General features: G+C 38.7%; 1 long non-coding RNA gene across 1 annotated transcript; it reads left to right on the top strand.

Moving 5' to 3' along the window:
• Positions 1–7,985: 7,985 nt before the first annotated feature.
• LOC122239296 lies at positions 7,986–50,217 on the top strand. The gene is made up of 3 exons (XR_006218254.1): positions 7,986–8,217; positions 45,287–45,430; positions 50,128–50,217. It is a non-coding gene; the product is annotated as an uncharacterized LOC122239296 (long non-coding RNA).
• The last annotated feature ends 21,872 nt before the right edge of the window (positions 50,218–72,089 follow it).

The following is a 72,089-nucleotide window of genomic DNA, read 5'->3' on the forward strand; positions in this document are numbered from 1 at the left end:
GTCCGTGTGGAGACACAAGATGGCGGTGGTTGTTGGGCACAGAGTGAGGCAGCCATGGAGATGTATGCAAAGACTTGACAAACAAAGAGTATTAGATTGACTGAGGGACTGGGTGTGAGCTGTGGACCATTTCAAAACATTTCCCGTATTTCTGACTTGAACAACTTTGATGAATTTAGATGTGTCGAATAGGTGGTTATAGGTTCTAGAGCTTTGCAAAGGGACCAATGCTAGTAAATTAGTCATAGTTCCCCAGAGAAATAGAACAAATAGGATAGATGAAGGCATAGATAAGACATAGATGCATATTGAGATATATAGGACGGATAGATAGATAGATAGATAAGTATCGAGAGAGAGAGAGGCAAGGAGGGAGAGAGGGAGGGAGGGAGACACGTATTTATTATAAGGAACTGACTCATGTGATTATGGAGGATGGCAAATCTCAAGATCTGCTGTCTGCAAGCTGGGGAGCCATGCTTTAATATGGGTGTGTATTTTCAGTCCCAGTCAGATGGGCTGAGAACCAGGCATACCCATGGGGTCCTTTCAATCTGAAAACCAGCAGGCTCAATACCCAAAGAAGAACCAATGTTTCAGTTCAAGTTCAAAGGCAGGAAAAAACTGATGTCTCAGGTTGAAGGTGACTAGTCAGGCAAAAGGAATTATCCCTCTCACTCGGCCTGTTTGTTCTATGCAGACCCTCAATTGATTGGATGAGACAAGCCCTCATGGGGAGTACTGTTTTAAGTACTCTACTAATTCAAATGTCCACCTTATCCAGAAACATCCTCAGAGGCAGACCCAGAATAATGTTTGATCAAATACCTGGGCACCCTCTGGCCAAGTCAAATGCACACATAAATGACCATCACAGCTAGAAATAGAAATTTGAGACCTACAAGAACAGAGGCAGTATTTAAGCTGTGGGGATGAATGAGTGAACACAGAAATAACATACATATAGAAGAGTAGAAAGCCTAGGACTAACCCTTAAGGAACTGCCCGTTAGTTAGAAGAAAAGTTAGAAAAAGTTAGAAAAAAAGTTAGAAAAAGTTAGAAAGAGAAGGAGGATCCAGAAAAGGACACCGAGAAGGAATATCCTGGTTCCAGGAAAACCTGATAAATGAGGAGTACCATCATTCACTCCCCATTTCCTAGTCAATGAAATTTACTTTGAGACTTTCGTTGTTTAAAGTAATCCATGGACTTTCAGTGTTCTTCACTTTCCCACTCTTGCTGGGCTCCAAATAAGCCTTTCCCTATTTTGAGTACCCACCCGACTTTTACCCTACCTCTGTTATGAACCACATAACTTAAAAAAAAATTATGATCCGTAATACTTAAAAATTATGTGCAGACTTCTTATCCTTACCAGAAGTTCGGCTTCTTGAGTATGCAGATTGTTTGTTTGAATTCCCCATGGGACTTTCAGAATATACCTTTTGTATATTGTAACTTCTGCGGTCAACGGTCATTGCCTTCTTGGAGACTTCTTGTGCTATGAGCTTGAGAAAACGAAAAATAACATTTCCCAGACACCTTCTAGATGGTTATATATGTAAGTTAGATTTTTGCCAAACAGAAGCAATGGCTTGAGAATTGGGAAGTTTTAAGTTATTCTCTTCCTTCCCCTTCTTCTTCTGGCAAGAGGCGCTGTGATGCTAAAAACAATGATGGCCCCACACAGGCATTACAGCCTGTAGATACTGGTTCGGTGCATGATGCATGACAGGGGCAGTAATCAAGGCTCCCTGACCTCCAGAACGTGGCCGTGTCACCATAAGGCTGTGTCCCCAACAATATTTTCGTGGTGTCCATCTGACTTTTCCCACCTTTCAACAGTTTTTCAAAACTATAATCCCCTATAGTCAGTAAATTTATGCTCCAATTATGCAGAGGCTTGAAGGAATAAATGAAATAAGATAGCAATCATGACATTGCGGTGACATTAACTGCAGTGAATGTGAAGTTGGTGTCTTTGGTCAGGCTCTGGGATGTCCCACAATCCAGTGCTAAGAAGTGACATACAGACGATGATAGTGGGTGAAGACTGAGATAGAGGCAAAGGGGAAAAGAAGAGTGGAACCTCAGCGAAAGCTTATCTGTGGAGTTCATGCTGGAGAGGACAACAAATATACCCAAAGGGACGTAATGTTCTAGGTTGAAGTGCAGAGAGGTCGATAGTTCCAGGAAAGGTGGTTGAAGAAACTTATATCCAAAGTGCATTATTTGGTATCTTTTTAATATTCAAACAAAAGATGCTGAAATACTGTATGTATGAAATATTAAAATGCTAATGTATATTTATGTCACATAACAAGGGCCTAAATGTCTGACATCCCAGCTTTGGTTTCTCACTACACAAAGGGCCCTAGCGTTTTCCAAACATTGCTTACCCTTTGGCCACGATAGCTGTCTTCATGGTGGTAAGACAGCTCTGGCAGCTGGAAGCATTGTGTCCTCAAAATGCAAAAAACACAAGCAAGGAGAGAGACTCAAACTTTCTTTATCCTGCTGTCTTTTTATTCCAAGAACAATCCTTTCCAGAGCTTACTGCCTACTTGCCCATGCCAGCTTCAAGAAGGCTGAGGTAGCAAGTGTCTATTCGTATAGGGAATGGAAATTAAGTGTTATAGGCTGAATTATGTCACCTAAAAATTTGCGTAGCGAAGTCCTCACCCTCAGTGCCTCAGAATGTGGCCTTATTTAGAAATGGAATTGTTACAGATACATTAGTAAGTTAAGAGGAGGTCATCTTAAAGTATGGCAGGCTCCTCATCCAATATGGCTGGTGTCCTCCTAAGGAGAGCATTCATGTGAAGATTGGAGTTGGAGTTATGTTGTCCCAAGCTAAGAAACTTTCAGAATCTAGGAGGTGGCTTAGGAGCCTTCCTTGGTGACTTTGGAGGGAGGATGGAGGGCCCTGCTAACACCCAGATTTCAGACCCAACTTCCAGAACTATGAGACCATGAATTTCTGTTTTCCTAAGCCACTCAGTTTACGGTACTTTGTTACAACAGCTCCTGGGAACAAATACATTCAATATCTGTAAAAGCTACATGATTTTCTTCAAATGTGGTTAGTAACATTTCCTTTAATTTTGATAATTAGCGGAGATATCATAAATCTCATAATATTTAATGATAATTTTTGAAGAATTCTGAAATATAAGGCAGAGCCATCATAAACCTGGAAATATATTTCCCAATATTCCTAAGGATTTCTATGGGTGTTTAGTTTGATTATAATTTTTATTTATGGAGATAGTTGTATTTTATGTAGTTATCCCGATGCATGTTAACTGTGCTAGGGAAGGAGGCCTACACCGTCCCGTGTTCCCCATTATCTTGGTATCATCGACACACATAGAGGCAGAATATGGTATTGCAGAGAAGAAAGAGGGGCTTTCATGCAAGGCTTTTTGGAAAAGTGTCATGTTGAAACTCTGAAATCAATTATGTGATAAGCTCTGATTTGTACTTATGTAATGTTAGCATCACCACTTATTTTTTCATTTCTAAAAGAAGAAATTAGAAGAGACACAAAATTGATTAAGTAAAAATCGAGTAATTAAGGCCATCCTACTATAGTTGCAAAATGTGTGTGTGTGTGTGTGTGTGTGTGTGTGTGTGTGTGATAAGATCTGACAGCCTTCATGACACTTTTTTGGGGGGAAACCTTAGCCAGTACATTAGCTATACTTACTAGGAGGAAAAAACCTAATTTTACCCAATGAATTTATTGTGATGGAATGTTTATTGTCTGAAAAATAAATAATACGTTCCTGAGATCCATCCAAGCAACAAAACTGATGTGAAGCATTCACTCCTAAAAAGAAAATCCACAGAAAATGCACCCATATTGAAAGTCTAGCACACCAGAATGGAAAAGTCCTGGAAGGCCATGGCCAAAACATCTTTGCTGCAGCAGGAAAGAAATTTAAGTAAATCTTGGGTGTAATAAACACCAAAAGCCAGGTTGAAAGGAGCTGCAATGAATTGGTCTGCTTTAGTTTCCTTTAAATGAGAAGAATATGATTATGGTTCAGGCTTTTGTACCTATTGAATTCACTCTCTTGACTTTTTTTTTTTTTTTTTTTTTTGAAGCTTCAACTCTTAATAGTCACAGTAATGAAAGTAAAATGAAACAAGACTGTATTTTCTTGGAGCTAATTTCAACTCTAAAGTTTTTAACTTTCTGCAGAAGTACATGGGTGGCTATAATTGCTAATAGGCAAGCTTGAAGGTCTAATTCACACCCATGGTCCTGTCGTTTCCCAGTAGAAAGATTCGTAGCTCCCAGGTGGTTTTTGTTGCAAGTGACCTATGAAGGTCTTTTCTACCAGTGAAAGTAACAAACTCTCTTCCTTGGCAGGTGTTGGATTCTGTGATACACGGCACCGATTTCAAATCAAGTTCTTTAAACACTGTCTGGTTAAACTAGGACCAGAATGTGGACAAGAGGCATTAGCCCCACTTAAAAAAGAGGTCTCTGAAAATAGACCTTTTTTCGTCGGTTCAAATCCCAATAGGCTTGAGAAAAACAACAAACAATACAACAAAACAAAACATGGTTTAACTGAATTTTTTTTCAAACTCTTACCGAACCCTGGTTACTATCCATTTGTTTGCATTTAACCTTTTTTACAAAACGCATTTTTGCCTGTGTGGGAGTGAAAAAACTGAGGTATAAATAATAAAAGGGCAGTTCAGGACGCCTGGGTGGCTCAGTCGGTTAAGCTTCTGACTTCGGCTGAGGTCATGATCCTGCAGTCTGTGAGTTTGAGCCCCACATCGGGCTCTGTGATGGCAGCTCAGAGCCTTGAGCCTGCTTCTGATTCTCTCTCTCTCTATCTCTCTCTCTCTCTCTCTCTCTCTCTCTCTCAAAAATAAGTAAACATTAGAAAAATAATAAAAAAAAATTAAAAAGGCAGTTCAACCTTTGTAACCAGATTACTGAGTAATAAAATCTTGGAAATTGAAAGGAACCCTACATATCTTCTAGGGTTTCTGCATGGATTCCTTAGAAATTCTCCTTGAAACACATTTCCTCAGTCTGTGCTTGCAAGCTTCCAGTGAGGTGGAGCTCGCCATCTTGAACAACTGCCCACTTAATTTGGGGGCAATTTTGATTGTGAGAAATATATTGCAATATTCAATTGAAATGTCCACTTATATTTTCCTTCTACTGATGTACATTCAAGACTTGTCCCCAAATAAATCTAACTCTTCATATAGACTACTGACCTTCCAATATGTGAATCATAGGGAATCCTTTTGTAAGCGAAATATGCATCAATCTCAAGGTCTTTCTTCCTCATTTTTTCTGACCTTTTATCATACCTGGGTTTGTCAACTTTCTTCTGAAAGTATGATCTCGCAGTAGGGTTGCAGATACGGAGTGAAATCTACTTGGTTGTGGATATGGCTCTTTGATGAATGCATCTGAGGTCTATGTGGGCTTCAGTGGTGACTCAGTCACCCTGCTGGCTCCCATTAATCTTGTAGATGGAAAAAATGCTTGTAACATTTTAACCCGTGCTGCTGTTCAGGCTTGCCTCTCCTGACTCTCTTGAACCTTACGCTTTCTGACCCAGGCACAGAATATTGCATTTATCTTTATTAAATGGCACTTCTTGAACTCAACCCACTGCTTCACCCTGTCAAGATGCTTTTGAGTCCTGATTCTGTCATCCCCTGTATTAGTTATCTCCCTGAGCTCCTTGTCAGCCACAGATTTGATAACAGGCCTTCTTCGTCCTCATGGAAGTCAATGATAAAAACGCTAAGGGGGCCACACCAAAGAAAGAGCAATGGAGCTGGCAGTCCTCCAAGCTGTGAAGGCTGTGTGTATCTGAATTTCATTCAACCAGTTGAAAAATCTACTCGACCATATTAAAGTTTCATACATGACCCTATCTCATATGTAAAGATATTTTGAATCTGGTCCCTACTTCCTTCCTTGACATGATCGGGTCCTTTATTTTCAGCTCTTGTTGTCTTCCAGCCAGAGTAGCAAGCTTTCTGTCCTTTATGGATACTGGGCTCCTTTCCCATCACAGAGCTTTTGTAATTTTTCTCCCTTTACCTGAATTAGAAGAATTATTCTTCTACCAGATATTTGTGTGACTGGCTCCTTATCACTGAAGTCTTAGCTCAAAAACCACCTCCCGGAGGAACGTTTCTTATCTCTATTTCTCAACTGTCAACATTTTGAGCTGGATAATTCTTGCGGGGGACGTTTTCCCCGAGAAATGTTTTGTGATTTTTAATATCTTCTTTTACCAAAAATAACATTCTGAAATCGGCTATTATTTTGATGCTATTTACAGCTCTTTCAAATTTCCTCTTAAACATACATCTTTTAATTATTTCCTTTTAAACATTAACCTTAGTGAACATTTTCAATATTGATCACTAATCAAATAAAATCAGGTGCAGTTTCTGCTGGTCGGAATGCAAACTGGTACAAGCCACTCTGGAAAATGGTATGGAGCTTGCTTCCTCAAAAAATTTAAAATAGAGCGACTCTACCATCCAGCAATTGCACTAGTAGGTTTTATTCATAGGATAAAAGTGTGCTGTTTTGAAGGGGCACAAGCACCCCAATGATTATAGCAGCACTATCAACAATAGCCAAAGTATGGAAAGAGCCCAATGTCCATCAATGGATGAATGGATAAAGATGTGGTGTGTATATATATATATATATATATATATGTGTGTGTGTGTGTGTGTGTGTGTATGTATGTATATGTGTGTGTGTGTGTGTATATATATATATATATATATATATATATATATACGTGTGTGTGTGTGTGTGTGTCTGTATATACATATATACACACAATGGAACATTACCAGCAGTCAAAATGAATGAAATCTTGCCATTTGCAACAACATGGTTGGAACTAGAGTGTATTATGCTAAGTGAAATTAGTCGGTCAGAGAAAAACAAATATCATATGACTGTACTCATAAATAGAATTTAAGGTACGAAACAGATGGACATAAGGGAAGGGAAGCAAAAATATAAAAACAGGGAGGGGGCAAAACATAAGAGACTCCTAAATACAGGAGAACAAATTGAAGGTTGCTGGAGGGGTGTTGAGTGGGGGAATGGGCTAAATGAACAAGGGGTATTAAGGAGGACACTTGTTTGGATGAGCACTGGGTGTTATATGTAAGGGATGAATCACTGGATTTTACTCCTGAAATCATTATTGCACTATATGCTAACTAAAGTGGATGTAAATTAAAAAATATATATGTATATGTATATATATATATATATATACATATACATGCATCAAAATCCACGTAGCATATCTGCACATTTCTTCCCTAAATAATTTTCTCCACCTGATGTTACTGATAAGTATCTGAGCAGATATGCACCTTCCTAAACCTTCATACGCAAATAAAGGTATGGAATCATTCTAAAAAATCAGGTGCAATTCTTTTTGTAAGAAATATTCTACAAAAGAAAATGCGCCTATGTACCTTCTGTTGGATTTAAGACTGTTTTAGGTATTTCACCTGGGTATTCCATTATACACAAGTAAATGTTCTTGTTTTGCCTCAATAAATCACTATTCTCCTTCCATTCATATCCCCACAATAAAGAGCCTCTAAAATCGCACTTTATAATTTTGTTCACTCATCTCTCAATCATACACGAGAGATCCAGTTAAAATGCCTGGGTAGGTTTTCTTACAAAACAAAGAGAAGAGAAGAGTCATGGTAATCTTTCTGTCACCTGATCTGGAACTGGGTCTCAAAGTAGAAAAATGTGCTGATTTGACCGCACATACGAGGCGCTCGCGTGTGTAAGTGCCAACGTAAGTGATTTTTCTCTCCCTTTCCCCTAACTTGCTGCTTCCCTGCACCGCTGACTAGCCTCCTTATGACAGCAAAATGAGACTGGAGTGTTCCCATAGCAGCCGTAAAGGCCCTTACTTGCCCTACTTCCATTCCTCATGACTTGGCTATGAGTAGATCGAAAGCAAACTGAGGCCAGGGGCCTTATCTTGTTCAATTTTGCATACTGCGTGGCTTTCATTTTCATTATGGATCAATCAGAGGTCCAGAAAAGTGTGTCTTCTTTTTCTTCTTTCTTTATTTGAACTCATGAACTATTAATGACCTGCGGTTGGCAACAGGGGAAGTATCCAAACATCAAAGTAACAGCAACTCCCTGCTTGAGTCTTACAAGTGAGTAACATAAGGCAAGAAGAAGAGCTTTATCTGGCATGTGACAATCTGTGTAAACTATTGGCAGTGGCTCATTAGAATTTAGATCAAAATGTTCATGATTTAATGGTTCTGATTCACAAAGCATCGTCCACAGGCGTTACATTCCACATTGACCCGCAGGCAATAGTGTTCACCCACGTAAGATCAACTAGCATTCCAAATTCACTGAAAGCCACACAGCCATACCACAAAACAAATAAGCTTTATCTTTCACCTTAGAATTGGGACATTCGATTTTATGTATATGGAACCTGGTTTCGGTGTTCTGCCACAGCACTTTCCTAAGCACAGCTGTATTGCAGCTTTTTATGCTCTGGGCTGTTTACCTCATCTTGGAGCATAAGGACCTTGTTTGAAGACCCTGTAAGGAAGTAAATATGTACGTGTGTGTGTGCACACTCATATATAATTAATATTAAAGAAAGAAACACTTTACCTCTAACTGATGCATAAGCAGCCTGCGCATTAGCATACAAAACTCGTAGAAGTTCTACCAAAAAAAGACCAGTCAAACCTGACTCAGCTCATCATTTTACCATGTTTGACCATGAGTAACTTTATTCAAGCAGCACATATTAATTCCTGTGCTTCACCAATAACAATTTGAGAAACATGAATGTGGAGCCATAGGGAAAATTTAAAGAGGCAGGATATGTGACTTTCTATATAGTATTAAAACATTTCCCATAATGGGGCCCCTGGGTGGCTGAATAGGTTGAGCGTTTGACTCCGGCTCAGGTCATGATCTCACGGTTTGTGGGTTCAAGCCCCACATCAGTCTCTCTGCTGTCAGTACAGAGCCCACTTTGGATCCTCTGTCCCCCTCTCTTCCTGATCTCTACCACTTGTGCTCTCTCTCTTAGGAATTAAAAAAATTCCTCTAAGAAGAAAACTATCATTATACAGATAGTTGCCTTTAGATAGTGTTACTTTCTTATTATTGCTATTTAATATTCATGTATGTCTTTTTTTAAATGAACATGCTATAGGGAAAAAAGAGGCAAATTATGATGAAGAAGGCAAAAGCCAGAATATGCACACAGTGGTCCTCCCTTATCCACAGTTTCACTTTCCAGAGTTTCAGTTACCTGAAGTCAACCGTGGTTGGGATGCAAAGGATGTCCCTTCAGACATATCTTCAGAAGGTCACTAGCAGCCTAATCTTATGTCACAGTGCCCACGTCATTCCCCTCACTTCATCTCCTCACGTGGGCATTTGATTACCACCGATCATGTCACAAGAAAAGCAAGTAGAGTACAAGAAAATATTTCTTGTATTTAAAAAAAAATTTCTTTAATGTTTATTTATTTTTGAGAGAGAGAGAGAAAGAGAGAGAGAGAGTGAGCAGGGGAGTGGCAGAGAGAGAGGGAGACACAGAATCCGAAGCAGGCTCCAGGCTCTGAGCCGTCAGCCCAGAGCCCGACGCGGGGCTCGAACTCACAGACGGCGAGATCATGACCTGAGCTGAAGTCGGACGCTTAACTGACTGAGCCACCCAGGCGCCCCAAGAAAATATTTTTTAAGCCTTCATTGACATAACTTGTATTACAATATATTGTTATAATTGTTCTATTTCATTACTGTTGTTAGTCCCTTACTATGGCTGATTTATAAATTATACTTTAGATATGTATGTATAGGAGAAAACATAATATTTATAGGATTTAGTACTATCTGTAGGTTCAGATACCACTGGGAGGTGTTGGAATATATCCCCTGCAGATGAAGACGTACTATTACATACCATATATGTATATATTATATATTATTATATATATATTATATATTATTATTATATATTATATATATTATAATTATATACATTATATAATTTCCTTTATAATTAATCAAGAATCACAACGTGCCTGGGTGGCTCAGTCAGTTAAGCGGCCAACTCTTGATTTCAGCTCAGGTCTTGACCTCACGGTCATGAGATTGAGCCCCGCATCAGACTATGCCCTGACAGCACGGAGTCTGCTTGGGATTCTCTCTCTCCCTCTCTCTCTCTGCCCCGCCACCTCCCCTCCTCAATAATCAATAAATAAACTTAAAAATAAAAGAATACCAAGAATCATAAGGACAGGAATTATAAATTCCATGACAAATTTTTCATATGTTGCCTTATTCCAAAAAACGAGATTTATTTTAGTCCAGTATTCATCACTGCAATTTTGTGATATAATAACAAATACATATTTTGGTCTTCATCTCCAGTTTGTGTCACATAGCTCCTGAAACCCTTGTAATTTTCCATATGAGAGCTGTAGGGGCATCTTTTCTTATAATATTTAGTTTTGCTCTGAGTTGCCGAAAGCTCCTGAGTGATCAAGGTGAAGCCGGTGTATTTTGTTATCATAACAAGTCCCTTTCAACCACACTTCAGCTTCTGTTAACGAGGTAAGTTTTGGAAAGCCCTTCAAAATAGGGATAGGTTGCCAGAAGAATCAACCTTGTTGTCAGACTGTTGAAATGTTCCACCCACTCTCTGTCTCACAGGAAGGGGAAAGGGATGGAAACTGACTCAATCACCAATGGTCAATGATTTGATGAGCCATGCCTATGTAATGAGCCTTCCATAAAAACCAAGAAAGGATGGAGTTTGGAGAGCTTCTGGGGTTGGTAAACAAGAATGCATCCATGGGATATAAGGACGGTGTGTCCCAAACCCAAGGTGGAACCATCTCCTGTGCTCAGCACTCTTCCAGACCCTGCCCAATGCATCTTTTCATCTGGCTTTTTATTTGTATATTTTAATGTCCTTGGTAGTAAACTGGTAATCTAGTAAGTAAGTTGTTTTCCTGAGTTCTGTGAGCCATTCTAGCAAAGTAGTCAAGCCTAAGCAGGGGTTAAGGGAGCCGCCAATCTATAGCCAGTCGATCAGAGACAGGTACAACCTAGATTTGCAATTAGGGACTGAAGGTCGAGGCTTTCTCATGGGACTGAGCCTTAGCCTGTGGAATCTTTTACTACCCTCAAGTAGATCATGTCAGAATTAACTTGAATTGTAAAACACCCAGCCGGTGTCACAGAATTGCCTGGTGTGTGGAAAAACCCACACACCTAGGGTCAGAAATTGAAATGTAGTATTAAGAGGAAACAAGCCGGAGTGGTTTTTCTCTTAAACAATAATTGGTGAAAATGATTATAAAACTTTTTTTCAAATGTCTAACTAAGTACCTGCTTAGGCTTATCTGCCAGGTTTCTTTTAAAGATTATTTTTAACATTTATTTATTTTTGAGAGAGAGAGATAGACGGAACGCAAGTGGGGGAAGGGTAGAGAGAGAGGGAGACACAGAATCCGAAGCAGGCTCCAGGCTCCGAGCTGTCAGCACAGAGCCCGACGCGGGGCTCGAACCCACGAGCCCCGAGATCGTGAGCTGAGCCGAAGTTTGCCGCTCAACTGACTGAGCCACCTAGGTGTCCGGCTGCTGGTTTTAGCTTAGCATGTTGTCATAACATAGCATGAGGAAAACTCCCATTGTTTGTATTGACCCTGTTTGTGTATCCACCATCTGAAGAATTCCACCAGTCCTATAGCTGTTGACTTCCATACTTCTGCTCCCCACAGTGGTGCTATGTCACAGGTGCTGGCTTTCATGAACACTTCATGAGATGAGTGTGGAGAAGTCATTGGCTTTAGAGTAGATGATATGAGTGCTGGTCCTAGGTCTGAAACTCATGAGCAATGTGGTCTAGGCAGATCATTCAATCTCCAGGTGCAACAATATGGCCGTTTAAATGACAAAAGCGATGTGGCTGCAGAGAACATTCTGTGGGTTGGTAACATTCTTAGTGGTGCATACTGAAGCCGGAAGACAGAGGCTTCAATAACACAGGATCTGGACACAAGGTATTTTATCAGTGAAAGAATGAGTTATAGATGTGTTATGAAATATATTTCCATCCTTGATCTGTTCAGTTGAGTATTCAAATATATACCCGACTAGAGTATTTTCTCAATGTTGAAATAACATGTAAAGAAATGGACTTCTATTTCCAGGAGTGTTTAGAGTATCCTACTAAGGATTACTCAAGACCTGGTTTGCCCCAGGGAGAGACCATGTGCCTAAAATTTCTTGCAATTGTTTTTATTTCATTCTTTGAGCTAAAACAGGTAACTCAATTTGTGTTACCTGACTTATTACGACTTTGGAACAAATGAATCACTTCAGTCAAGCACACAGAGGGGCTTCAGCAAAGGGAGGCTGGCTACCACAAAGGGCAACCCAGGTGAGAAACGACCAAATCGGCAAGGTCACGTCATGGCAGAAAGACCATCAAATTATGAAACCATCACCCACAAGTGAGGGAGACTGAACTCAGGTGAATAAAAGGCTAACACAGTTATTTTTAAGATCCAAGTATTCTTCTTTTCTTTATTTGTGAGATGAGGGGATAGACTCCTTATAGATTTTAAAATACCACCATTATTTGAATTCTAAAGGAAAGGTATACTGCACACTAGTAGTGAGAAACTGACCATAATATTAGCTTTAAAGAGAACCAAAGTGGGAAATATGAAAAGATTCGAACTGGATTTAGGTAAGTATGGGGATCTCAGCGTCATGATTGACTGAGATGGCCCGGGCGAGGCAAACATCTGAAGGTGAAGAGGGTGTTATGTAATGTGGCATTCCATTGTTTAAGGGTAGGAGAAAGCAGAGGTGAGTAGGTGGTGGGGATAGGTCTGCCCACAGTAGACAGGGTCCCCAGCCTGGTGGTGCTATGCACCTTGTATTTTGTCCGGTGGTAACCCCAGAACTTGCACAATACTTTTCACTAGAATATATTACACTCAAACAGTATGTATTTGTAGTACAGGTATGACTTGATCTGTTGCACTTTGCTTTATTGAACTTGCAAGGACTTAGTTCTTTATAAATTGAAGCAAACTTGCATTGAGCAAGCCTTCTGGCACCATTTTCCGAGCAGCGTTTGCTCACTTCTTGTCTCAACGTCACATTTTGACATTTTTTGCGTTATTTCAAGCTTCCCCATTATTATTATTGTATTTGTTATGGTGATCTGTGATTGCTGACCATGACTCACTGAAAGCTCAGATGATGGTTGGCACTTTGTAGTAATAAAGCATTTTTAATTAAGGTAGATACATTGTTATTTTAGACATAATGCTATTGCACACTTCATAGGCTATGGTATAGTGTAAACATAACTTTTATGTGCACTGGAGACTAAAGGAATATCATTTGACTTGCTTTGTTACAATGTTTGCTTTATTGCGGTGGTCTGGAACCAAGCTCTCAGCATCTGTGAGATATGCCTGCATTGATATTTCAATAAAGAGAAAAGTCACAACTATCACAATAAGATACCTAAAGAACTAACACGTCACACCCACACACACACACACACACACACACAATTGATGTGGGATAATTCCATCTGCTTAGAGAGAAACTCGTATAAGAACTAAATCAAGTCACATTTACTTCCAAGAAGGGATTTCTTTCCCCCACAAGCCAGGCTGTGTTTAGTAAATTGAATACGCTGTATGATTTTCATTCAAATACTGGCACAATTGAGAAGCTGCACAAAATACAGTCAAATAAGTCACTGAGACATCTGCATCGAGATTTGAATACGTTTACTCTAAGTTTGCACAGCCAACTTATTAGCTATTTTCTTAGGCATCGGGGATGATTTGAGAGGTGGAGCTCGTCAGTCCAGGCGAGGCCACTGGATGGCATATCTGGGTGCTGCAGGAGAGTTTTACTTAACTTTATTTCAAATTTAAGAGAAGTACATCATCCAGCAGTCCATAGTCTCTTACATTTGTTCTATTTTTTTTTTTTTTTTTTTTTTAGCTACGTGTGTCTTAATATGCTAGTCTTTAAAAAAAATTCTCCTTTTGGCTCAAGGTGCTCATCAGCCATCTAGAACTGCTTCCCAAGCTTCATCCATTATGCAAATGAGATTTAGCATTCGTCATGTTTCATCTACTGATACTAATACATTAATGCTGGATGTTACAGCTTGAGCCCCTGAGAAGACATTGCCTTTTTATCAGTCATTGGCTTGAGCTCATACCTCATTACTTTTAATGGCTCTGTGGCACTTAAGGTCACTGGACTCCTAACGGCTGCTGCCTACGGTGTTACCAACATGAGCAATGGTCTCGATTTAAGTGATGCAGCTTTCCCATTTCATTCTTTTCTTCCTGTTCTTTTGTTTTATTTTAATTGTTTAGTTACTTGGACTTTTTATCACTTGGAAATAGATAGAACTGTTTGAGCAAAGAGCAAGACGGCTGTCTTTCAGAAATACAGGTAAACAATACTCTTTCTGAAAGGAAATTTCATATATGTATGAAAGCTTTTATAGTATTTTTCAATTATCCCTCTTACAAGCGTTCTTCCTTTTAACATATAGTGTAGTGGTTAAAACATAAAACACTCTAGAGACAAACAGCTTTGTTTCACTCCTGGCTCTTCTATATTCTAGCTGTGTGAGTTTAGGTAAATTACTTAATCTCTCTATGCCTCATTTTTTTTTTCATCTGGAAAATGGGAACAATAAGAGAATTATCTCAAAGGCTTGTAGAAAAAATTAAATAATTTAATATTAAGTGCTTCGATACTCTGGCACATGTGTTAAACAAATGGTTATTAAATCAAATGGCATTGGTATTAATAATGTATAAATCTAAAAGTAATTTTAAAAACAACTATGAATAAGGGTGCCTGGGGGGGCTCAAAGCATCATTCAACTCTTGATTTTGGCGCAGGGCATGATCTCATGTTTCATGAGATCGAGCCTCACGTTGTGCTCCCCACTGAAAGCACGGAGCCTGTTTGGGATTCTCTCTCTCTGCCTCTCTCCTGCTCGCACATACATGCACACTCTCTCTCGCTCTCAAAATAAATAAGTGAACTTAAGAAAATAACTGTGAATAAAATTTGAGCTATTATCTAAATTAAGTTGTTAAAAATTAAATGAGAAAGGTAGCTCTTCTTAATGTTAATCAGCATAAATATTAATAAAATGTTGAATTTTCAAAGAAAATCTTAAAATGCATAGAAAAATTCAGAGAGCCCTATTTGACACATAATTATGAAATAATTATATATACATATATAAAGAGTGCCCTAAAATGGTGTCAGATCGAGACAACATTACAGACAATGTCCTGCAAAAAATTAAGGAATAGAAAATTCCAGGGCTCTGCAAACACTTCCGAACAAACTCTTAGTGTGTGTTTATGTGCACCTGTCTTATTTGAATCTAGATGTAAAATTCCTAAAACAAATTAGCAAATTGAATCCAGCATAATATTAAACTAATATCATGATGACTTTGAATATATTCCAGAAATGCAATAATGTTTCAGTAATGAGGGAACTGTAACATTTTTCACTATTTCATAAGTTAAAAGAGAAATAGTGTTGGGGCTTGCCCTCTAAGAGGCCCAGTTAAGCACATGAATTAACCTTCTCTCTTTCTCCAAATCCCATTGATACAGCAGAAAATGCGTAAGAAAATGTACATTAATAATAGCTCTAGAAAAAAAGCAATACGTATTAAAAACAGAGAAAATATTTGAAGGAGGGTAAAATGCTTTCTCAACAAAGCCTCAAAGGTAGAAGTAAAGGTAAATATTGATGTATTTGATCGCATACATATTCAAAAATTATTTAATGCCAGGAAAATATAAACCTTGTTAGACGGCAAACAAGTAACTCAGAAAATTATTTACAACTTGTGTGACAAATAGTTTGCTGGGGTGCCTGGGTGGTTCAGTCGGTAAGCATTCCGCTTTGGCTCAGGTTCACGATCTTACAGTTTGTGAGTTCGAGCCCCACTTTGGGCTCTGCGCTGACAGCTCAGATCCTGGAGCTTGCCTCGGATTCTGTGTCTCCCTCTCTCTTTCTCTGTCCCTTCCCTGCTTGCACTCTGTCTCTCTCTCTCTCCCTCTCTCAAAATAATAAAAAAAAATCATTTAAAATAAGAAAACAAAACAATTAGATTGCTTTATGTGTAAAATTGCTTACTAATCAATAAGCCTGCATAAAGCTCTCTAACAGGCACAACTGCGTCTCACTAAGCAGGAATTGTGCAAGAACAAACCAACAAACATGTACTGGGCTTCTAATATTCACAATGACTCACAAGGAACATGGACACAAATACATGTGCATACATACAAGCACATACAACCACTCAGTCTTTTTATACAGTGTTAAGTAATACAGTATTGAGTATTACCTATAAGTATTAATATTATAGTATTACATAAAATAAAAGATTTCAAAACAGAACGTTTAGTAGCTTCTATATGCACTCAATTCTTATTATTCACAGAAACTATGTTCTATGTAAAGTCATTGCAAATGCAGAATTATCGAATACAGAACTTCTTCTCCTAGGAGAAATATGGAGGGTAGGTTCCTGCAAGCCCCTGGCCACAAGAATCTCATTAATCTCAATATATAACCTTCTTTTATGTATGTTTCTATGTAAGGATCCCTTATTTAATAAGTATTGTTCATTCTTTAATCAACTTCAACAGCCACCTGTGCTATAATTTACGCCTGAACAAAGCTTATGTAACACACGTAGTTTTCTCTATAAACCATGTCACAACCTTCTTGCACGTGGGAATGCTGGGCAGTACCTCAGCAAGATGCTTGGGGTTATTTTAAATAAAGGAATCACCCACAAAAAGGGCGAAAATGTGAAAAAAATGACAATAAATAAACAACGAAAAGGACACTCGTTGACGGCATGAGAGCTGAAACAGGAAGTCAGAACATCACCTTGTTTGACTTCAGCTGGGAACACCCACATGAGGTGAGAAAGTTTTATTAGTTCTCGGTGAGTCCACAAATGACCAGGAAAGCACCATGAGTATTGACTCCAGGGTCACAAATAAATTTCAGCAAGTAGACCAATTTGCAAATACAGAATCCATGAATAACGAAGACCAAGCATAAGTATGAGTAATGACCTTTTTGGATGGAAGTGAAGCAATTTGTCAAAATAGATTGCCTTAAAAGGAAATTTACAGGATCATAAGAAAAGGTGAAGTCATGGTATGAAACTAGCGTCAGGTACGGTGACCTCCAGGGTAACCACGTCCCGCTCTCCATTTTTCTGTCCCTCTTTTGTTCTGCTTTTCCTTCATTGAGGTTGCACGGTGCTGGGAGCTATTACAGTCTTCCATTCAACTTGCTTAGGAACTCTACTTGAGACAGTGTGTCAATATCTTCAATAAACGTCATAGGCAGTAATCATGGAGAGCACTTCCTTCCATGCTTGTCTCTGAAACAAGCAAGTGGAATTACGTCTACAATGAGGGAGTCTTCCTGGGATTCAAGCCAATGAAAAGTACCCCGTCTACCAACAGAGGGTGGCAGAGAGAGCCAGATATGGATATCCTGGAAGACTTGAATGCACTGTTCTTGAAGCAAGTTTCATACCATAAATGTCCCTGTTTTGTGACACAGTGATTTTCCTTCAGCTTAAACCAGTTTAAATCACTCCCATCCAAACAATTCTTTGCTAAAACCACAGACCGATATTGCAAAAAAGGATATTCTCCATAGGGACAGGGATAATCTATTAACCTTTTTTTTTTCCAGGTAATTTCAATGAACAGATGCACACCAGAAAACATATAGAAAAATATGAGTTGCTAACTTTGGATGGATGGCTTTTAAGTGACTTGTTGTTTTGTTTATTTATTTGAGTTTTCTTTCTTCTCTTTTTTTGGTCTGTGATGAGCATAAATTATTTGTGTATTGGAAACATATCCGAACTAATATATACAAAAATATAAATAAATATATACAAAAATATAAATATAATATATACAAAAATATACATGTACATTCAAGTTAGCATGGGAAGAGTAGGGACTGACTCAAAATTGTCATTATTCATAGCACATAAGACTCTTGTTTGTATCAGGTGGGATGTGGGTGAAGAATCAGCCTCCACTGAATTATTTAGCTCTCTTTTTGATAAGGCTTACTGTCCTTGGTGCCTGCTTTATTTATCTCTTTCCCTTTGTTGGAGGCCAGTTGTGCTGATTTTAAAAGGTGAGAAATTCAAATAATGTCACATATGCATTGTAAACGTAGTTCAATGCAAATACATGATGTGTTTTGAGCAAAACCTTGGTTTTGTCTCAAAGTGTGGCCATGGGCCACCTGCATCAGAGTTGCTGTAGTACTTGTTAAAAATGAAAGACTCAACACATCACATAATGATCAGAATATTTAGTGTTGGGGTACTGGAATCTGCATTTCTAAAAAGCTTATCAGGTGATGATCCTCATATCCTCCAAATTAAAAAAAATGTTCATTTATTTTTGAAAGAGAGAGAGAGAGAGGGCGGGGGAAGGACAGAGATAGAGGGAAAGAGAGAGAATCCCAAGCATACTACACACCTAGCATGGAGGCCAAATCTGGGCCCCATCTCACGACAGAGCCATCCAGGCGCCCCATCTTCCAAATTTTATAAACCAATGGTCTAGTATGATAAAAACCTACACTGTGTTCATAACAATATGTCCTGAACTCAAATTTATTTAAATTAATGTTCACAAGTAGACGTTATTAGATAGTCATCAAATGCAAATATCTTTATGTGATTTTCAGCTGAACGCAAATACCGTCTCATATCTAGATCAAGAGGAAAAATTAAAAAGTAAAATGTATGTTCTCAAAGGTAGAACAAAGTTTTTATTTCCAGAGACTCAGATCTTAGAGAAAAATGTACTGATAGGCTTTAGTATTCAAGGAAAATAATAGAGTAAAACAATGGCTTTCCTGCCTTCAAACAGAAGAATAAAAACATTATCTAAGAACAGCAGGAGATTGAATTAGTGGTAGAACTAAAAGAAAATGGACCTGAGATCAATTTCCAGCAAATAAGAGAATCTGATGCTACTGAATTGAAAACTAACTTTCATTACAATGTATTTTGATTATAATTCATGCCCCGAGTTCATGTGTTCTGAGAATTATGTATCAATTTTCTGAGTCATTTTTAATCACTCCACAGAGCTGGGTGTTGCATTTGAATGACTGGATAGGGTTGGCACCACGGAGCCGTTTCTAAGACTCAATTCAATAAGAAAATATATGGGAAGACACTTTATAAACTTTTAGGTATTTCTCAACTATAACACAATATTATTTGTTACTGCATTTGCTTAACTGCCATAGAGCAGATCTGCATCTTTATACGATAGCGGTGTGTTTTCAAGACATTGAAACGAAGACACTTTTATAATAAATATGATTAAAATTTAGAACAGAGAAGGTTTAAGGATGGAAAGACAAATAACATCCATCCATTCATTTAGCAAACAATGCTGAGTTCTTGCCGTGAACTACACACAATTAGTGGTTTGAGAGGCAGTTTAACTGGGAGGCAAAAATCATAGGTAAATAGATTGCAGCCTATATGTGCTTTGATGGAGGCGAGTGCAGAAAGTTCTGGGTTTACGTATTAAGGGGTATATCCCTCAGACTTCCAGGGTCAAAGAAAATTGTCCACAAGAAGAAATATTGATATCAAGCTGTGTGAGATGACAGGTAGTTTGCCAAACTCATACTGGTGACTGGAGGCTCTGAGTTAAGGACCGGTAGATGGGGTATGGCTGGGACATCAATTTAAATCAAGGAGTGTTGAGATATGAGCTTGAAGACTTCCATCCTGGGGACAATGGAAGACCATTGAGAGCATTGAAGCTGGGGAACCATTCGATATTGGACAGGCATTAGCGAAATTGCTCTGTAAAAAGTAGACAGTAAATACTTCGGGCTTCTTGGACCATTTGCTTAACTCTCTTTGGAGCATAAAGGCAGCATAAATAAGATATAAACAGACGAACATGCTGTGTCGCAATGAAATCTTATTTACCAAAACAAGTAACTGGCTGAATTTGGCTCCTGGCCACAGTTTGCCAGCTGCTGATTTTAAAGCTCACTATGGCTGAAGAATTAAAAATGGATGGAAGAGAGGCAAACATAGAAGAAATTAGCAGTGCCGTGATGGATGGAAGATGAATACAGGAAATATTAGGAAGCTAAAAGACAGGTTGTAGGAGCCGGTGATCGTGAAGGAGGTAAACGGATGTGATAGGTGTAGGTTGAGAATGACTTGGGCCCTGGGAAGGTGACGGTGCCATTTACTGAGACAGAAAACATGAGACCTGGAGCAGGGTTCGTGTTGAGTGGAAAAGAGATGGTTTCTGTTGTATGCAACATGGAATCTGAAAGCTACGACAATCCAAACAAAGGGTGATGTGTCTAACAGGCTGGAAACTCAGAGCAGATATCTGGGGTGCGGACGCGACTTGGATGTTGCAACTCTGAAGTTCACTTATCTGTAGGAATATGGAAGCGAAGAAATATTAAGCACAAATTAAAAAGAAAAAAGAAAGAAAAACCACAGCAGCATCAGATGACGAAGCCAATATTCTGCGGTACATTCATGTACCACATGAAGGCAGTGGTAAGGGAGGCTTCCACTGAGAAAATAATTGGACTATGGAAGGATGTAGAGGAAAAAAAGTCTTTTTTGCATTATGTAGAAGAGAATACTTGAGGATAGCTTTTGTCCCCCCGTTTCTAAACCTTATAACGCTAAGACGATCTTGTAACGATTATAAACCTGACATAATAAATTGGGAATGTTAAAATGTAGTTATTTCCCATGGATTCAACCTGAAAATGTCAACCTGGTGGTTCTGTACTTAATGAAAGCAGTTCAGCTATTTCACTGACAGGCAACTTTAGATGTTGAGGTAAAGGTTTTTAAGCCATTGAGGAGAATAAAAGGTGTTCTCCCCTCGGTAATGGCAATGTCTGTTAAAATGATCTCTATTGCGTATTAATATAATAAGACCAATATTGATTGATTTGTTGTGCATACTCTTCTTTACTTTTTAACTTGGTGAAAAAATTTTCCCTAAATATATTTTCTGTATGCTAGAGTTTCATGATAATATGTTTTGTGACTGCAGAGATTTGAGAACAATCAGAACTCAAAAAGCCCATTGAAACATAATTACATTTAGCAATACCTAGAATATATGTGTTAAGCTTATTCTAGTGAAAATGTTTCACCTGTTAAAAAGAAAACCAAAGGGGTGCCTGGGTGGCTCAGTTGGTTGAGCAACCGACTTCAGCTCAGGTCATGATCTCAAGGTTCGTGAGTTCTGGCCCCGCGTCGGGCTCTGTGCTGACAGCTTGGAGCCTGGAGCCTGCTTCGGATTCTGTGTCTCCCTCTCTCTCTGCCCCTCTCCCACTCACACTCTGTCTCTCTTTCTCAAAAATAAATAAAGATTAAAAAAAATTTTTAAATAAAATAAAAAGAAAACCACAGGCCCCAAATGGCCTTGCTTAGGCTAAGTCAAGTATTAACTTAGGCTAAGCCAAGTATTAACTGGGGCTTAATACTTGACTAATTGCAGTTTTAACCTCCCCTAGAAATGTCTTATCTGATCAGTTGGGAATTTTTTGATTAACATCACTGAGATAATCTGTCACATGGGCACTCTCTATTTCCCAAAGGATGAAGAGGCAGTCTGCAAAATAAGACCCCCTCTGTTTCCCCCTAAGGGAAGGCGACCTTGTCTGAAACAATATTTATTTTGTTTATAACTTTTTTGCCCACCGTCCTTCCTACAAAAGCCTTCCATTTTGTACAGCTCCTAGGGGCTCCCCTCTATTGCTGGATGAGAAGCTACAGACTCGTGAATCACCTAGCAAAGCCAATTAGATCCTCAAATTTACTCAGTTGGATTTTTGTTCTTTAGCACGCCATATAGGGTTAGATTTTATTTTAGATTAGTGAAATAAGAGCACTACCCAAAGTCATTTTCCCAGGTGCCTGCTGCTTAAATTATAGTTGTATTACCATTTTATTAAAAGTGTGAATGTCATAATTCTAAACCTTTTATCTGTATGTCGTTATTCTTAACGTTATATGCTACTTGAAGACAACTCGCTCATAACCCAGGGTAAATATTTTATCACTTAGTGCAATTTCCATATGTTTATATTAAGTGTGTGTAAATATCTATGAACAGATGTGAAGGGTCAAGGGAAACATGTCAGGGTTGATTAGAGTAGAGAACAATAATTCTATATTTAGCCTCTATGATCATTATTTCTAGCCTCACATATTCTGAGCTGAAAAGGTAGTATTTTCTTTTTTGACTTCACAGAAGAGAGTCAACTAGATATTATTTTGTGTAAAAAGTAAAGCTACATCTCATGACTTGAAATGAAAACATATGCATAAATAGAAGTCAGAAATTTTATTGTCAAATGCGCTGCTTCTGAACTGAAAGTTAAGAAAATAATGGAAGTTAGTAATAACTACTGATGCGTTTCACTGTAGCCCTACTCTGACACTTCTTCATTGGGAATGGACTCACCGTGTTGAATTTTATACATGTATTCTAAAGGCTTGTACAATCAACTAAGGTATTCCAGATGGAATATTAGCATGTCTTAGTGAACATTTTATGACACTATTAAGTGCAAAGTCAATGAACAGAACCAGAAGAAAGAACCTATCTATAAATCAAGGAAGATTTGCAATGAATCGTGAGACTATTTTACACAATAAATGCAGTTAGAATGTGCCGTCCAAGATTTAATTACAACCAAAGTTCATGATTACATCTCTTTGTTTGGCTCCCAAGCATGCTTTTCAGTGATCCAGAAGACCTCAGCATCATGAAGTTTATCTTTCCCTGAGTGCTATACTTTGTGTCCCAGATTTGTCCTGAAAACCAAGCTTGAATGCATCCATCTGCAAGAAATATTTGAAAGTCATGTGTCATTAAGCGATATCTCTCAGAGAGCCACATTAAAAATAGCAAACTCGGGGCCATGTTTTTCTATTTATGTTTCACCTAGTCAAGTAATCAAATTTTCAACCTTCCTCTAAGCCATCCAAAAAGTATATAACCTAGGTAAGCAGTGAGGGCAATTTCAAAGTAGCCACTACGGTTTCCTTCAGTCAGCTACTCAAGCAAAATCTTACCTCTGTTCAAATATGTTAAGAGTGAGTGTTGGTCTTCATGACTTTGTCCCAGACTAGCTGACTAAACTTGGAAAAATTGATGTGCTCAAGATACAGACTCTTGAACGGTTTCATACAAATGACTTTTCTCAGTTGGCCTGCTTCAAATGATCTCCTTCTTAATCTTTTCCTTACTTAAATTTGACAGCACTCTTCATGTAGGAAAAGATTTCTAAGAGCACTGAACGTGAATTCAGAATGAGAAACAAAAATCTTGAAGTTAATATACGTCTTTTGAGGTTATTAACAATCGTCAACAATATGAAATGCATTGAGTTTGTTACCAAACATTACCTGTTGACTATACTTTCCTTTGTCTCTTCAGTATAATTCATCTGGCTATTATTTGTAGGAGCACATTTTGAAATAGGCATAGAAAATTACAGGCCTTAAAATTTTCTGCATTTACTACATAATATCAGAGCTAATTCAACTTTATTCATCCTCCTGAAATTGAGCTCAATTTTATATTAGTGCTTCAATGAATTCCAACTTGGGAAATCAATAGGAAACTTGTAAATACTCTCTCTTACCCAAGGTTCTAGATGCTTTTGGAATTCACAATGCATGCGCAGGTTGTTTAATACCATTCAGGGGCTCTAAAGAGAAGTTTAATTTCATCTGGACTGAAGGCAAACTGTGTACAAAAGAATTCAGAATTAATCCATGTGCCTCAGAAGACTAATATGTGACCGAAGGCCTGGAATCAAAGAGAAAAGAAGGTAGATGTTTAAAAAAAGATAAAGAGGGAGATTAAAGTTGTGTAGCGATATCATCACTTAATCTTTCACCTGTGTGAGCTTGTGCTAAAACCCTTTTCAGTGTTTCCCAGTCCTTGGTGCATTCTTTATAGAAACCTGGATTATTGGGGTGCCTGGTGACGCCGTTGGTTAAGCATCTGACTCTGGCTCAGGCCATGATCTCATGGTTCATGGGCTCGAGCCCCACATAGGGTTCTGTGCTGACAGCTCAGAGCCTGGAACCTATTTCGGATTCTATGTCTCTGTCACTTTCTTTCCCTTCCCCACTTGTGCTCACACTTTCTCACTCTCTCTCAAAAATAAAAAATAAACATTAAAAAAGATTTTAGAAAGCTAGTTATTTACCCAAATTATGAAAAATACTACCTAACACGTAGTTAGGTACATGTTCTGCCCAGAAATCTTCAGGAGGTTATGGTTTACATGATTCCCAAGTCTTTGACAAAGGCCTGAAGGGGTGTAATAACACACACACACACATACACACACACTCACACACACTTATGTATGTATGTAGCTAGATAAATATTTTATACAGAGAGAGGAATGAGAGACTGATATTTGTTTTAGGGTTCAAAAGCATGTGTGTCTATTTTCATCTCATACTTCCTGTTTTCCAAATAAGAAGTAATTCTAATTTGAACATCAGCTTGACCATTTCTAAAACCAAATCCTCGATGGTCACCTAAATATACCCACAGCATTTATAAAAAAAAAATTATCTTTATTTTTCAAAAGCACAAATTAGGAGCAATTAAAATTATTTTACATAAGATTTAAGCATAAACAAAGAACAAAATGAGATAGATGAATTAAGATAATCTTTAATTTTTTTTTTATTATCTTTTAGAGAGAGAGAGAGAAAATCTGAAGCAGGCTCCACTCTCAGCAACAAGCCTGACATGGGGCTCGATCCCATGGCTCTGGAATCATGACCTGAGCCCAAATCAAGAGCTGGTTGTCCTACCTACTCATCCACCCAGTCGCCTTAAGATAATCTTTAAGAAATGATCAATTATAAGGATGTTAAGGTTCAAGCATCCATACCTACATAATACCGTATATATGTTATTTACTGTTGAAAAATATAATAATGAATGCTTTAAAAACATTCTGTGTGATTGCATGAATCACCATTACATATGTAATAATAATAATAATAATAACACAGTAATAAGAATATTTGTCGTCCTTGTAAAAATTATTAATAATTAGGTCCATTGTGTTAATTCTACAAGGAACTGATTTTTATATTCATTCAATAATTACCATTGAAGGAGATGAGCCATTGTAATAAATTAGTTTATATAACCAAAAGTCTAGACCAGGGGTACATTGTTATGCTTTAGTGTTGACCAGAGGGTGCCTTATCATGAAAAACCTCTGACTTTTTCTTCATCAATCTCCTTTCTTTCTGATAATCACCACTCTTCTATTGGCATTGAGGACAGAGAAATTTTTTTGTGTTTTCTTTTCCTTTAACATTATTTGACCACACCGTCCCTATCTGACTCTCAGGCACCTTGCACAATTTTACACAACCAGATCATACTTAGGGACATTTCCCCCCATTTCAAAGATGAGAGCCCTGAAATAATGCAGTTATTGACTTGTCCAAGGTTGTGCCAAGTATGAGAGATTTGAATCAAAAACAGTTCTGTTAGATTCCTGTTCTCATACATTCAGTCTGGACATTTATTATCATTATTTTTTTAAGAAGTATATATTTAAAAAAATTTTTTTAATGTTTTTTTAAATTTATTTTTGAGACAGAGAGAGACAGAGCATGAGCAGGGGAGGGGCAGAGAGAGAGGGAGACACAGAATCTGAAGCAGGCTCCAGGCTCCGAGCTGTCAGCACAGAGCCCGATGCGGGGCTCAAACTCAGGAACCTGTGACATCATCACCTGAACCGAAGTCAGACACTTAACTGAGCCATCCAGTTGCCCCATGACATTTATTCTTAATAAATGTCATTTTCCTTCCTTTTCTGTCTCCTATGTCATAACCATTCAAAGAGAAACTCATGCGTTAGTGGCTGAAGGTTTCTTTCATAAACAAAATGCAAGTACAACTATTTGTAGTGGGTTTTGTGGTGAACAGCTTTGGGGTTGTTTATTTCTCCACTTTAGTGACTTTCCTCCTGCCCCCATTCGCCCAGCTTTAAGGTCGCTTTCTTGGGAACTCTCTGACTTTCCAACACTGGGTTATCCCCTGAGGGCAGCTGTCAGGCACAGCGTTCCTGGTGTCTGAAATGGATCCCTGAGCTGGCAGAGTGTCACTGAGCAACTTGGTCCTCCTTTCATCTTGCATTTTATGCTCGCAAAGGTGTTAGCAATGTCACTGCCAACCCATGCCCACCAGCCATGCCAGCTGTCACTTGCTGACTGACACGTTTGCAAATTCCTCACCGTGTCTCCAGAGCGCTAGACCTTGGATGGTGATATATCCACTGAACGCCATTGTAAGGTGCCAGAAGGACAACTCGGGGACTTGGTTTCCTTCTCAATTTTATTTTAGATGACACTCTGTAATATTCTATCACAGAAACACCTTTTTTTTTTTTTTTTCAGATTCACAGCAGTCTCAAAATCATTTCCATTTCTTCCGATTTTATGGTCAGGGTTTCAATGCAACCTTATCATTGTATTTATTTTGTACATCATGAAATTCTTGTATTATTTTTTAAAATTGTCTTCTGTTATTAAACAAACGAAAAACAACAAACGATGTGACCTTTAAGAACTAGGTTAGGTTTGGAATCACTTTTAATGTTAACGGAAATTTGAACAGGAGCACCTGGGCGGCTCTGTAGGTTAAGCGTCCGACTTTGGCTCAGGTCACGATCTCACGGTCTGTGGGTTCGAGCCACGCGTCGGGATCTGTGCTGACAGCTCAGAGCCTGGAGCCTACTGCGAGTTCTTGTGTTTCCCTCTCTCTCTGCCCTTACCCCATTTGCACTCTGTCTCTACCTCTCAAAAATAAGTAAACATTAAAAAAAAGTTTTAAATAGGGGCACGTGGGTGGCTCAGTTGGTTAAGCGTCCAACTTAAGCTCAGGTCATGATCTCACGGTTTGTGGGTTTGAGCCCTGCGTCAGGCTCTGTGCTGACAGCTCAGAGCCTGGAGCCTGCTCCTAATCCTGTGTCTCCTCTCTCTGTCCCTCTCCCATTCATGCTCCATCTCTCTCTCTCAAAAATAAACAAATGTTAAAAAAAATTAAAACAAAAGAAATTTGAACAATTGTGTTGGGACGTCTCCTTTTTTAGTCCCAAAGCCACAATAATGTATTATTACGTATGTGACAGCACAGAGGTGATGATCCATTCTACCTGTTCATCTTACTGCTGATGCCTCCGCTGAGTTTCCCACAGACACCTGTCAGCCCAGCCCCCCCGATACAGACTCTACCCACGACAGATACGTCCTCCTAGATTTATCTTTCTGAAATGGCTGATGATTTTATGGCCCTAGCCCTATATAAAACCTAACATCATTTTCCATTTCCTATAGGAAACAGGTTACAACCCTTCCCAATTTGTCTCCCAACATTTTCCTTATAGATACGTTAGAAACGTTTCGTCCCTTAACATATTACTTCCTTGTTATCCAAAACCCAGTTAACCACTCTCTCCAAATCAGGTTCTCTTCTATGGAGAGACTGTCCAACCAGTCGATCTGGCCCTAACAGTTTCTTACCTATGCCATCTCCGTGATTCCCGTCAACAGAAGGATTCCCCTGTAAGGGTTTAGGAGGACATACTAGGGATTTCACTGTCTCTTGTTGGTCACTTCCACTCAGTTTCGCTCCTTTTTTTGCCATTGATGCAAACTAGACCAAGTGAGGTTTCTCAAACGTGCCCACTCTCAGCTCTGGATCTTTGTCATACCCATGCTGTGTGTGATGTTTTAATTTGTTTAACGTTTATTTATTTTTGAGAGAGAGTGTGTAAGCAGGGAAGGCGCAGGGAGAGAGGCAGATTCCTCACTATCAGTGCAAAGCCTGGTGTGGAGCTCACACCCACGAACTGTGGAATCATGACCTGAGTGGAAGTTGGATGCTCAACCAACTGAGCCCCCCAGGGGTCCCTTTTTAATTTTGTTTAATGTTTATTTATTTTTGCAGTCCCTGCGTTCTTCGCACAAACATGCACATGCACGCATACACCCACACCACTCTCATTTGGAAGACATCCATTCAGTTCAAGGACAACATCTTCTGGTTCTTAATCGCTGTTCCTGAAATGTCTCTTTGCGTCTCGTTTTCAGTCATCGTCATACTGGATTGTAGTGTTCTGCACCTGCTTTTCCATTAGACCGTACATTTCTTTTAGGGCAGGGCTATATTGTGCTTTTGTAATTGTTTATCAGCGTCTTAGATCATGTCTATGATGATACCGGTTCCTGATAAAATCAGAGGCTCGAGTACTTAAATTAAGGAGTCACCATGAAGGTAAGAAACGTTCCCACATAGAGATACCCTGGAACTTCTCTGTGTTTATGAACATTCAGATCCCTTGTTCCTCATAAGTTCCCACATGTCTCCAGCTGAAGAGCTCCTACACATCCTTCAAGGCTCAGCACAAGGATCATCTCCACCGTGAAACCTTCTCTGTCTACTCCAGCCACTCCCTCTTTGTGCCCCATAATAGTCCCCATACGTTATAGCACTCGTGTTTTATTTCACTGATTTATGTGGCTTTCCTTCCCTGCTCAGCTTTCGAGAATGATGTAGTCACCATAAAATATCCAACTTCTAACTCTGTGCCCGATGCATACGAGGGTGTCAATTAGTAATTGATCAGTAGATGTGAACAAATCTCAGTTTCTGACTGGAGATCAAGATTCTAACCTTATAGAACGTTATCTCTGTGTATCTAACTTTCTTCTTTGATAAGATTTAATATGGAACATCTCAACTTAAGTATCTGAACTCACTCATTCTCATCTATAAAGAGTCTGTCAATTCTAAAGCAGCTCCTTTTATCCTGTAGGAATCAATGGGAAAAAACCTTAAAATATTATTCTTCTCAATTTTATTGATATGCACACACGTCTCCATACTACTTGATTTAATACTTGCCTTTAATTACTGACCACTGACTTTGGATACTGTGCTACTTAGACTCTCTTTCCTTTGATTACCTCCTCTGGCATCCTAGAACCCAATCACCCTATCTTGGTCATTAATTAAACAGGTACAGGCAGAAGTTATAGAAGTATAGCACTATGTGTGCCAAGTTCTATTCTAGGCGTTGGAGACAATACCTTGCTTATTAGAAGGTGAAATATTATTGCATAAATAAAATTAGGGTCAGGAATAACAAAAGAGCAAGGATGAGGTGGTGGTTGGATTTTAAACAGAATGACCATTGAATGATCATTGAGGGCCTCATGGAAGGGAACTTTGAACAATGACCTGAAGAAGAGAGGTGGGAGCCAAGCAGATTCTATGCAGATTACAAGGAACAGAAAAATAGGTGTGAATGCACTCAAACAGCAACGCGTTTGGGCTAGGAAATGCAAAGGGGGCCAACAGGTCTAGGATAGAACACGAGAGGGGAAGATTATTAGAAATTGGAAGCCATCAGAGATTTTGAGCGGAAGGTTTGCGTAATTGGGCTTGACCGAATCCCTGGGGCTGTGATGCTGAAGTTAGAGTGTAGGGGGGTAGCCAGGAGAGCAGTCAGGGGGTGAAAGCAATAATCCAGCCAGAGAGAGCAGTTGCCGGGACCGTGATGGATGCGGCGATGAGGTGACGAGGTGATGAGCAGTGGTGGGAATTCGCATATGCTTCGCAGGTAGAGCAAATTGAATTTGTTATTAATGCAACGTGATGTGCGAGGAAAAGAGGGGTCAAGGAGGGCTGTAAGTTGAGTTATCCCGAACGACGAAGAAATGACATTGCAGAGTACTGGGGTGGCCCCGTCGGTTAAGCATCTGACTTTTGATTTCTCGGATCATGATCTCTTGGCCATGGGATGGAGCCTCACGTCAGACTCCATGCTGAGTGTGGAGTCAGCTTAAGATTCTCTCTCTCTGCCCCTCTCCCACTCGCACACGTGCACTTTCTCTTTCTCAAAAACAATATGTAAGTATACAAATTAAAATAAAAAATTTATGAAATTCCTATTAAATTCGAGAGAAGTTGTTTTGAGAGCATGGAGGTATGAAAAACTTAGTTTTGAACATGGTGAGTTTGAGATGTTCGCTAGACAATTAAGTGGAGATGAATAGTAGACCACTCTATTGAGGCAGTAGACAACTCTGTGTATGAGTCTGGAGTTCAGAGAACAGATACGGAGGGAGAGAAACTTGAGCGGCACAAGCAGCGTTTAAAGCCATGAAATTAAGTGAGAGGAGATCCCAGGACTCATTCGTGTTTTATTCAAAGGTGAGAGAGAGTTGAGGAGCTGGCATAGCAAATGGTGAAAGAGTCGTCGTGAAGGAAGAAAGCCAGGCAAGCACGCAGTGTTACAAAGAGAAGGAAATGGAATATTGTCTCCAAATGAGAGCTCATGTAAGATGACGGCTGCAAAGCGACAATCCAAATTAGCAGTTAGGAGGCTATTGGTGACCCTGGCAAAGCTATTTAATAAAAAGTATATGTAAAGCCTGACTGGAGTTGCTTTCTGTGACTGTTTCATTCACACTCTGGGAAGTACTGAATCTTAGCCGTGTTTTCTCATAGCTTTGACATTGCTCCCCTAAGCGCTCTGCTCCCCTAAGTGAAGTAACATACTGTGCATAATTAACTAAATTGTGTTTGTTAAAAATAGTACCAACAATAAAATAACAGTGGCAAGTGGCTGGATGTATTTTGGGGAAGAGAAAGAAGAAATAAATTATTGAAGACTTTCTTCCATCATACTCAATGAGACTATTCTCTTCAGAAGGAAGACTGTGTACAGTTGCGTAGGTTGTGCACTGCATAAATCCTAGAGAAATCATTCATCTCTTTGTGTACATGAATGGCACCATCTAGGGTTGTACAGTTTAAATACGGAATAACTGTTCATGTGGCTCTGCTCTAAATTGGTATAGGATGGGGGATGTAAATCTACTGTTGTTTTCGTCTTGACTTCCATGTATTTTATGTTTGAGCATTTCATTGCAAAAAATGGAATTTACCAGTTTAAACAAATACACTTTTCAAATAGTATGTAAATTTAATCCAAAGCCTTTTGGAATGCACAAAACCACATATTCCATTTTACTACATGCATTTTAAAATTTGTTAAGGATAATTTTTGATGATAGGCCTTATGTGCCAGCCTTAGAATATAAGATGAATGTTTCTGTATCTCAAACGTCCTTATTGACCAAATAAGGTACTGGTACTGAGATGGTGTAATCACATATTTCATCCAATGATTTAACAAATGACTCAAATCCTCATGCTTATATGCATCTTTCCATGAGTTAAGAATCTTATTTCTCTATCTTCTATTTAAATATGCACTCAAAAAGTAACTCCTAATCCCCCAACATATGCCAGACTGAATGCTAGAGATTCCAAGAAAATAAAGATATGTTATCCACTGTTCATGCCGCTAGGTTACCAATTATTCGAGAACAAATTCTCCCCAAACTTAGTGATTTTGAAAGAACAACCAGGGTGCGTGGGTGGCTCAGTCGGTTGAGTGTCCGACTTTGGCTCAGGTCATGATCTCACGGTTTCTGAGTTCGAGCCCCAATTCGGGCTCTGTGCTGACAGCTCAGAGCCTGGAGCCTGTTTCAGATTCTGTGTCTCCCTCGTTCCCTGCCCCTCCCGCACTCACGCTCTGTCTGACTGTCTCTCTCAAAAATAAATAAACATTACAAAAATAAAAATAGAACAACCGTTTTACTATATATTAGGAGTTAGTAGATCCAGGACGTGTGCAGGGCTCGGCTGGGCAATTCTTCTTTTCCATGTGTCAGAGTCTCATACTTGGTGGTATTCAACAGAGATCGGTGTTGGTCTGGAGGGAAGGAGACAGCTTTGCTCAAATTCCTAATGTCATGGGCTGGGAGGATGGCTGGGAAGGCTGGGTTTCACGGAGTCTCCTTCCCTCTCTGTAGTCTCACACCCTTCCCACATGTTGTCTCCAGAAAGGCAGAAAGACTTCTTGTATCACAATACATGCGTCCCAAAATAAATGGTTTGAGAAAAGAAATTGGAAGAACAGATTCTTAATCCTCGGCCTAGAGATCGTCTCGTCACTTCTACTATATACTCTTGGTTAAAGAAACCACACACCCTTCCTAGATTTAAGGGAACAGCACACGGACCACAGCGGGTTGTGTAGCAAAGGTTCTGCGGCCTTTTCTCATCTGCCACATCCACTGATCTTTTGATGGGGAAAGTATACTTGTAACACAAGGCTTTGCTCTGACCGAAAGAAGAGTCGCGAACATTCTTGATAAGATCATTTTCTTCTGCCAAGTATATCTGGAAAGCCTGCCTTAGAGCTTAAGTGGCAAAATATTTGCTTTGCCAACCCAAATATGGACAAAGACTAAGAAACCTGAGCTTTAAATTCTTTCCGCGTAATGCTGTGCTCGTTAAAGGAAGTGTTTCTGAGAAGGCAAAGACCACCACCATAATCAACAAGAATGTGACACCTCATTTGCAAAATCTCCTCTGGCTCCAAATAACTGATCTCCCCGTACATCCCCTTAAAACTGGGTCTGTGCAACAATGGAATGCCAGGATGGCCATCTGTAAATTCAAGTCAGCAGAATACCCAGGGCACAGTGACCCTGCCGTGGAGTGAATGGGGGATTGGAGACACAAATCTATTGTGTGTGATTTTGTGGCTATGGAATTCAAGACAGTTCAAATACCATACGAAGCCCTGATCATCTTGCCCTGCTTATTGACCCAAAGTCATGCTGTGGAAGGAAGACTGGTTCGGAGTAAATGTCAAAGATGGGTAAGGGTTCATGCAAACCACCCAGGACTCCAACGGAAGCATTAAAAACCAACCCATACCTGTAAAAGAATTGCTCAAAACGTTGTCATATATCCCATAGGTAACTATACGGGAGGCAACAATCATGAGCCTGAGAGTAGCCTCAGAGTAGAGGTTTTAGTATGTTAGGAGTAAAAGTGCATTCAGAAGGCAAAAATTGTTACTCCCAAAGCAGAGCAAGATTGTTTTCTGTCTGAGGCTTCAGTGCCTGGATCTTCTTTTAAGTACTGACTGACGATTTTGTATTTTCATGAGGAATTAAATGTGTAGTGAAGAAAGATTGATTTTTAGACCTCTTCTTGAATTTTCAAAAGTGACGGAAGAGAAGACAAAAATAAAAAAAAAAAAAAACTCAACAGCAGCTCAGGCATCCTAAATGGAGTGAGGGATTTTTTTTTTTGATGTATTCTGATCCTTATAATATTGGCTTTACCTTTCCTGTGTATGGTATTAGAAAAAGAAAAAAAAAGAAGATATACCACAGTGGGAAAGAATTTATTAACAGAAGATAGCTGTATAAATTCACTTGTAATAAAATAAATTATTTTAATGAGTGATGAATTTTAAAAGGGTTCTTTCCCCAACATGAACAGTCTTGTAAAAATGATCTATTTTCTTACCAACATGATTATGTACAGAAAATATGTTTGTAGCAGTACAAAAATCACTTTTAATACCTAGTTTTCAAAATTAGAAGTCTGATTATGAATTATCACTCTTATTTTAGTCTTTTTTTATATAACAGAACATGAATTAGAAACAGAATTGTCCACTCTTCATAAAAATATACTGAATTTTATGTTTAAAGCCTTTGATACCTAAACTATAGCTTTAGTAAATACCATTCTTTTTACTTTCTTCAAGAGGCTATAAGCAATACCAAAAGGTTAGCTTGAAGAAGGTTTATAGTGCCATCAAAATAGAGTATTTTATATTTATCTAGCAGTTTACATTTTTCAAAGTTTGGTCAATTCTTTGATTTCCTTTACTCCCCCAAAATCTCTGTGAAGCAAGTCACAAATAAGTGCTTTGGTGCGAGTTGTATTTTTCAGATAAAAACACTGAAGCACAGTGAAACAATCAAATTATCAAAGTCACGTGTGGACTAAAGTCTCTCCTCTGTTCGCAAGGGTTCTTACCTATGGAGACTAATGTCGCGCTCAGCCAGCCTCTAATGCTTTTGAGACAATTGGATGTTTCACATTTTATCATCAGATGTTCAACATACGCTTAAGCTCATTCTAAGCTCACGCTAAGCATCTTATGAGACCCAACTAGAGTCTGTTGGGTGGATGTGGTTGGGGCTGGGGGAACCCTCCAATCAAAAACAAATCCAGATTGTGTTCTAGCTCAAATCAGATACATGGCAGAAGAGTTTAGTACTTACCAAGTAGGTAAGAAGTCTACATTTTGCAACCTCCTTTGAAGTAACATTGCAGCCATGTGATTAATCGTCAGGGAACTAGGGGCCAAACCGATGCGTGTTATTTCCAGATCAACGCAGTTAAGGGGGGAAATGCGTGCGTCTTCTCCATCACCCTGCTGCATGCACCGGATGGTGCAGTTTCAAGATGGAAGAGGGCAGCCTGACCTACATCAGGCTGAGACACGAACAAGAACAAACCAATAGGGTGTTAAGCCAGGAAAATGTCAGGGGTTCCTTTATTGCAGCAACTAGCTTCAAATATTCTATTGAAGATAGTAGAGTATTTTCAAGAAACAAAAGGGTTTCTGGATCTGGGGCAGTATCCACGATTCCATGATGGTTGCCATAAACTGGTTAACGGCAGCATCTCAGCTACGGAGCGTATTTCAAAGCCCCAGAACTTTTGTCCTGATGGGGCACTTAGGCTCACCCTGGAGCCCCCTGGTTCCCACTCACCACCAGATCATACAATAACCCCTTCTCTGTTGTACAGCATGTGACACATCACGAGATGTTTGGGTTACAGAAGAACTGAGAATCACAACAGACTGTGGTAGTGCCGGTCAAGACAGAGGAATGATCGGTCGCTGAAAAATACTTTGAGATATTGGACAGAGGAATGAGGGCTTTACACGCATGCAATGAACGATAAAAATAGTTAGAGATTTGAACATGACAGCAGAGAAATCTCTGAAATGACATTTTGCCCTTCTATCAGTTAAAGCTGGAAAGATGGACACAGGCTTCCAGTTACGGGATGAATATGTCATGGGGATAAGGTTCCATCATCGGGAATGTAGTCCAATATATCATAGTAGCACGATGTGGTGACAGATAGTAGCCTACACTTGTGGTGAACATAGCATGATGTATTATTTAATGTTTCTTACTTTTAAGTTTATTCATTTATTTTGAGAGAGACAGAGACAGCACAAGTGGAGGAGGGCAGAGGTAGGGAGAGAACAAGAATCCCAATCAGGTTCCACGCTGCCAGCGTGGAGCCTGACGCAGGGTTCCAACCCACAAAACTGCAAGATCATGACCTGAGCCTAAACCAGGAGTCAGTCCCTCAACTGGCTGAGCCACCCAGGCGTCCCTCTAATGAATTTTATTTATTTTTTATTCTTTTTTATTGCAATGTTTATTTATTTTTGTGAGACAGAGAGACAGAGGCAGAGCGTGAGTAGGGGAGGGACGGAGAGAGAGAGGGAGACACAGAATCTGAAGCAGGTTCCAGGCTCTGAGCTGTCAGCACAGAGCCCAGCGTTGGGCTCGAACTCACAGACCGTGAGATCATGACCTGAGCTGAAGTCAGACGCTCAACCCACTGAGCCACCCAGGCACCCCACCCTCTAGTGAATTGTAAACCAGACCATAAGAAAAGTTACTAGCCTTCCCACCGCACACTCACTTGGGATTTCGAAACATGGGATATATAAAAGGAGCCACAAAAGGAAAAGAGAGTTAAAAGAGACAGTGTTTCTTTTTCATCAAAGGTTACCTGGATAACCGTGGTGCCGAGTCCTAAACACAAGAAATAGAAGTTAATACTCCCACACACTTCGGGTATTCTCTTCTGGCGTCCCTGTGAAGACAAAATAACCAATGTACTTTAAATATGTTAGAATTCTGAGTGGTGGGGATCTTAAGCTCCCATTCAAATATTCATGAAGGCACATCTGATTTGTGATTGGATTGGACCAAGAATGAAATCTCAGTCTGGTTCTAGATTAAAGTCATCTCTTTTAGAATTAGATGGAGATAGATTTTATAGCTGACTCTGATAAGCATCAGAAGCTAGGCAGGGCTGGCTTTCAGTGTTAACCTTGTAGCTGCCTGGGCCACTGGGATGGAAACAGTAATGCCATTCTTAAAGTATCCCTCAAAGCCAGGTTAAGGGGTGCTGACCAGTCGTCATGGGAGAGAAGCAATCCACAGTTCGTTCTTGGTCATGTTTCAGACAGAAAAGGAAAAGCTATCTTAGTTTAATGAGGCAGAGAGTTTCCAGTTGGAAACCAGCATACTACATCACTGGTTTCAGTAACTTTTGTTATTTTTTGAATCCTTAAGAGAGTCATAAAACAGGGGCCCCCTGGGTGGCTCAGTTGGCTAAGCATCCGACTTCCGTTCAGGTCATGATCTCATAGTTCGTCGGTTTGAGCCCCATGTCCGGCTCTCTGCTGACAGCTCGGAGCCTGGAGCCTGCTTTGGATTCTGTGTCTCCCTCTCTCTCTCTGCCCTCCCCTACTCATCATCTTTCTCTCTCTCTCTCTCTTCAAAAATAAATAAATATTAATTTTTTTAAGAAAAGCAATAAAACAGAGGGAACTAAGAGATCCAAACAAACTTTATTTTTTTAAGCATCATTTAAGATGACCGTAAGTATTTCTGTTCTTCTTTGAGATACTACATTTTTTTATTTTTAATATTTTTAATGCTTATTTATTTTTGAGAGGGAGAGAAAGAGAGAGCGAGCGAGTGGGGGAAGGGAAGAGAGAGAAAGGAGGCAGAGGATCCGATGCAGGCTCTGCACTGACAGGAGAGAGCCCGATGTGGGGCTCAAACTCACAAACCATGAGATCGTGACCTGAGCCGAAATCGAAGTCCGACACTTAACTGACTGAGCCACCCAGCTACCCCCAAGCTATAAATTCTTTGATATACTTCTAAACACACACAAGTAGAGGCGTGCACACGCTCCCATGTGCTCGCTCACACACATGCACTCACATTCACACTCATACAATCCTGGGGCTGAGGTTAAAAGCAAAAGGCTTACGAGGGGCTGCAGGAATCTAAGTGTTCAGGTACAGAGAAATGTGTGGGTTATTTAATCATCGAATTGTCTTTCTATATCTTTTGCAATACCGCCTTGCCAATAAATAGGCTATGCGTGTTTTATCGTAGATGTTTAAAGTTGTGTTGGAGGGGCGCCTGGGTGGCTCAGTCGGTTGAGCGACCGACTTCGGCTCAGATCATTATCTCATGGTCGGTGGGTTCGAGCCCCTCGTCGGACTATGTGCTGACAGCTCAGAGCCTGGATCCTGCTTCGGATTCTGTGTCTCCCTCTCTCTCTGCGCCTCCCCCACTCATGCTCTGTCTCTCTCTGTCTCAGAAATAAATAAACATTAAAAAAAAGATATTTATAACGTTGTGTTGGAGTTTTGTATGCCAGAGACTTCAAAATCCGTAACGTACAAATAACGTAAACAATGACTGGTGTTGTGACATCTCAAATCTCATAACTGATTTATAGGTAATGATTCATCAGTGATATTAAGTCAAGTATGGGAAGCTTTTCTTGTATTGCAAACACAGTTTTTTGAATTTTCAATTTTATCTTCCCTTTCCTGTTTTTATTGTCTGAGTTCTTGCTTTGTCTGTTTATTCCAATCCAGACATTATCCTGGTTTCAACCTTGCACATTCCTTGGGAGAGTTCATTGATTTCTTTTCAAGGTGGCATTTCCAATTTAATGAACGAGACACTTACTGTGTGACCTTAGGGAGAACACTTAACCTCTCTGGGCTTTACCTTTTCCATGTGTAAATGCAAATGAGAAATCAGGGATCACTCAGTGATTTCTTTAAGATGTGTTACTGGGCAACATTTTTATGCTGTTCCCAAAGCATTTTATTTTTCCTAATAATATTTAATACTGCACACTCACCTAGGAGAATAAAAGAAATAAATAAGATGAATACATTTCTAACATCTACTCCATAATCCCAGACTTTTTTTTTAAGATGCGTGCCTAGACTCTGCTTTCCAGATTGAAGCTTCTTTTCTTTTGGGAAGGGAAATACCTGCATCATAGAAATCACGGTCCCTACTAATGCCTGTCAAGGACAAGAACATATCAAAAGGGAAGGAGCCTTTGTCCTATGTTGAGGTTAAACACTTACCACTCCTAGGGAAAGCTTACATTTCTTTTGTACTATGTGTCTGTGAATGTTTTATGAATCCGATTGAGCTTAAGTATCAAGTTTCTCTGACAGACACAGTTGATTCTGAAGAATAAAGATACAGCAGAAAGTTATTGATTTTTAGAGGTCTACGCCTTGTGAAAAATTAACCAGACATTCCTTCAAAATCGATACGATTACCCTTGCTGCTTCAGACCGGTTACCCCGAGGCTGACACAAAGAATGTCTCCATCACAGAGGGCAGTGGTTTTGTGGGTTTTTTAAAACCATCGGCAGGTGTTTTCCCCCTATAATGAATCTTTCCTTTCTTCCCACCGTGTCTAACCCCCCACGCCTTTGCACAAACGTACCTGTAAACACACCTTCCATTTTCTCCATTTTCTGTGACTTTGCTGCCTTCTGTGGAAATGGCATGGAAGCTGGGAGTAACCCACTGAACCCAGTTCCAGCCTACGTAGTTCAGAAGACACCAATATCAGATGCTAACTCCGTATCACGTTTTATTATTGATTTCTGACTGAGGTGACCACTCTGCTCTCTGTGACTTACCAATTCTGATCACTTTTTTTTTTTGACAACTGAGAACGGATGGCCCTTTCCCACGTCTGCTCAGACACGAGAGTGTCTATTCTTTCCACCATCGAATCCATATAAAGTCATACATTTATACATGGTTGTATTCCTATCCAGCTCATTGGCAAGTAACTGAAGTCCATTTCCAATATGCATTCGCTGTAGGTCAAGCACTGTGCTTGCTGAAATACCCAGAGGAACGAGAGGTTAAACCCTGTGGTCAAGGAGCTTGCTGACTTACAGCATTTGTCCAAGGGGGTGCTCTTGGCATATAGGGCAAGCAAATCCTTTATTGTACAGAATCGCCTTGTGCTTTTGCAGGACATTCAGCATCCTTAGCCCAAATCCATTGCCAGGAACACCTCTCTGTTATTGTGGCAATCAAAAATACTTCCTCATATTTAGGAGACAAAACTGGACAAGTAGCACTGACCCTATGTGGGCTCAGGTGGGCTAGCGAAAGTCTGTCTTGATGCCCAGGTAGCAGATATCTAAGATATCTAACCTGAGTCTGAAAACAGACTCATGGCCTAAACTCTCTACATTGATCTTTAGATCCCAAATTTTACTCACTAAAGTCCCTGGTCTCTATGGGAACCTTAGTTTCTGAATGCCAACATCGTCTCTGGATCTCTTGTCTAACACACCTATCTTTGCAGGTACTGCCTAACTCACTCGGTCTGCCCTTAATGGGCAAACAGTCCCGCAGTGCCTTGAGTAATTTCCTTAGCAGAGGACTGGAGATAGAGGGGTGCACTTTTCCAAGATTTTCTAAAACAATTAGCAATGTAATATATTTATTGGCGTAGTTTTACTAGGAAAAAAAACCTACTTCTTTTGCATTTTCATGAAATAATTTATTTAACTGTTTAGAATTAACCAAGCTGCTACTAAGTAATAAGTATTTGACTGGTCTTTGGGAATACTCATATATTTGTAAACAAACACAATCCCTTCCTTTCAAGACTGTACATTCTATCGGCAAAAGACACTAGTCAAACAATCACACAAATAAATGAAAACGGAAGTGATATTATGTGTCAGAAAAGAGATAACTCAGAATGAATATAATGGGGACATCATCTTTGCCAAACAAAGATGTATATATACATATATATATATATATATATACACACACATAGATATACATATACATATATATACATATATACATATACATATATATACATAGATATACATATATATGTATGTATACATATATATATACACACACACATATATATACACACATATATATATATTACATAAATGGATAAAAACTTCCAATATTTGAAAGAAATTAGCTGATGGGGCCCCTGGGTGGCTCAGCTGGTTAAGCGTCCAACTTCAGCTCAGGTCATGATCTTGTGGTTTGTGAGTTCGAGCCCCAAGTCAGGCTCTGTGCTGACAGCTCAGAGCCCAGAGCCTGCTTCGGAATCTGTGTCTCCCTCTCTCTCTGCCCCTCCCTGCTTGTCCTCTCTCTCCCTCTCTCTCTCCGTCTCTCAAAAATAAATAAACATTAAAAAAGAAAAAAAAGATAGCAATTAGCTGAATTCTCCTCCCAAGTCTGGCTTAGATAATCTTATTTAGATGAGATAAATGATTTAGTCTCTTTAGACCTCGTTTTCTCTTATGAAAAGTGAAACAATGAAATAACGTCTTTTCATAGTCCGTCAAGTTCGGGCTTATAGATTTGTTTTGTAAAAATAGACTGGGGTTTAAAGCCAGGCATGAGATCAAAGCCAGCTTTGCCACTCATTTAACTATGTGAAGATGGGCACGGTATTTAACTTGGCAAAACCACAGTGTCATTTGAGCAAACAAAATGGTAGGTTCACCAAGCTTCTCTGTATGTTTAATTTCTAGCACAAGTCAAATAATCAAGAAAAAGTAACCATCATTGCTCTCTAAAATACCAGAATTCGGAAATTCAGGTGAAGGAAATTTAAGTTATTATAAATATACATAATTTCAAAAAAAGGGTTTTTTTAACAACCTTTACATTCTATTCAGGTTAACTATGATATTGTGGTTAGAGGATCTTCTAATGAAATCTTGATTTTCTAGAAACTATAAAAAATTTAAAAGCCATAGTAAAATGTAAAGCATAGTGAAAATACCTTACACTGATATTTCTTCTCTTCTACTATTTTTTTTTTTTTGGTCTATAATTGGTCATTATGCACATGTATCTTTTGACAATATCTATGGCTTTTTCTGGATGCACCAATTGAAGAATGGTGCTATTTTTCAGTTTTCCTTTTTATGTTCTTTGCCCATGCTAAATGACTCTTTCACAAGGAGTAATGGATACATATTTAGCCATCTATCCGATAGTAGGACAGATCATATGTCACATGCAGGTTAAGCTAGTTTGTCTATCAGTTGGTTAAATCCTAATAATCTCAATTAGATGCTGTCTCATTAGTTTAATTAGCTCTGCTTTAAACTGATGTTTTGAGTCTGCCTTCCACTCATAAAGCAAATCCTGCCAGAAGGGATGCTCTTGAGAGTTACCATTACCAAAGTGGATTAAATTAAATCAAGTGGATTCTAGCCTCCACCAACTCTGTTTTGTTCCGCAGTCATATCACACTTCCTTGTTCCTTTCTCCTCAAAGTTAACAAATTTACCAAAGTTGTGTTGGAAAAGAGATTAGTGGCTTTCCTAGTATGATTTTATTTGGCACTTTAGGTTTTTGAAGAGACACTCCTGAAGATGCCTGGAGGAAAGATAAAGAAAATGTTCAGTCTGCATAGTTGATCTACTTTTACTGACTTACGTTTGGTCATTACATGGAATTTTTCATATAATGAAGAGTTCTATAGCATACGAACAAAAACACACCAAACTGTGTGTTTTTTCCCCATGTTCCTCACATTTCTAACTTTCTATGAACTTATGAATTCAACAATTGATTCATTAGTTTTATCTCTAAGAAGGAACACAGTATCTATACAACCTTGGTTAATGCTCACCTTTAATAGAGCATGGATTGTAGGAAGGAAGACAGAAATACTTCCTCAGGCAGCACGATAAGGCAACTCAACTTCACAAAAGAGACTGATTAATTCCTTCATTTAGTAACATGCTGGGGATACAAAGGTGAACAAAACATAATCTGCTTTCTTGGAGCTCATGGTATATTGGAGGAAATAGAAACAAACAAATACACACACACACACACACACACACACACACATACACACTATTATGTCAAATACCAGTGCAAGGCATTGAAAAAATAAATCGGGGGCAGCCACAGTACCTAAAGAGGAGTTTATCAATTATCTATTGCTAACAAGCAACCCCAAAATTTAGAGGACTGAAACAAATAAGAACCATTTTATTTGCTCATGTTTCACTAATATGCATTGGGCTGTGTGGTTCTGCTCTCCCTGCAGGAGATACCATATGACTGCATTCAGGAGGCTGATTAACTGTGGGCTGGGCTCCACTGGATGGTGGGGCTTTGCTCCCTCTCTATTGGTGTCTCCACAAAGTCTATGCACCTGATCTCCTCATGGGGTTGTTCTCCTAGCAGTGTAGCCAGACTTCCGGCATGGTGGCTCAGGGCTTAAATAAACACAAAAGTAGAAGCTCTTGAGATTACTTAAGACTTGTACCCAGAGACAGTAGAGTGTTACTACTATTTGTTCTATTGATTAAATTGAGCCCTAAGGATAGCCCAATTCCTGGGGAGGTGACTACGAAAGTGTGTGAATACCAGGGATCATGTTCTTATTAGGATCCCTAATATAACATAAGTATCCCGGGAGGTTCTAGTTTGAGAGTGTGAACAGGAAAGTGCGAGTCATGGAAAGATGTGGGGAAAAGTTTTCAAGTCATCAGAAGAGCAAATCCATGACCCCAAAGTAGGAAAACAGATTACATAAGGACTGGAAAGAAGATAGGCATGGGCAGAGTCGAGGGAATCAGTAGGAGAGTGATAAGAAATAAGGTCAGAAAGAAGTTCGCATCACAAAGGGCCTTAGAGACCTTAGCCAGAAACCTGAATTTTATCATTTTTCCAGTAGGAAACCATGGGAGAGTATTGGCCAGAAGAATGATACATTTGATTTTTAAAAAATCACTTGCCTTCTGTGTGAATTGAGTTATGGATTCAGAATGAAACAAAGAGGGGGCTAGGAGGCAATCATAGCATTGTATATGAGAATATTACAAAAAATGGATAGGTGGTGATGAGCATTAAGAGGATGGATAGATTCTGGAAGTATCTTGGAGGCAGACTGACAGAACTTGGTAAAGAACATGATACGGCTCGTTGAGCAGAGAGGGGCATAGTTTAGCATGAAAACCTAAGTTGAGATGATGTCTTTTAGGGATATGGAGAAGACCACAAAAACTGCTTGGTAGGAGCTTGAGAAATCAAGAGATCTGTTTTGGACCTGTTAACTTTGAGATGCTTACTCCACATTCAAATGGATTTGAAAACTGACCAATTAGATATGACAACTCAGGGACTGAAGAGAGTCAAAAGCGTTTATATGGCCTTTAAAGCCATTGGACAATATGATCTCTCTTAGGGCATAAGTACAGACAGATAAAAGTTGAGCCAAAGACTGTGAAATTTTGAGATGGGAAGAAGAGGAAGAACCTTGCTGACTGTAAACAGTGCCATGATCAGATTCAATGACTAATAATCCTAGCAGCAAAGAGAGCTTGAGTTAGAAGAGGTAGGCCCCAGTAGTAAGGAGACAAATTAAGAGGATTTAGCAATAATGAAGGGAACAGATGGCAGTCTTAAATTTAAGGAGTAGCAATGAGAGACAGAAGGGAATTGGGGGTTTGTTTAGGGAGAAAAACAGGGTTTGATGCCTGAAAGGATATGGAGTTACTGGCTAACAGTTTCTTTAATTAATTAATAATTAATTAATTTATATGTCTGTATAAATTCGGTATTTAAGACTTTGAGGTCTCAGAAACCAAATCATTAGAAAATTATGGAAACCACCTAGAACGCAGTTCATATAGAAATATTGGACTGGGGCGCCTGGGTGGCTCAGTCAGTAAAGCATCTGCCTCTTGATTTCAGCTCAGGTCATGATCTCACTGTTTGTGAGCTGGAGCCCCACATCAGGCTCTGAGCTGTGAGTGGAAAGGATTCTCTCTTTCCCTCTCTGTCCCTCTCCTGCTGGCACTCTCTGTGTCTCTCTCAAAATAAATAAATAAACTTAGAAAAGAAAGAAAGAAATATTGGATTGATAGAGCACTGGCTGCTTTTATAACCCAGGATAAGACAAAAGTATTAACACGAAACTTCTTCCGCACAATTTGGGATGTCTTCAAGCATTGAGCTATACGCAGGTATCTCCTATCATCATTTATTTTTCCTTTTTTAAAAGGAACATTTTCTCAATCTCATTATGTCTTTTTTCAATAAGTCCTATTTTGGTTGCTTGTGGTCTTCTGAAAGACAAGTTCAAAATGACATCCATGTTGGTAAAAGGAATGTGTGTGAGAGGTAATTACTACACCTCTATAATGTGACTCCTATATGACTTTGGGAACCTTAGAGAATCCCTTGGCTTTACTTTGGGTTAGATAAATTCCTGCTGCCCCCTAGTGGCCCTTGGTCCAGCAACAAAATCTCTGTGTCCCTAGTTTATTTTGTAGCAGAAGCATGCATTGGTGACACCAACATAGCCCATGGGGGACAACTCTAGAAACGGAGGTATTTTACAGACATCAAAACTCTATGTATTCATAATTGCCTAAAATGGCGGTCTGGCTGTTAGCACTGCAATCAATGAAGCTCTTAATTGTTCAATGGTGGCACCACCATGTCATTTGTCAGTCAGAAGTCAGCCGTTTCTTTTCTTGAATTTTTTAGTTATTTATGTGTTTATTTTTGAGAAAGAGAGAGAGAGAGAGAGAGAGAGCATGAGCAGTAGGGGCAGAGAGAGAGGGAGATAGAATTTGAAGCAGGCTCCAGGCTGTCGGCACAGAGCCTGACACAGGGCTCGAACTCCGGAACCTTGAGATCACGACCTGAGCTGAAGTCAGCTGCTTAACTGACTGAGCCACTCAGGCGCGCCAGAAGTCAGTCATTCCTTGATAGGTCTAGAAGTTTGCTCTTTTTCATGATTGAAATTCTGAATCTTCTTATCCACAACGTAGGCATCATCGCCATCATATGAACGAACATTTGGGCTTTACTGAACATCGAATGGGCACAATAGCAAGAGTGTGTTCCCTTGCCTTGTACTTTATTCTACTCCTCAATTTTTCTTTCCTGATCCCCTGTCCCCTGTTTGAACATGGTTTATTGACTATGAGAAATGTCATTTCCTTCAGGAGAAACCCAACTCCCGCTTGTACTTGGGATATTACCCTCTGAACTGAAGGACATGATAACATCAGAACACAGTAATCCAACTTCAGAGTTCATCCACTCTTGGTCCTTTGCATGGCTGAAATAAAGAATATGTATTTATAATAGTAAGTATATTAGTATATATTATCTATTTACTAATTACAATATTATTCATTCATATTCACCACTTCCCCAAGATTCTTCCTGTGCAGCTTCTCATTTACAAACGACTGCTCAAAAAAAGGCCACATACAAATCTACGAGAAAAATCCAAAATTTACAAAGATAAGAAAGGTGTTCTAAATCAAACAGAAAAACGTAATATTTCTCCCCAAGGAGACATGAAAAAAAATTGCATTTATTTTCTTTTGCTGGAAGACACATCCAGTTTGATTTACCAAACAGAACAATCCACTTGTGAACCTAAGATATCTGCATAAGGTGAAGGATGGCTTAGGTATTCCAGGAATGCAATGGTAACTAAATGGTTTGCACTCACATGATATTTCTGTGTGTGTGTGTGTGTGTGTGTGTGTGTGTGTGTGTGTGTGAAAACAAAGATACCTGTTGCTTTTGTAAGGGAGAAAGCTTTTACCTCTTTCTCTTTTAGGTTCTTTGGCTGGTCTAATAATTAAATTGGCATAAGACAGATTAACAGGACGAAAAAACATTTAGTTTCATTCCTACAGGAACCCCAAGGATATGAGACTCCCTGAAATCAAGGCAATTGAAACTTACATGCCATTCTGAGCTTAGGAGAAGTGGGTGGGAGTCTGAGACTTCAAAGGGGAGGAACACAATTCAAGGGAAGATAGAAAGAGCCAATGTTTTGTAAACGGGTGTCTGCCCTGCCTTGTTTATAAGCTTTGTAAGAAGTTACCTCTGGTGATGGCTCTCTTCCCTTTCTAAATTCTTTTAAGCAGTTAGGGGGAGGTAAGAAGACCTTCTCGAATCTGGTGAACCTTGATTGCCTCCAGTTGGAAACAACCCACACACCAAAGTGGCACAATCTTTGGTGGCCTGCCCTGAACCTCATTTTCTCCAGATAAATTTACCTCCATGGAGACAGAAACTATTTTAAAAGTGTGAAAACCTTTGCTATCTTAATTGTAAATTCTTAGTGCAAGTGCAAGTTTTTCCCCTCTACATTCCACACCCTCTAACATTAAAAAAAAAAAAATGTTTGACTGCATCTCAGTCTTAAGGTAAAGTCATAGGAAGTCAATATGATTTTGTGCCACCTTTTTGCCCTCCTGTGAGACCTGTAAACTTTTCTTTCTTTTTTTAATGTTTATTTATTTTTGAGAGAGAGATAGACAGCGTGTGAGCATGGGAAGGGCAGAGAGAGAGGGAGACACAGAATCTGAAGCAGGCTCCAGGCACTGAGCTGTCAGCACAGAGCCTGATGTGGGGCTCGAGCTCATGAACTGTGAGATCATGACCTGAGCTGAAGTTGGACGCTTAACCAACTGAGCCACCCAGGTGACCTAGACCTGGAAACTTCTTTTTTTTTTTTTTTTTCAACGTTTTTTATTTATTTTTGGGACAGAGAGAGACAGAGCATGAACGGGGGAGGGGCAGAGAGAGAGGGAGACACAGAATCGGAAACAGGCTCCAGGCTCCGAGCCATCAGCCCAGAGCCTGACGCGGGGCTCAAACTCACGGACCGCGAGATCGTGACCTGGCTGAAGTCGGACGCTTAACTGACTGCGCCACCCAGGCGCCCCGACCTGGAAACTTCTTAACGCAACTTCTGTGACAACTGAACTTCTTTGACAATTTAACACAACTTCTTTGACACAAAAGACAAATCCATTTTTGTAACCCCAGAGCTTAGATATAGTCTGGTTTATAGTAGATGATCAACAAAAGTCTGTTGAAGAGAACCAAGAAAAGAAGAACAGAGGTGACATCAACAACAAGAGATAAAATGTAAGTGGTATCCACTGAGAGACAAGGCATCACGGAGGGAAACCTGTGAGATGATTTAATATTGATTGGGAAGGAATATAAATTCCTCAATTATACTTTGAATTAAGGACTCCTGGTCGATTCATGGTAAGTCTTTGAATGTAAATTTATATTTCAAAATATTGAAAAGACTGTAAACCTGAACCAATGGATGTGAGTTACAGCTAAATTTGAGACTGGGTCCAGATGCAGTGGAGAAGTTGACAAAACTTGCTTCTGTCTCTCGTTACAAAATACTTTATTTTCTACCTACATTGGCCAGGGATATCCTGCCAAGAAAGGGTGCTATCTAATATGTAATCTCCATTGTTGGAATATAAATATCTTAAAATAAGACTCCAGGGAAGAGTCATGCCATTTTGATGGAGGTATTTTAGGTACTGTAGGGACCACATTTTATGAAAGGCAGTTTGGGAAATAATGTCCCTCCATTATAAGATATAAACATCATTTTGATATTACTTAATGAGTCTATAGTTCAGCTAGTCATAATTGTTACACCTTTATGGCACATCCCTCTGGGCTCTTTAACTCAGAGCCTTGATAGTTTCTACCCATGCACATTGAAGAACCAGAAACTCAATGCTATTTTTTTTCAATAAGTTTTTTTGTGAATCTTATTTTCCATCGAAATCTTATGTTTGCGTCAATGTTTAACATTCTGGAAACATGTGCTACAACTTATAAATGAACAACATTCACGATTTACTTGTTGCTTTTCCAAAAGGCAGAGATATCGAAAGATCATCTTTTAAACGGGGTGCTGAGAACCCTTGTGGTATATTCAAATCGCAGTTTTCATTGGAATAATAATCAATAACACACCTCCATTCATCCCAACAATTAATATAGATAATAATAAGAATCAGTAACTATTTTCCAGTGATTTTAAACCCAATCCATTTGTTTCAAACTCTAGAATTGATTTCTCAGTCTGAAAGGAAATTAATTGCTTTAGTTTTAATTTTAATCGACTTTTAAACCTTCTTTGCTTCTCTTTTTCCCTGCAATTAGAGATTTCTCTAAATGGCATTACTTCTTGGTGGTCATGATTATAGATTTCTCCAGATTTTATTTAATTTGAACTGCCCGTCCAAAATGATAATTCCTGCAGAAAAAGGGTAGTATACAGTAATTCAAAGGGCACACATCTCAAGGTAGACCACGCTAAGCCAAAATCTCACCTTGGAAACTTACTAGATGCACAATTGGTCAAGTCGTTTCTGCTCTTTGATTTTCTTTACATATTCCATTGTGTACAATATCTTCTTCCTTAAAGCTGTTTTGAAGGTTAAATAAAATAACACCCAATAAGACCTGATGAAAATAAATACAGAATAAAGATTAGCTCCCACTATTTCTTATCCAGTTTTTCATTAGAGATTATATCCAAGCTTTACTAAGATGTTCTATTAGATGCCTAAATAAAGTGAGCATTTGCAGCAATATAATTTATTTATTTAATATATGAAGAAAGAGTGTAATTAGACGCATCTGGAAAAATACCTTCAGGGTACTGAAATGTGTATTCCACATTTATGTACTTGCTCACCAATAAAACTTAGTAAGAGATAAGAAAAATTTAAGAACTTCGGCAGAAAGCTGAGCTAGAACAGTCTGCCGGACCCTATATAATGCATTAACAGCAGTAAAGAAATGAGCAGAAATGAATGTAATTAGGTGCCTCTCTGTAAATAAGGTTTACTATGCAGCACTAGCTGAGTAAGCTAATGAAAGAAAGACATTTTAATTACCAGAAAATTATTTCTGTAATACCTTAGACAGAGTGTCTTAAACATGGCACTAAATATACTGTGTATATCAGTTAATTGCTTAAACAGTGAGATTCTTTTTACTACTTTTTGGGACAAAGTTTTCCTATCTGTGAGATGAAGTTAACCAGGGGAAAGTGAGTGGAAACTGAGTGTTTAAAAGGTGGGCAGACATAAAAGAATGCATTAACAAACTCTGCTGAGGTAATGTTTTAGAAATACCTCAGGTTGTGGTAAGTGAATAGGATATACTCAGTAGTAAGAAAAAAAGCTCATCAAGATTTGAAATTGGAAAGAATTTCTCTCGCTTATGGAGAGAAATAAGCGAGATATATACACATCATGTGTTTGATATATACACATCATGTGTTTCAGTGAGGTTGTAACACACAGACAAAACATGCAGCCATCTCTCCTTCCTTCCAGGAATTTAAAATAATAAATAGCTTCATCAGATTCCAAACACAGCTGGTTATTTTCTAATAATATTTGAAGAAGCTAACATCAAGCGACGTCATGTGCATGTTTCTCTAAATATAAACATGGCACCCAGAAAGTAGTGTTTCATTTATTTGATAGAGCGAGGAGCTGGTAGGATAATGGCAGATGTTTCAATCATTTTATCGGTGCCTCGCTCTGTAACTGTCTGTCAGTCAATAGGCTTTTGCTGCTTTCTGCTGCTGAAATGGTCAATGGTAATGAAGTCATCCTATTCTTCTTTGACTCACTTATTACCAAGAGAATTGAAAAATAGCATTTATTAAACGGGTTTTGCCACATACTTACTGCACTCACAGCACGTTCAAAAGCTGAGTAAAAGAAGGCTTGAAATGCTGCACAAGCCAGTTCTCAAAGAGAATGATAAGACATCACATGGCAGAAAATTATAGGGGATCGTTTTGCTTTGGGGATCATGAAATATATCGCTAATCTGTTATCACCACAGGTCATGCCAGCCCCATCTTCTAAATCCAGTCCTTTAATTAGTACATGCTGCCCTGGAAACATTTGAACAAAATAATCCCAGGGTTGGAAGTAACTTTTAAGAAAACTTATTAAACTATGTGCGTTATGCTTAGGTCACCTCTGGAATATCACAGACAAGTGGTCACCCAGTGGAAGCGTGAACACTCACTCTTATGCGGACCACCGATTTCACCCCTGGAACGACTTTGGCAGTGAGAATGAAACTCTTTCTATTAATAATAAATATGACTGCCTCCAGCATCTACTCAAATTGTGTTTTGTGAGAGGATAATAAGCTAGCTTGATCACACCTTTTTTGCACATTCAGGAAGCAATTTAACAAGTAAGAATTACATGCTTGCTCTCAACCAGGTATTGTTTTGGATATAGTAAATAATATAATGAATAAACTCCTCAGTGGCATGGAGTTAGCTCTCTGGCTGTGGAATAGCTAGGAAACAGGCACATACACAAGCAAGTGCAGTCTGGTAATACGGAGTAGGATAAGGGTTTGCCTAGAATGCAGTGGAATCACCCAGAAGGTAGTTAGATTACAGAGGCGGCCTCAGTCAAGGACAGAGGTACAAACTATTGTTCCCTGCCAGTAAACAGTACTCACATTCACAGCAAGTTTGTTAGCTAATCATAAATATCATGCATGGCTAAGTCCAATCAGATGACCACCATGTGGCAGCCATGGAGTTAGGTACCTTCCCTAGACGGTACCTCCTAATACTTGTAGATGCCGTAGGAGACAGGTACTATTATTTCCCTTTTACAGATGAAGGAACTGAAGTTTGGAGAGGTCAAGTCATTCGCCCAAGGTCACAGGATGAGCAAGCAGCTAAGATTTGAACATTAACCCCTGGAGAGCCTCTCTCCAGGGTAGCGCTACAAGAATGAACTCTATAGCAAAGCCAATTTGTGAGATGATTCCTTTTTAGACCATCTGTTTTTTTCTCTTTAGGAGGCACCAGATAATTTCTAGAACTTTAAGGGCAAGTTTTTGGTTCACAAATCAAATGCTGGCGACTTGGGACACTTCACAAGACAACAATACAAGGTCTGGTATCACTTTGGATGCCCTTCAAAGCTCAGTTTCTCGGTGGCTTCGGCTTTTGGCAAGGTCCCTGCGGCCTGACGTTTGCCTGCTGCTTCAAGGTCCTCATGTCTAAATACCTTCCTCCTAGCTCAGTGGACTCCGGCCAACATCCCTCAAATACTCCTCAAAGCCTCCACTCTGGGCCTTTGCATTTGCTCTGGCCTCTTCCTAAAACATTATTCCTCCACATTTTCCAATGACCTTTGGCTCTTTCTTGTCTCAGATCAAACACAAGGAGCCAGATTTGCCCTGTTGGGCTTCCATGGCTTCCTACACCCACAGCTGAACATTTTCTCTAGCTTAGCTGACGTTATCTTCCTGAGCGTCCTCATTGTCTAACGAATCACGTATATTTATTTGCTTAATTATTTTTAACACCCTCTACTGGAATAAAAGCAGTAGGAGGTCAAGAGTTCTGACAGGCCATATTCAATATGTACCCCTGGCAATTAGAATAATACTAGGGATATACTGAGAGTAGAAGAGGTAAAAAGGATGATGCATTCTTTTTTTTTTTTTTTTTTTTTTTTTTTAACGTTTATTTTTGAGACAGAGAGAGACAGAGCATGAACAGGGGAGGGGCAGAGAGAGAGGGAGACACAGAATCGGAAGCAGGCTCCAGGCTCCGAGCCATCAGCCCAGAGCCCGACGCGGGGCTCGAACTCAAGGACCGCGAGATCGTGACCTGAGCCGAAGTCCGACGCTTAACCGACTGAGCCACCCAGGCGCCCCGATGCATTCTTTCTTTCAGGGACTACTTGTTGAGGACCTCTTATGTGTTGGGCCCAAACGTAATAAAGAAAGTGAAAACTGGCTCCTGCCAAAGGAATACCAATAAAATGCGATGTAAAGTAATCTCTTTTTTCCTATTTAAGGTGAGGAAACCGAGGCTGACAGGTTAAAAAACAGCATCAGAAGATTTAGTAGCTGGCGGATGGATGAGCTAGAAATTGAAATCAAACTCTAACTCCAAAGCATTTCGTCCTGCTCCTATATTTCATGAAATATAGTTGGTGCTCAACTAAAAGTGTGACAATGGAAAGAAATCATAGAGGATAGGGAGCAGCTAATTCAGCCTGAGCGAATCAGAGGTTTTTCAGAAATGACTTTGTCACTGGGTTTGGAAATTTGAGGAAGAATTTGACAGATGGAGAAGAGCGACCAGGAGACATTGCTCGCAGAAAGGAAGCAGGGTGCATAAAAGCACGGGTGTGCAAATAAACAAAGGTCCATTTAACACCTGCCTCCTTGAAAATAGACTCTACCATGGCAGCAGGGTTTTATAAATTGTTTGTAAGAATATCTACAAAACAAGATCCAGCCACTAAAATTCAAACCAAGACATTGAGAGCCGTCATTCAGCCCAATGAAAGTGTAACAAATCAGCACCTGGTCCCGTCCACCAAGTGCAGAGAGATAAATTTAACACTACTGGGTGGACATCAAAACCTCGCTGCAGTGAAAGGGGGTAGCGGTAGAGCACCAGAGATCACGGGCTTGCCCTCTTTATATATTAGGTTCTCATAAGGGACGCAGGTTACAGTCTGTCCTTTTTACATTCATGTTCATTTGAGACCCGTGATCAGATCTACGAGGTTAACTGCCCCTTGAATAGCAGTGTGAAGTCTGTGAAAGAGAATGAGTATTGATCGGCGTGCCTCGCAAGGTGAACTGGAGTCAGAAATTTCCTCCACGATCAGCACACGTATTTATACCCTGAAGTCATTGAAAAATTGTTCCTGAGACAGGTTTTTTTTATAACTCAAGTAATTGTCAAAAATATTAATTACCGATGTAAATATTAAACAGTAAAGTTACCCATGTTTCCTTTCTGTGTATTAGAATTAAATCCGCTCTGGTCTGTAAAGAGGAAATTTCCTGACAGGTTTCTGGTGGTGTGAATGTCCTAATGCATCTCAAAACCAAAGTGTATTTTATTTTCCTGCCAGAAATCACTGTCCTTAGCCAACTTTGCCTACACTGGGCTTGGAACAAGTTAGGTTGTTTTTAAAGAACTCTATCTCAAATAATGTCTATCACATGGAAGTAGGTTGTTTGGTACATGTCTGTGTGTTTGTGAGAGTGTGTCTGTATATCTGTGTGTGTGTTTCTCCAAGAATTTCATTTCACTTTATTTTCATAATTGAAATGAGAGCAAGCCTCAGTTATCAGATATCAAACAGTACAGAGGCCACTTTTCTGATGAATTCTTGCAGTGGATTCTTTTGTAGAAGTGTCTCCTTGAATTGCTTGCATTTTTAAACATCTGTAATAAGTTATGTACCATTTCTAACCGTATTAGCATTGAATCATTGACTTTTCCAGGAAATAAAATCTTTTTCTTGGTTTTATCACTTTTTATTTCATGATCATGCACATGTGAATGTCTTAGATATTTTTTTTTTACCCCCAAGGGCTTTACATACCTATAAGAAATGACAATGAGAAGAGAGTTACTCAACCCATTAAATGTCTTTCCAACTGCCGGTAGGAATGCATTTGTGAGCTAAAAATGTGCTATGGTTTGATCTAGGGGAGCTGTCAATGGACCTTTAGAACTCTATGTAGGATATAAAATTGTGGAGATATAGTTCTGTTTCTACTTCATCTCCACCAGCTTTAATTTCTACACAAAGGGAATATTAAATCTTGAAAAAACCTGGAAAAGGACAAAGACTATTTCTTTGTGAGCACATTAAATATACCAGGCTTCTCCTTTGTCATAAAACATGTATGAACAGATACAAGCAGAGGCAAGGAATGAGGGTCATTCCCTTTTCCAAGCTAAATTCACCAACAAATCATTTGTAGATTCTATCAAAATGTGAGCTAATGAATTGTAGTCTGAATATACACTGGCAACACCATTTTTTCTATCTCTTTTTACAAAAATATTCTGCGGGACCAATTCTCTTAAATGGAAGGAGGGAAAGGAATAAGAGAGCAACAGGCTTAGTAATATTTTCATAATAAAGTTGCAGAAACTCTCACTTTTTGTGCAAAGTAATGGAAATAAGTACAAAAATAGTTACTGGGTACAAACAACTTAAGTGTTAAATATATATAAAAAATATCTCCTAGAAACATATGCAAAGTGATATTTGTAAAATTAAATTTGTGATTTGAGCTACTACCCCACAATTCCTCATTTATAATAGAGATAGTTGCACAAATGTACCATAGAGTATTTATTTCCTTCTTATGCAATTTTTGGCAAAATGTTGATATAGCATGAAAAAAACCATTTGTTTCTGGGCCCTATTATTTTAACCAGGCTCTGTAAGGTTGGAGAAAATGGAAATGTGAATAATCTGATTAAGGACAGTATACACCCACAGATTTGAAATCCATCCTTTTGTTAATATTATGCCACCAACATGATTTCTCTATGGGCTTCCTGGAAATCGAGAGTCAAATTCTTTCATAAAATTTGAAAAAGAAAAATCTCGGATTTGGTTCTTCAGTTAGACTTCAGTCCCCCAATACCTTGAAAATGTTTGATTTCCTGTTGATTCGGTGGTGAAACTTGAGCTGGTTTGGGTTTCCAGTTTAAAACGAGTGAGAGCTGTGGGTGCCTGGGTGGCTCAGTCAGTTAAGCAACTGACTCTTGATTTCAGCTCAGGTCATGATGTCTTGGTTCCTGGGATGGAGCCCCATGTCAGGCTCTGCACGGTCAGCGCTTGAGACTCTCTCGCTCCCCCTCCTCCTCTATAGAAAGAAAGAAAGAAAGAAAGAAAGAAAGAAAGAAAGAAAGGAAGGAAGAAAACAAAACAAAAACAAAAAACAAGTGAGAGGCCTGCCAACTCTACAAAGTCGGAGTTAACAGTAGGATTCAAAGGTTTGAACCTCTACAACAGCGCCCTTGAGAGTGCTTGTTTGGAAGGTGGTAGCTCCCCCTTATCCATGGTTTCACTTCCTGCAGTCAACTGCAGTCTCGAAGGGGATGATCCTCTTCTGACATATGGTCAGGGCAGTAGTAGCCTAAGGCTGCGTCATAATGTCTACACCATTCACCTTATTTCATCTTATCCCACCAGCCTTTATTTTATCATCTGATGCCACGCACAAGATCTTGAAGAAGGGTAAGTACAGCACAATAAGATATTTTGAGAAAGAGAGCATATTCACATAACTTCTATTACAGTATATTGTTAGAACGGTTATATTTTATTATGAGTTATTGTTGTTAATCTCTCACTATGCCTAGTTTGTTTATAAATTGAGTTTTATCCCAGGTATGTATGTATAGGGAAAAATAAAAACATGTAGTGTATGTAGGGTTCAGTACTATTCCAAGTTTCAGGCATCCACTGGAGGTCTTGAAAGATCCTCCCGCAGAGAAGGAGGGATTCATATATAGAAACTGAACTTTGAAAGCTTAGCCGGGGAAAATTTGCTTTTCTTCCAATATAGACGGTGTCTTTGAGTTTTGATCAAATCAGCAACATCTGAAGGATGCCTTTGTCACTGGATTTCTCACGTCTTCAACCAGAACCTTAAGAAAGCTGCCTATAGAGGCAGAACTGTATATGTACAATCTATTGATGCCTTTCCTATTGGAAGACAACACTTCTTGCTGGTGATTCATGTGATAGAGGAACTGAGAAGAATCCTTTGCCTCCTTCCCTTCAGTTATTTATAGGACTACATAAAGTCTACATTGCACAAAGCAAAAAATGTCTACTAAAAGCAACCAGAGCTAAAGGAATCTTACTATTTTCAAAATCATAGAAGCAAAATTTCTTGTCATGTGGAGTGATGCATTGAAAAGAGCCTAGTTCTAGGCTCTTATGAGCCTTTTTCATTATGAAAAAGATGACCTTTTAATTTTGAAAGCCAATAAAGTGAAATTTCTTTTCAAGTTCTTTTTGTGGAAGCAATTATGAGATTAGCTCTATTTGCTTTCTGTCTTCATTCCTTCTTTGTCAGATCTACAAAATAACTTTTAAGAACATCTGGGTGGTAACAGCCAAGAATGACAATGGTTTTAGATATTTTAATTTCCTCCCCTTCCTTTCCTTTCTTTCTCTTTCTTTTCTTTTTCTCTTTCTCTCTTTTTTTCTCTTTCTCTTGATTTCCTATTTGTTCAGTGGTGAAATTTGAGCTGATTTTGGTTTCCAGATTAAAACAAGTGAGAGCTGTGGGCTCCTGGGTGGCATTTCTTCTGCTTAGGAAGCTCTTTGTCCTAAAAGTCTGGATGTAGAGGATGAGAAGAAAATAGAAAGATTTTTATCACAACAGAATGTAATAGATGAGGCATTACGAACTTATGTGCATTTGGGGCCAGATTTGGCAATTTTAGTTATATGTACATAATTTTATAAAGCAGTCACTCAAAATCTGTAGTCTATAGTATATCTTCATCTTTATTATATTCGGGCCTGATCTTTTGTTTGGCAGTAAATGAAATTTTTACTTGGCAGAGGACTTTTACTTAGCAGTCATTCAATGTTCTTCAAGCCTACACAAATCAAGTAGAGTATAGAAAGCTAAGGAGACACCAGAAAGTTTGGATAGAGGTCTGTCATTGCTTGACCCTGGTCCTGAATTCATATACACCATCATTATGCATCTGTTCCTTACTTTCTGGGTGACGATTGATGTGTTAATGGTCCCAGCTCAATCTAAGGATCTTCACTTGTAAAAAAAGAATGATATAATATTTGCTTCACCACATTGATATGGGGTCTGGAGCTGGCATGTTTTTCGAGCCCCCCACCATACTGCAAGGCAGACTTTAGCCTCAACAAATCAACAACTGGTTAGTTGGTACTACATTATTTCCTTCTCTCTTTGTCATGTGAATGTACAAATGTGTTTAATGTCTCCCATACGAAAAGCAAAATACAACGTCCTTTCATTTGACTTCTTCTCCTGTGCACATACCAGCCAGCTTCTCTGTTGTTATGAAAGAGGTAAAGTTGAAGGAAATATGGTCACCATCCATTCTTACCATCCATTCTCCTTAACCCTAGTCCAGTCAAGGTATAGCCTACATTTTTCTCTCATGCTGTCAAATCCCTTAACTATTTCTGTACACTCCTATTTTTTGACAACATTCGACATAATCAGCCAATTCCCATTTGTTAAAATATTTCCCTTTGGCCTTCTGACATACCTATTTCCCAGTTTTCTATTGACCATGCTGGCCTTTCTATCTCAGCCTTTCCATAAGGTTGTTATATCTAAATAAATCATATTTCTCAGTTTTTCATGGGTATTTTTCACACTCTGTTGTAAGTCTGCCATGTGATGTCACCCATTTTTATGGCTTTAAATATCACATATAACACTGAGAAACAAACATGAGACCCAAACACGAGATATGCTTATCTCCAAGTCAGAAGTCTCTCCTGCATGTGAAGCTATCAAGTTGAAATCTTAGACTTTTCTTGTCCAAAAATGATGCTCTTGATTCAGTACTTCACTTCTACCTCAACTCCTCAATCTTTCCCTCATTCCAAATGGCTTTACTATTGTTTAGTTGTTCAGGGCAGAAAACTTAGATATCAGTTAGATACAATGACCAAGAACATGGTCTCTATGGTTCAGATGTTGCCCCTGCCATATTATGCTAGATGACGGTCTAAATCTATTCAGGCTGCTATAATAAAATATATTATGACTTAAACATCAGAATTTATTTCTTTGCACTTTTGAAGACTGGGAAATCCAAGACCAAGGGACCTGAAGATTTGGTGTCTGGTGAGGTCCGCTTCCAGGATCATAGATGGTCATCTTTTTGCTGTATCCTATGTGGTAGAAGGAGAAAAGGAGCTCCCTGGAGCCTTTCTAATCCCATTCATGAGGGTTCTACCATCATGACCTTATCATCTCCCAAAGGCTCCACTTCTAAACATATTTGGGGTTAGGTGTCAATATGCCAATTTTGGGGGGCCATAAACATCTAGTATACAATAGTGACTCTGGGTAATTGTCTATACCTCTCTGAATCACAGTTTCCTCACCTGCATTTTAGTCAGTTTGAGTTGCATTAAGAAATTACAACAGACTGGGTGGGTGCAAAAACAGAAATTCATTTCACGTAATTCTAGCAGCTGGAAAGTTCAAGATCTTGGTGTCATCATGGTGAAGTTCTAGCAAAGGCCTTTTTCCTGGTTTTCTGATGACTGACATCATGCTGCATCCTCAGGTGACAGAGAGAGAGAGAGAGGAGAGAGAGAGAAAGAAAGAGAGAGAGATCATTTCTCTTACGTTTCTTCTTATAAGAAACGCATTCATGCAGGTTCCAATCTCTGAGCAGTTTACCTTCCATAGGCCCCAGCTCTAAAGACCACCACATTGGAGGAAAAGGCTTCAACGTATGCATTTTGAGAGACCACAAGCGTTCAGTCCATAGCAACCTACAAAATGAAGATAATCGTTAGTAAAACCTATATGTTGAGGTTATTGTAAGGACTACATTAATGACATTAAGAATGTTTTGCTCAGTGCTCTACCTAGAGAAAATACACAGTAAATGCTACCTCTCCCTGTCACCATCATATCACTGTCACCTTCACCCTTACTGCTGCTACATCAGCAGCAGCAGAAGCAGGAATGTTGTCATCATCATTTGTTTGTTTATAACCACCGCTCTCCACATCCAGCCCATAAGAACTCCTTCCTTCTCAGCCACCATACTACTGAAAGTCAATATTACTTCTTACTTGGGTTATGACAATAGCCTTCTTGTTGGACTTGCCAATTCTTTTCTTTTTGCCTTCTAATTTTTCACTTTGGAAAAAATGCATTTCCAACATATCAATAATTTGTCTTCAGCTACTTCACATTGTAATTTAGAATAAAAATATATATATGAATGTGATTAGACACTTCTTGCTTCACTTTTCCTTTCCTTTTCCCTGTCTTCTGTTTATCATATTTGTTTTTTATTAAATAGTTTTATGCATTTATAATGGAAATGGAAGTATATGTACACACTAATTGGCAAATACAGATTACCCAAATCGCTGCCATAGTGTCCAAGATTAATAATTAGTCTACATAGAATCAGTTTTCAAATACAAATTTTGGTAAGTTTCCATAGTCACTCAAGTGGAAATATGAAGCCCACCAAACTACCAAAGAAAAAGAAAAAGAAGGACTAGTAGAAGGAAAAATAAAATGCAAAAATACAGGAAAAGGATGAAACAAAACTCTACTAAAGACAATGCTACATGACTTAAATGTCACTGCACAATAAATAAATTTATTTACACACACATACGCAAACACATATAATGCTAGAAAACCTAGCATCTAAAAGAAAGTAAATGGAAAAAAGAGAAAGTAAATGATGCCTCATTCTATTCCCTGTAGATACATATCTATAGCTCAATACCTCATTCACAATATCAAGGAGCAAATTATTAAGTCAATTTTATTTTAAATACAAAGGTGTTTTGCTTATTTGAGGATTACTTAAATATAATTATATTTAAGAATAATTATATACTTAATTATATACTAATAAATTAAATAAATTAAATAATTTTTTAAACGTTTATTTATTTTTGAGACAGAGAGAGACAGAGCATGAACGGGGGAGGGGCAGAGAGAGAGGGAGACACAGAATCGGAAGCAGGCTCCAGGCTCCGAGCCATCAACCCAGAGCCCGACGCGGGGCTCGAAATCACGGACCGTGAGATTGTGACCTGAGCTGAAGTCAGACGCCCAACCGACTGAGCCACCCAGGCGCCCCAAATTAAATAATTTTTTACATAAGAAAATTTTATAATAAAATCACGACAAAGAATAAAAAATCACCAAAGACCAAAACTCAAATGCATTTACTATTATTTAAATGCATTGGTCTCCAATTATACCTATTTTAATGAGTAAACTTGTATAGATTTAGGAAAGGTTCCTGCCAAATATTAGGATATATTTAAGAAATTGCTATTAACTCAGCATGCGGTTGTCTAACTTCCATTAGAGAAAACTTCTCAGTATAGTGAATAAGCTAGTTCTAAATTTTTCATACATCAAAAACAAAAACAAAAACAAAAAAAAAATCTAATTCAATCATCTGCAACACGATACAAATGTTTCAGGACATTTATTACATAGAATGAGAGTGAGCTAATGGGTAAAGTACACTTTTCTTTTAGTAATTTTGTAGCCTACAGTGATATAAGCAGATAAATATCGAAAGAAAAGCCAGCATTTAAAATGAAGTAAATGATGCCTCAGTCTATTTCTCAGATGTTTATAGTTTTTGTTTTTGTTTTTGTTTTTTTACACACTTTGGCAGACAATATATGTAGTTTAGTGAGCTTGTACTGACACATTTTATGGGTTTTCTCCTCATTTTCTTTAGCAGTAAAATTTTATCATCTTTTGATTAGACGAACAGAGAAATCTGAAGCTAATTAGAAACCGCAAACATTTAGTGAGGTTTGTTGAGTTCACTGTGTTTGAAGCACAAAACCTTGTTTCTTAGAGAGCCCAGAAAGCTGGGCTACTAAATAGGACTTCTCAGGTAGCTGCATAGCCTCCACACAATTTCACACCCTGCCCCGACACTTGTGTTTATGACAGTGTTGGCACAAAATAATGCTTACCCAAATATTCCTGTTGATTTAAGAAAGAGAACACAGAGGCAAACAGAATACACAAAGGATGAATTCATACCGAAATAAGACTAAACAAAAACTAAGGCACATCAAGACAAGACAAAAGTAGGATGCTCCTTGAAAACAAGAAACATGATAGAGAAGCCGAAAAGCTGAATCACCATGCCGTGCACAGAAATAACAGTGGATAAGATGAAGTACAACAAATTGTGTCTTAACAGTCAGAACCATATTCACATTGTAATTGCTGATTTAGTGTCAACAAAGGAACATCATTTGTCACAGGAAACGAATGGTTTTAGTTTGGATTTTATTGTTTGTTTAGTTTTGTTTGCATTTAATTTATAAATTCTTCTGACTTTATAGCTTCATGGAAGCTATAAGTAAATAAATTTAGGCACTTTGTTTACGTTTATGCTGATTTAACTAACATTATAATAAAAATAATGCAAGTCAACGAGGAAAGCTAACGCATATGCCATGAATTCTCAAAAAATACCAGTAAAAGCAGAAATATTTGTTACGATATTTTTGTGTATTATCTACATACATGAAAATCAGGTACAAGACCAAGTAAGTAAGGGGACTTCATGCTTTCCACTTTATTCTGTTCTTAAAATTTTTATTTTGAGATAGTTGTAGTTTTACATGCAGTTATAAGAAATAATACGTAGAGATTCAGCCTGTCCTTTACCCAATTCCCCTATAGCAATACGCTACAAAACTTTAGTACAATATACAAAGCAGAAAACTGACACTGATATAGTCAAAGTATTGAATATTTCATCACCAGGTTCTCTCCTGTGTTTCCCATTTATAGCCAAACTCACTTCCTTTCTATCTTTACCCCACCTCCCTTAACTCCTGATGACCAGTAATCTGTTCTCCACTTTTTTATAATCTTGGCATTTCAAGAAAGCAGTATAAATAAAATCCTACAGGGTGCTAGCCTACTAATGTGGAAGATTACTTTGATTATTAAGTATTTTTTAATATAATTTATTGTCAAGTTAGCTAACATAGAGTGTATACAGTGTGCCCTTGGCTCCAGGAGTAGATTCCCATGATTCATCACTTATATACTACACCCAGTGCTTATCCCCAAAAGTGCCCTCCTCATTGTCGATCACCCATTTCCCCTCCCCGCCGCTTCTCCCCATCAACCCTCAGTTTGTTCTCTGCATTTAAGAGTCTCTTATGGTTCACCTCCCTCCCTCTTGTTTGAAACTATTTTCCCCCCTTCCCTTCCCCCATAGTCTTCTGTTAAGTTTCTCAAATTCCACTTATGAGTGAAAACATATGATATCTGTCTTTCTCTGGCTGATTTATTTCACTTAACGTAATACCCTCCAGTTCCATCCACGTTGTTGCAGATGGCAAGACTGTATTCTTTCTCATTGCCAAGTAGTATTCCATTGTGTATATAAACCACATCTTCCTTATCCATTCACCAGTTGATGGACATTTGGGCTCTGTCCATAATTCAGCTATTGTTGATAGTGCGGCTATAAACATTGGGGTACTTGTGCCCCTATGAATCAGCACTCCTGTATTCTTTTTTTAAAGTTTTTTTTTTTACATTTAATTATTTTTGAGAGACAGAGAGAGACAGAGCACAAGTGGGGGAGGGGCAGAGAGAGAATGAGAGAATCAGAAGCAGGCTCCAGGCTCTGAGCTGTCCCCACAGAGCCCGAAGCAGGTCTCGAATTCATGAACCGTGAGATCATGACCTGAGCCGGAGTTGGACACTCAACCACCTGAGCCACCCAGGTGCCCCAGAACTCCTGTATCCTCTGGATAAATTCCTAGTAGTGCTATTTCTGGGTCATAGGGTAATTCTATTTTAAATTTTTTGAGGAACCTCCGCACTGTTTTCCAGAGAGGCTGCTCCAGTTTGCATCTCTACCAACAGTGCATCACAATCCCAGACTTTAGCCTCTACTATAAATCTGTCATCATTAAGACAGTATGGTATTGGCTCAAAAACAGACACATAGACCAATAGAATAGAATAGAGAACCCAGAGTTGGGTCCAAAAATGTATGGCCAACTAATCTTTGACAAAGCAGGAAAGAGTATCCAACGGATAAAAGTCGGTCTCTTTAGCAAATGATGCTGGGAGAACGGGACAGCCACATGCAGAAGAACGAAACTGGACCCCCTTTCTTCCACCATACATAAAAATAAACTCAAAATGAATTAAAGACCTAAATGTGAGACAGGAAACCATCAAACCCCTGGAGGAAAAAACAGTCAATAACCTCTTTGACCTCAGCCGTAGCAACTTCTACCTCGACATATCTCTGAAGGCAAGGGAAATAAAAGCAAAAATGAGCTATTGGGATCTCATCATGATGAAAAGCTTCTGCACAGCAAAGGAAACAATCAGCAACACTAAAAAGCAAACAATGAACGGGAGAAGATATTTGCAAATGACATATCGGATTAAGGGTTAGTATCCAAAATCTATAAAGAACTTATCAAACTCAATACCCAAAAAACAATCCAGGGAAGAAATGGGAAGAAGACATGAATAGTCACTTTTCCACAGAAGACATTCAGATGACCAACAGATACATAAAAAGATGCTCAACATCGCTCATCATCAGGGAAATGCAAAGCAAAACCACATAGAGATATCACCGATACTGGTCACAGTGGCTAAAATTAACAACTCAAGAAACAACAGATGTTGGCAAGGATGTGGAGAAATGATTTTTTAAAATATTAAACCAGGCTTATTTCCCTATAGTTAATCCCACTTGGTTATAGTATATATTATTATTTATATTGTCATATGCTACTTACTACTATGTTATTTAAAACGTTTGCTACTTTGTTCAATGGAGATATTTGTTTGGGTTTTGGGTTTTGGGTTTTTTTGTTTGTTTTTTGTTTTTGTTTTGTTTTTGTTTGAGTGTCAGGGTAATGCTAACTTAATAAAATAAATTGTGAAGTGTTTTCCCCTGTTGGATTTTCTGGAAGAGACTTGTACGATTTGTATCAATTCTACTTAAAGAATTTGGTAGAATTGTCCAATGTAACCATCTATGCCTGGAGATTTCCTTGGGAGAGGGATTATTAAACTACAAATTCAGTTTCCCTATCAGTTACAGGAATATCCAAATTATCTATTTGATAGTCAATAAGCTATCACAGCCTGTGTTTTTCATGGAACTGGTTAATTTTATCTAAGTTGTGAAAATTGTGTATGTAGCATTGTTCCTGGCCTCCCCCTATTTTCCTTTCAGTATCTGTACAATCAATAGAGATAGTTCTTGTTTCATTCATGATATTGGTAGTTTGTGTTTTCTTTCTTTTCTTTGTCAGTCTTGCTAGAAGTTTGCCAATTTTGCTGTTCTTTTCAAAGAACCAGCTCTTTGTACATTTTTTTTCTGTTTTCAATTTTACTTTTAATGCTTTTATCTCTGTTTTCCTCCTTATGCTTGTACTTGGCTTATTTTTTTCCTTTTTTCCCCCTAGGTTATTGATATGGAATCTTACATTATTTATTAGAGATTTTTCCTCTTTTCTAATTTCTACATTTAGTGATACAAATTTCTTCTCAGCTGTGCTTGACTTATACTTCAGAAATTATTCCAAATTGTATTTTAGCTTCCATTGAGTCCAATGCATGCTTTATTTCTCTTGAGACTTCTTTAGGAGAGGATTTTATGAAAGTGTGCTTCTTCGTTTTCAAATGTTTGGAGATTTTCCTTTTATATTTCTGTTATTCATTTCTAGTTTGATTGTATTATGGTTGGAGAACACACAATGTAGGATTTAAATTATCTTAAAGTTTAAAAAAATTTAAATTTTTAAAAAGGTTCATTTATTTTTGAGAGAGAGAGCAAGAGAGCAAGAGAGCACAGCAGGGGAAGAGCAGAGAGGGAGATACAGAATCCGAAGCAGGCTCCAGGCTCTGAGCAGTCAGCACACAGCCCAACACGGGGCTCGAACTCATGAACTATGAGATCATGACCTGAGCTGAAGTCAGACACTTATCCACCTGAGCTACCCAGGTGCCCCTGATTTCAATTATTTTAAATTTGTTGAGGTTTGCTTTATGGCCTAGGATATGGTCTCTTGTGGTATATGTCTCATGTAAACTTGAAGAATATGCAAACTCATTAGTGGATGGAGTATTCTATAAATGTTGATTAGATCCTGTTGGTTGTGGTATTGTTAAGTTTCTCTGTATCTTCACTGATATTTTTTTCCTCTAATTGCTCTATCAGTTTCCTAGAGGGACTGTTGAAATATCCAAATGTAATTGTGCATCTGTCTAATTTTCCTTTTCATTTTACCAGGTTTTGCTGCGCATGATTTGCATTTTTTGTTGTTTGGTTCAGATGCTAAACTTATTAGTAGATTGACTCTTTTATCATTATTAAATATTCATCACTGCTTCTTGTAACTTTCTTTTCTCTGAAGTACACCCAATATTATATACTTACACCTGCTTTCTTTTGCTTGATATATGCATAATGTCTATATTTTTTGGTCCTTTTGCTTTCAACTTGATTATATTCTTATATTTGAAGTGAGCTTCTTGTAGATAGCATGCAATTGTGTCATGATTTTTAATCTGTGTTGCCATATCTGTTAATTGATATATTTAGATCATTTACATTTAATGTAATTATTCATATTAGGGCTTAAGTCTGACTTTTTGTATTTTGTTTTCTGTTTGTTCACTATTTCTCTGTTTGTTTTTTCATATCTTTCTGTGGATTGAAACTTTTAGGAATCAACTTTGTCTTTAGTGTTTTTGAGTGCATATCTCTGTATAGCTTTTTTGAGTGGTTGTTACAAAAACTAATACATATATAGTTTATCACAATCTACTGGAATTCTCATTTTATCAGTTAGAGTGAAATGTAGAAACATTTTATCTTTGCACTTTTCTACCCTTCCTCACTTTCAATACAGTCTTTAATATTTATATGTGTTTATAGCTGCTTCATAAAGTGGTAGAGTTTTTCTTTCCACCACAAAGAAACTTTAGAAAACTCAAGAGAAGAAGGAAAGTACACTGCATTTATCCCTATTTTTTCTAACTGTAGTTTTTCTTCCTTTCTGGCGTTCTTAGATTACTTCTTGTATTATTTTCTGTCTGTTTAGAAACCAAATTTCATTTTAGTCTTTATCCATATTTATCCATATTTTTTCTGTGTTCTTCCTTCCTTACTAGTGTTCCTGGATTACTTCTTGTATTATTTTCTGTATGTTTAGAAACTTCTTGTAGCCGTTCCTATAGGATAGGTGTGCTAGTAACAACTCCTCCTTATTTTCCTTCATCTGAGTATGTCTTGATTTCTTTCTTCCTTAAGGATATATTTTGGCGATAATATAGGGTTAGCAATTATTTTCTTCCAGCTCTTGAAAAATATGCTGTGACTTCCTTCTGACCTCTATGGCCTCTGATATGAAAGCTATTATTTAAATTGTTTTTCCACTATAGGCAATGTGTTCTTTCTTTCTGTTTCTCAAACTTTTTCTTTGTCTTCTGCTATCAGGGTTTTGACTATAAGTATCTCAGCATGGATTTCTTAGAGTTTATGCTCTTTTAGGCTTACTCAGCTTCTTGAATCTATAAGTATTTATTTTGCTAAATTTGGGAGGTTTTTGTCATTATTTTTAGTGCTTTTTCCTCCCAACCCTTTTTATTGTCCTTTACCCAACCAGGGATTTTGGTAATATGCACCTTAGTTCATTTCTTCAAATTGCATGGAGTATAGTTGACACACAAAATGACATTAGTTTCAGGTATGCAACGTAGTGACTCAGCATCTCTATACACTATGCTATGCTCACCACAAGTGTAACTACCCTCTGTCACTGTACAACCCTATTACAATACCATTGGCTATATTTCCCATGCTGTGCCTTTTATTCCAATGGCATTCATTCCATAACCAGAAGCCTGTATCCCCATTCCCTCTCACCTATTTTGCCCAATTCACCCACACTCCTTCCTTCTGTCAAGCATCAGTTTGTTCTCTGTATTTATAGGTCTGATTCTGCTTTTTGCTTGTTTATTCATTTGTATTATTTTTTTAGATTCCATATATGGGTAAAATCCTATGGTGTTTGCCTTTCTCAGTCTGGTTATCTCACTTAGCGTAATACCCTGTATGTTCATCCACATTATTATATAAATGGCAAGATCTCATCTTTTTTATGGCTGTGTAATATTCACATACACGTGCACACACACACACACACACACACACACACACACACCACATCCATTCATGAATCGTTAGACACTTAGGTTGCTTCCATATCTTGGCTTTTGTAAATAATGCCACATAAACAGAGGGGTGCATGTATCTTTTTGAATCTGGGTTTTTCTAGGGGGGGTAAATACCTAGCATTGTAACTGGATCATGTGGTGTCTCTTTAAAAAACTTTTTTAACATGTATCCATTTTTGAGAGACAGAGAAAGACAGAGCACAAGTAAGGGAGGGGCACAGAAAGTAGGGGAGACACAGGATCCGAAGCAGGCTCCAGGCTCTGAGCAGCCGGCACAGAGCCCAGCACGGGGCTCCAACTCACAAGCCGTGAGATCATGACCCGAGCTGAAGTCAGACACTTCACAGATTGAACCACCCAGGAGCCCCTGATTGTTTCTTCCTTTCAGTGTGAGCTATTCTTGGGTCTTCATGTAACTAGAGCTTTAATATTGAAATTTAGACACTTTTGTATTATGTTTTGAAATGCTGGATCTTATTTAAAACTTGTGTATACAACATCATCTGACAATAAATTTCATAGTTAAAAAAATTTTAAAAAAATAAAATAACACTTCTATTTTAGCAGATTCCTCTGACAACACTCTGGCAATGGAGGGAGGATTTTTTCCCCTTACTGTCAAATGCAGGTAGAAGGGAGGGAGGGAGGGAGGGAGGGAGGGAAAGTCATGGCTCCCAGTTTGGCCTTTTCTGATACCACCTAGTCAGAGGAGTTGAAGCACAATGTTACAGCTCGTGAAGGTGGACATCTGGGTTTCTCATTCCATCTTTGCTGAGGAGACTGCGGTTTTGTTGCTTTTGTTTGCTTTGTCTTGTTTTGTTTTGTGCCATTTGGCTAGAGTCGAGCGGTTACCATCTAAGACTTTTTTCTTGCTAAACTGCCCCTTTGCTGGTCCTTTGGCCAGACAGAGCAGGCAGTGGGGAAACATGTTGGTCATCACTTGTAAGTCTTTCCAGGATGCCAACTTTTTCAGCTCCAAGTCTGGGAAATATAAGAAAAATAAAACTTACATGATTCCCTTCCTTGGATCCTAAGGTCCCTAGCCGATCTGTCTTCCTCGGTCTACCTTACAGAAATTTCTTTTGTCTCTTTTTTTTTTTTAATATTTTGTTTGTTTTTGAGACAGAGAGAGCACAAGCAGGGGAAGGGAAGATAGAAAGGGGATAGAGGCTCTGAAGTGGGCTCCACGTTGACAGCAGGAAGCCCAATGTGGGGCTTGAACACATGAGCCCTGAGATCATGACCTGAGCTGAAGTCAAACACTCAACCCACTGGGACACCCAGGCTCCCCCCTTATGTTTATTTTATACATAATTTCCCAAAGTTTTAGCTGAAGCCTTAGCAAGAAAAACAGTGAATTGCATGTCTGCAACATCTTCTCAGAAGTGGAACCTTTCCCTTCTTTTGAACACAAAGTACAATAGTGAATCATGAAAATCACTCATGTTCGTCCTGACAAATTTGTCTTTTCTAGTATCTGCACTTTCAACTCCAAGGTCCACTAAATCTTTGCATCTATTTGACCTTCTATTTTATGTTTTTCACCTCACTTCTCCCATCTGAAAGAGACTGGCATCTCCCTTCCTCAACTCTATATTCTAAATGTACTTAAAATTTGCTGTTATTTTGCAAGCATAGCTATCAATTTTTTTTAACCTGGGCTCCACCTCTTTCTGCTTGATTATTTTGCTTTTGTTTTTGTTTTTGTTTGCTTTTCTGGTGCTTTTCTGCCACATCTTGTCTTCCATTACTGCTTTTGTATTGTATCGAGTTGAGCCAAACCTTGCCTGGCAGAACAAACTCTAATGCTGTGTGACGGGACGTCAGTCTTCAGTTGTGTTCAGTATAAATCCCATAATCAGCTGCTGCTGAATTTAAAAACCTCATAGATACAAGCCATCTCAAAGGACGATGCCTCATAAGACAGAAGACAAAAGAGTTATGCTCTGTTATCAAACGCTGAACTAGATTTCTAAGACCCAATGAATTCTTGTACTTCCTGATCTCAGAGACTTAGCTCTTTCTTCCTGACTTCTGGGCCTTTGAGTTTTGACTCTTGACCAGATTGGGTCATTCACTGAGTTAAATCAGCTTTTAATAAACATTGACATCTGCCTAACCTAGTCTTTGTTATGTTCTTTCCAGACATTTTCTCCCACAACTCGGCCATCCTCAGCCAGGCATTTAAATGGTTTTGTTTTGATTATTAAATCACAGCTCTGGAAACCCTATATTCTGCTAATCCCTCTTTAAACTAGTTGTTTTATGAGGTATATGTGAATGTACTTAGAAAAGTTAAAAACATCTTTATTGAAATGTGGGGAATTATGATCGTTAGAAGTTTATTTTAAAGTAATTCCCTACCCAAATATGTTTATGTGATTCAGAACTCAAAAATGACTAACACTTCTGGGGGAAGTGGTATACATTCAGCCCTTTCAGGGTGAGATGGGGGTGAAGCACATATTCCTTCAGTAGTCTCCTTTATTAATGTAGCACTCATTTATTACATATGTGCACATTTATGTATAAATGCATATTTTCTCTGTAGCAGGGTATACTTTATTATTGTTTTATAAACGGCGAATCTGTACGAAATAAATCTTTATTGTTTAGTTGTTTTGAAAAATCAAAAAAGTCAGCCAAAGAAAGCAAGTGAAAAAAAAAAAAGAAATATTTTGCACATTGCCTAGATTTTGATAAGCAATGGTATGTAAGGTGCTATTCTGTTCCAAGTATAATCTGTAAATTTCTTATGAAACGTTTATTTAATGAGAATGCTCGTTTTCCACCAGTACTAAAGGATGCCACATAAGCAGAGTATAACCCAAATGATTTACTTGTTTATTCCTGATGGTGTCTCTCTTCTTTGGGGAAGAAGACAAGGCAGAATAAAGATATAATGGAAAGCCATTGTTTCCTCTGCCCCAGCACCCATTTATTTTACTTTAGAGAATAGAACCCCAGTTTTCCTTTGGAAAACTTCCCCCTTTACTATCCATATTTTGCAAAGAAATCTACCCCATCTCTGGTTCCCAGGATGGCCACTCAGCCTTGCTCTGGCTGATCAGCACCCTCCAGCTATGATTAGCCATCCTGACCAGAGTGTTAGCAATGTTCAGCAATGGCCAAGTGGCTCAAACCAGGCAAGCAAGCTCCAGGTTTTTCACTGGAAACAATGATAAAGTGATGGATAAAAATATGAGACAGAAGAAGCATAGACTACTGGCTAAGACACATACTCTGGAACCAGATTGTCTACCTCTAAGCTTACATCATTATGACATCATTACATCAAGTTTCTTAACTTCTCTGTGCCTCAGTTTCCTAATCTGCGAAATGTGGGTAATAATGGCGACTACCTCATAGATATTCTCAAGATTGAAAGAAGTACTGGGTGTAAAGTGCTTGGAATAGGTGTTTGTTTATTATTATGTTCTTCCTGACATTTTGTTAAATGGTAGGGCACAAATAGGGAGCTTCTAATAGCCATTTTGCCACAAATACTATTTAGAGAATAAATCCAACAGAAAGCAAGTATAGACAGCTAAGAGATGGAAAGAGAGAAGCCTTGATTTGCAAAGTTCATAACTTCTTTTTCATCTCAATGTGTGTTAGTTGTCTTTCCCCTGCAAGTGAAGATGCCTATTCCCTTATAAGTGGAAGAGCCCTGCGGAACAAAGGAAAAGGAGACAAATTTTCTGGAACAGTCTGTCCATGATGCAAACTGGAGTAGCAAAATAAAAATCTCTAACGGAAGAATGAGGTACCGTATTCAGTCAACACATTTAAACAGTATTTATTGAGTGACTGCTATATGTCAGGTACAAGGTAGGGATTTAAGATACCAGAAAAAAAAAAAGAGCTGCCCCTACATTAGAGGAGGTTACTATCTAATGGGGAGATAAGTGTATTAGCTCAGGCTGCCATGACAGACTACCACAGACCCAGTAGCTTAAATGACATAAATGTATTTTATCACAGTTTTGGAGGCTGGAAGTATAAGATCGAGGTGCCAGAATATTCAGTTTCTGGTGAAACTGTCTTACAGTTGGCCTCCTTCTCATTGTGTCCTCACATGACAGAGAAAGAGAGAGAGAGAGAGAGAGAGAGAGAGAGAGGGAGAATGAGAAAGATCTGATATTTCTTCTTCTTCTTAAAAGGAGACCAGTCTTATCAGATTCAGACATCACCATTATGACATCATTTAACCTTAATTACCTCCCTAAGTACTTTGTCTCCAAATGTAGTTCCATTGGGGGTTAAAGCTCCAACATACAAATTTGGGAGGGACACAATCTAGTCCCTAGCAGCAATTAACAATGCCACCTGAGTTTAGGGAATTGTATGGTTAAATAATGAATTATCATGCATTTAAAAAAATTATTCATTCAATGAAAAGCAATTTTTAAAGACAAATACACTCCAAGGCAGCTTCTTGGAAGTAAAGGCCTAATATAAAAAATGTGCATTGAGAAGATAATTTTTAGCGAAAGCAATTCTACTGTTCCAAAAGAAATTTTACAGAAAAGAAATGTTTATTCTGTAAGATAAATTGGAAAGCATGTTTATCACATGTTTATGGATTTGGCTATGAACACAGAGACCAAACGACGCAAAACAATCTATTAGATCGTGGCTGAGCCTGGCTGTGTTAATTTCACCCAGTCATTATCTTGACCTAGTCAATGAACGCAATGAAAAAGAGAAAAAATAACTAAATGAGGAGTTTGACATTCTCAACAATTAATATACATAAGCAAAAAACTCGTTCATTGATCTGACAACAGATTGAGTTGACAAATGGCTGAATCAATTCATTGATTTAAGCCTTTGTAATTCCAAGCACTAAAAGGGCAAAGCTTCCAAGGTCAAGTCGGTGATAGAAACGCACGGGTTGCAGATAGAACGTGCTGTTCGAGGCGGTACATTTGGTAGCGGAATGCCAACAAAGAACAAACGACTCTCTGGGCACTGTCTGAATGGAATCACTTTTGATTTTCACAACAAATCTAAGTAGTGGGTCTTACTGGCACTACTTTATAGACTAGGAAACTGGGCAAAAGATTTTTGCTCTCCGGGCTCGGCTCAGCCACAGAAGTCACATCTTAGCCAGAACACATGAAACTGAATACA

The sequence above is a fragment of the Panthera tigris genome, chromosome B3 (genome assembly GCF_018350195.1).
Source record: "Panthera tigris isolate Pti1 chromosome B3, P.tigris_Pti1_mat1.1, whole genome shotgun sequence".
Classification (NCBI taxonomy): domain Eukaryota; kingdom Metazoa; phylum Chordata; class Mammalia; order Carnivora; family Felidae; genus Panthera; species Panthera tigris.